At 37.0% G+C, this 72,089-nt stretch overlaps 1 protein-coding gene and 1 long non-coding RNA gene across 4 annotated transcripts in view; one reads left to right on the top strand and one right to left on the bottom strand.

The window, feature by feature from the left end:
* CR2 (complement C3d receptor 2) overlaps positions 1–17,339 on the bottom strand; it is a 34,241-nt gene extending 16,902 nt beyond the window's left edge. For 2 of the 3 annotated variants that reach the window (XM_027082863.1, XM_027082864.1), the window contains exons 1-6: positions 17,181–17,339; positions 3,505–3,894; positions 1,914–2,102; positions 1,729–1,828; positions 1,419–1,501; positions 491–898 (exon numbers count right to left, since the gene is read on the bottom strand). In XM_027082863.1, coding sequence (XP_026938664.1) covers positions 491–898; positions 1,419–1,501; positions 1,729–1,828; positions 1,914–2,102; positions 3,505–3,894; positions 17,181–17,238 — 1,228 coding nt within the window. In that variant the 5' untranslated portion in view covers positions 17,239–17,339. Of the gene's footprint in view, positions 1–490; positions 899–1,418; positions 1,502–1,728; positions 1,829–1,913; positions 2,103–3,504; positions 3,895–5,063; positions 5,150–5,785; positions 5,889–5,970; positions 6,148–8,060; positions 8,460–9,028; positions 9,115–9,541; positions 9,642–10,992; positions 11,173–17,180 lie in introns of all 3 variants that reach the window. The other variant, XM_027082865.1, reaches the window with a different exon arrangement.
* A 15,746-nt stretch (positions 17,340–33,085) lies between these two features.
* On the top strand, positions 33,086–51,819 carry LOC113607359 (uncharacterized). The gene is made up of 3 exons (XR_003427921.1): positions 33,086–33,192; positions 37,868–38,026; positions 51,621–51,819. It is a non-coding gene; the product is annotated as an uncharacterized LOC113607359 (long non-coding RNA).
* The last annotated feature ends 20,270 nt before the right edge of the window (positions 51,820–72,089 follow it).

Here is a 72,089-nt window from a genome sequence, read left to right as displayed (position 1 = left end):
AGAAGTAATCTTGTAGCCCAATTTTGGGTAATTTTAGACCAGCGGTTGTCAATTTTTTTTCTGCATTTAGGCAGCTGCAGATTTTTTTTTTTCCATTCCCACTGGGTGCTCCAATTCCTCTGTTGTACAAGGAATCATCTTGTACATTTCTAATGGGAGATTCTGACCTATCTGTAGGGTTATTTTGCTGAAGTCAAAATCACTTTTCTTTTAAGAAATCGCTGTTAAGACAAACATTTTTCCCAGTTGTTTCCCCTTTAAAGAAATAGGCAACTTAGTGGTCCCTAATGATTTTTTCCCCCAAGGATAATCTTACAAAATGAATGAGAGACAGTGTTTAAAAAGCCTTCTTTATAATTTATCTTCACTATATTTTGTAAAATTGAGGGGACTGGAAGTTGGAAAAGGCCCTGCTGAAGTCCATAACCCCTTCTCTAACGCTTCAGAAGGATGAATCAGTGGCACCTGTTCCGAGCATTGGAATACCCACCCTTTTCACAGACTGGTACCGATGGTTCCCATGTGCCTTGGGCATTACATCGGATTCCCTTGCTGCCCTTCATGGTGAAGCCAAACACGCAAGCAAACACCACAGTGTCATTATAGGAATATTGATCTTTCTGCCCGGATGATATTTGGCCTCTTAGGATCTGGGGAGGTGGACACCGAACCTCAGAAACAGAAAGTTCACAGCGTGGGGCAGGGCCGCTCCAGGTCCCAGTCTTCTGACTATCAGTGGTACAACGGATAGTTCTCTCCCCAGTGAGAATGAAGTTCACTCCTTGCTCTGGGCCCCGGTCACAGGTGTAAGTGACTGTGCTTCCATACCGAACATTCATTGAAGAGCTGCCCGTATGTCTTCCATTGAGAATAGGAGGAGGTGGTGGGCAAAGAATTTCTAGGAAATTACAGAGAGAGATGACAAGATTCCGACTGTACTACAAACAAAGAATGTCTCGGGTGTTGCTACATGCCACTCTCACATCCTGGGTTCAGGGACAGTAATATTGGAATCTGTAATGAATCTGTCAAAGCGGCTATAGCAATATAATTCAGAAAGTATGATTTAAAACTTTATTCCTGAATATATCTACTTTGCTGATCCTTTGATTTCTTTTACCAAGTATATAATCTCCTTTATGTGCATGGCCTGGCTGGCAATTGTACATAGTTTTCAGAGAAAGAAAAGCTTAGAAACCCTGTTTTACTTGAGTAAGCAAAGGACAAAGAGGTAATTCAAGGATGTTTCAGTGAAGAACATATCCCTTAAAGATCTAAAGATCTCTGGGGGAGATCTTTGCTCTATAAGATCCTATATAGTAAGAAATGCATGAAAACTTTCAGTTAAGCTGAGAATGTGGTGTCCTGTTGAACCTCTGGCCAAGGAACTAGTTGCAAACCACAGTCACTTAACCTACCTTCACATACTGGAAATTTGGTCCAAAAAGTACGCTGTCCAACAATTACACACTGGCTAGAAGGTTGGCCTTGTAATCGATACCTGGAGACAAAGGGAGGTCATTCAGAACTATTAGGCAGAACAAAACCCTCTATTTAAAATCCAAGTTCACTTAATTTGTGGGCACCAACTCCTTTTATTGGCATTATCTCTCACAACCTTAAGCTGCCCATCGACCATCACAGAGAAACCTTCTGCAGGTTTCACAGTACACACCATGCACACATAAGTCAAATGAATTAAATCTCATAGGCCCTCTAGACACTCACCCTTCACTACAGAAAAAGTTCACAGTTGCACCAACCCGAAGACTTGTGGGCCTCTTTAACTGCCCATTGAGAAATGGTCCTGGAGGCTTACACTCTGCCTCTAAGAAAACAAGCCAGAGATGAGCAAAGTGTGGCAAGTAACATAGTAGCCCAAATTCTTAACATTGATTGTAAATTTAGGGTACCTTTACATGTGGGAGCGACAGCACTCCAGTCTCCCGAAGACAAACAGCGAATGGTCTTTTCTCCAAGAAGCAAGTAACCAGGTTCACAGCTGTAGGTCACAGACAATCCCGGGGCAAAGGAATCAACGCTCTCCCCTGTGTGATACCCATTGGCGATTGTGGGAAGTGATGGACACTCCAGGGAGATATCTTTACACACACACATTAGGAAAAATGTCATCAGATAGCTCCTTCACAGTCTGTATTTTGACTTAGTACATACATCCAAATAAATGATACATGGTCTATGCTAAGCAGTCGTCATTAATTTTCAACTCAGTCTTTTAAAGATCAAACAGGTATGGTTTAATTATATCCATTTTATACCACAAATAGTACATTATTTTTTATTTTTAGTTACACTTTATGAATCACATTTGCAGCGTGAAAAACTTCAATTACCAAAAAAAAAGTCCATTTTCACTCATACTCTCATTCTACCCTTAAGCCTATTTTCTGCTCCAAAAGTAGCATGTTGTTATTTATGGGGTTATCCTGCCAGATACTAGTAATATAGTGTTTCTGGATCCTATATGTGATATATCTATACACATATTTTGGGTGTGTATGTATACTCAATACATATTATTCTAGGCCCTGCTTTATTTGCTTAATAATCTATATCTTTCCATGTCAATATATATAGGCCTATCTAAATCTTTATAATCTTTAATCCTATCTATAATCTTTAATTGTTTTGCATGGTCACCCCACTTGAGACTATCTTCAGATCTTCCCTCCCTCCAAGACTATATATCTGTTTACAGACAGATAGAACCATATTTTTCTAATAATAATTTTTCAACCCTTTAATCAATTTAGAATTTATCAATATTGTTCTTTATTAAGAAAATAAATACCTTATTTTGATGGTATAATTTTTGTCAAATATTGCCGGTTCCCATAATTACATAACTGAAATTCAGATTTAGAGTTCAGCAGCAACATAAACCACACCAAATAATAAGGAAAGGAAGAGCTTACAGTAGTTCTTATTTTCAAAGTTACTTGATTTGAAATGTTATGGCTTAGGACATGAGTTTGAAAAATAGTGGATCACTCAGAAAGTATTTATAGAGGCCAAAGAGAACAGCACATCATTTCTGCCAGACTATACTAACAGCTTTTATAGATCAATTTTAAATCTATTCATTGTGTTTTTGCTATTAGAGCCCACATTTCTTCTCGTTTTAACAATAACCCAGATATGCAGTTGAAAACTGTAAAACCCAATTCCCGCAGTCCAAACAAACTCTGGCCCCCATCCTTGTGGGACTTATTCCATTCAATTATTAGGTGTGTTTAGTTAGATTTTTCCATTACAGTTTAAAATTCTTTGCTCTACTGATGTTTGTTGAATGAACATTTACATCCCTCTACAACCAAAAAAAAGCCAGGAAACTGTAATTTTCACCCTTTCCGTTGTTTCCTCCCTCCACCCTTACCATTCATACATCCACACTGTTCTTCCTTCAGAATGATACCAAACTTAATCTGCACAGAAATGCGAGGCTCCAAGCTCCTGAATCAGTTTTATTTTCATTCTACTCACCACTCTCACAGGTTGGTAGTGGTGTTGGTCCCCATGTTTTATTTGCTTGGCACCAAACAGTTTTGTTTCCTTTCATGGTGAAGTTGGCATTACAGGTAAATGTCACAGAATCACCATGTCTGTATGGTGGTCTAGACATTTTATTTCTGTATCCACCTGGTACTATGGGCTCAGAGCAAATAGAATTTTTATTGTAATATTCACAGATAGGAGCAGCTTTATCCCAGATTCCATTTACATTGTCTTTAGTTATACAAAAAAGAATACTTTCTCCAATGAGGCGGAAGGCACTCGAGCAGCTGTACCTCACCACAGCGTTAATAGCTATGGGACTAGGATGATAACTATTCCGCCCATTTTTGATACGAGGAGGAGGGTCACAAAAAATCCCTGCAAAGTAGAAAAGAAAATATGTGGTCATACTGATCATGACAATAAGATTCAAATTTAGATAAAAGTCCAAATATAGGTCATGTCACTTTTTCAGAAATAGACTTAGAAATTTGTATAATTTATTTCTTACTCATAGTCCCTGCCTGTCCCCAAGTTCCTAAATTCTTACCTTTCTCTTGATCCTCAGCAAACAAAGCAATATAGGACTATAAGCCATCTTGACCAAACAATAACAATGAAACAGAACTTATTAAATAGCTCTGTGTCCAATCAACTTTAATAATGAAACAAAAGGCAAACAGTACATGAAAATAATATGTTAATGACATACTAATCACACGTGGAGAGGCACATGGACTAATGAAATCTGGGCTCATTAGACCTGGTTTCAAATCCCCACAGTCATTCAATAGCTGTGTGACCTTAGGCAAGTCTCACCCTCTTTAAGCCTCAGTTTCCTAGTCTAGTATAATTCAATGTTGTAATGAGAATCCAATGACATAAAACTACCTGAATGGGGCAAGTACAGTACCTGGAACATACTAATTGTGCAGTGCCTGTTTCAAACACACAGCTGGTGCTATAAGTAGTGAGACCACATTCTGTCCCGTTACAAAAGATACTGCAGCCTCACTGCAAGTCATTTGTCATCCTTTGATGCTGGTCCCAGTTGAAAGACCCACAGAAAGTGATCAGAGGTTTGGAATAGTGACCTCATACCTTTTATTTATTTGTCCTAATAGGCATGAAGAATATTAATTGTTTATAGTTGTGTTGGTATATGCACACCTTTCCTGAGTGAGTCTTAGAATAAAGGAAAAATTGCCAACCTCCAAAACTTCTGGTTGATTTCCATTTAGCTCCAAGAATTGCTCATCAGATGAGGAAATGGCATAAGAAGACACAGCCAAACCATTTCAGCACATCAGTGTTATTCATTTTCAGTAGGGGTAACTTTCGAGAGCCTTTATCCTTATACACATAGAATACTCAATACCATATGTAGTCAACTGAATAAATTTAGCTTTGTTCTGCATTCTAGAACATACAGAAAAGTGGCATATATATGTTCATATTGATAAGATTTTATAATTGATAAATGCATGAGAATACACCAAAAATCAAGAGGCACGATCCATACTCGATTATTTTTGCTTTCTACTCACGTTCACAGACAGGAAACTTATTATTCCAGAGTACTCTCATTCCTTCTGAGACACACTGACTAGAAGATTGGCCATTTAACCGGTACCTTAAACAATAAGGGGCAGCAAATCATCACCAGAACAAAACAATTCTCGGTTGCATGGAATTCATCACTTCTCTCAAGTATATGGTATTAATGGCCTCTATTTTTATAAGCATTTCTGGCTTAAGGAAAATGTCTAAGATTGTGAATCAGCGAAGCTATGTGAGGACTTCAGACCAGCTAAAAACACAGAGAAAACAGTCCTAATGATCTGTTCTTTTCTTGAATTCTCTCTTTCCTCTTTGGCATCCAAATATCAAGATTTTCTTGACCATTAGAAGAGCATAACCTCAGTTCCTAGTAAAGAAAACATCAAAGACTTTGTTCCCTAATCTCACTTCAAAGAGCTCCTCTTACTGAACCCCCAACATCTATTCAGACTCCATAATAGAAGCCTTAACTTCGGAGCCCAAACTTTGCTTTTGCACATGATGAAAGGATAATTCTCAGCTTTGGCTGGCCATGCACAATATACACATTTGGAGAAAATCAATGGAATTTGCTTAATAACAGAATTCTTAATCATAAAGGGTAAAGAAAAGGAGAGAAAAGAATTTTAACTACCTTTAAAGGTCACACTTTGCAATGCTTAGCTATGGATCATAGGCCCCAAGTCAGGCCCCATCACCTTGCACTCACCCCTTATCACAAACAAATGCAACCTCTGCCCCAAGCTGGAGATTAGGAGGAGCTACCACATGACCGTTGAGAAGTTGGTCTGGAATGGCATCACATGATTTCGCTAGGAAAAAAGAGACAAGGCTGGCACATGAAGAGTCAGGAAACAGCTAAGTTTCCTTGAGATGGAATAGACCTTTAGGCACCTTCACAGTTGGGGGCTGGATGCCTCCAGGTTCCCAAGGAGGTACACTGCATAGGGTTAGTTCCAATGAGAGTATAGCCAGGCTCACAGCTGTAGGACACTTCCTGTCCAACTGCAAAGAATTCCTCATCCAATCTGTTATAATTACCGTGGTAGATATGTGGAGGTGGTAGACACCCTGAGAAAAGAACAGGACCAGAGTCCTTTTATTTCTGAAATAAGAACTTTCTTCTCTACAACCTAAGCCAACTTGAGGTTGGCAGGAGTTGGATGAAGGTGGTCATGTCAATTCTCCAAAGTATAAGGCAGACACTATTTTGTGTGAGGTGCAGTGGGGCTAACATGTGTTACATATTTTAGACACGATCAACCTTGCATCTATCTTCCTTCTGTACCTTGATCTATGCCAGGAAACATTATTCCCATTCATCATTTTCCCATTTCATTTAAATGGATATACTCTCATTAATGTTGTAGCCAAGGGAATCAAACTATTATAATGCATTTTTACCACCAAAAATCTCCTCTTTCTTCCTGCTTCCCAAACCACTGATGAAGTTTCTGAGCCTTATGGGAGGCGCTCCCAATGTTGCCAGGTTTTTAGTAAGTCAGGCACTTCTCAATAAGAGTAGGGGAGAAAGGGGGAATGGGGGAAGTGACTTGATCTTAACTCTAGCCTTATTCCATAAAGGCTACATTTTTCAATAGGAGAATGTATAATACCTATAGTAATTTGAATCAAATTCTGATCAGCCCATTTCCCCCATTGGCCTGGCCAATAGGATTGAGAGTTTATTCTTTCCTCATTTAAATAAAATCTAATCACATATGATTTTTTTAACGTCTGTATTGGAGTATAATTGCTTTACAATGGTGTGTTAGTTTCTGCTTTATAACAAAGTGAATCAGTTATACATATACATATATCCCCATATCTCTTCCCTCTTGCATCTCCCTCCCTCCCACCCTCCTTATCCCACCCCTCTAGGTGGTCACAAAGCACTGAGCTGATCTCCCTGTGCTATGTGGCTGCCTCCCACTACCTATCTATTTTACGTTTGGTAGTGTATATATGTCCATGCCACTCTCTCACTTTGTCCCAGCTTACCCTTCCCCCTCCCTGTATCCTCAAGTCCATTCTCGAGTAGGTCTACATCTTTATTCCCGTCTTGCCCCCAGGTTCTTCATGATCTTTTTTTTTTTTTTTTAGATTCCATATATATGTGTTAGCATATGGTATTTGTTTTTCTCTTTCTGACTTACTTCATTCTGTATGATAGACTCTATGTCCATCCACCTCACTACAAATAACTCAATTTCGTTTCTTTTTATGGCTGGGTAATATTCCATTATATATATGTGCCACATCTTCTTTACCCATTCATCTGTTGTTGGACACTTAGGTTGCTTCTGTCTCCTGGCTATTGTAAATAGAGCTGCAATGAACATTTTGGTACATGACTCTTTTTGAATTATGGTTTTCTCAGGGTATGTGCCCAGTAGTGGGAATGCTGGGTCGTATGGTAGTTCTATTTTTAGTTTTTTCAGGAACCTCCATACTGTTCTCCATAGTGGCTGTATCAATTTACATTCCCACCAACAGTGCAAGAGGGTTCCCTTTTCTCCACACCCTGTCCAGCATTTATTGTTTGTAGATTTCTTTATGATGGCCATTCTGACGGGTGTGAGATGATATTTCATTGTAGTTTTTATTTGCATTTCTCTAGTGATTAATGATGTTGAGCATTCTTTCATGTGTTTGTTGGCAATCTCATGTGTTTGTTGGCAATCACATATGATTTTAATCATATTAAAATCTCTGATCATTAACTCTGGTACTACCTGCATTTTTTTAAAATGTCTTCTAATTTCCCCTACATTAATGCATATCTAGCACTGTCCCAGAATATAGTAAATTTCCCAACTCTTCAACATTTAGATACTACTTTCAAAGTTTACTTTTAAATTCTTTAACCAGGATACCCAACTACATACACTGTCTTTATCCTCCTCTTCTCATAGGTACCATGTATCTATTCCTCCCAAAGTCTCAATTTATTTCTATGTCCCCAAAGTTTCAGCCCAACTCACCCTTGAAGCACCTTGGCAGTGGAGGGTTCCATTTGCTGTTTGGTTGGCACCATACTGTGTTGCTGCCTTTCATGGTAAAGCCGGGCTTACACTTAAACATCACAGAATCATTTAAGGAAAATGAGCGTCTAAATCCAGATTCCATAATTCCATTTTCAACTTCTGGAATTGGGCATTTGACTACAGGAATACACCGAGGGGGAGGGCTGTTCCAGATGCCAATTCGATTGTCTTTGCTGGTGCAATATATTGACTTTTCACCCACGAGGTCAAACAGCTTTTTCCCATTCTGTCCAACATGGCACTTATAAGTAACCACCATTCCATAGTAAAAGTCCTCGCTACTGCTGCTGTAAAAGCCTCCATTGGAGATGGCTGGGGGTGACTCACAAGGAATAGCTTGGGGAGGATGGGGTACATAGGAAAAGAGAGAAGGCATTTAAATATTATACCTTCTGGGAATTTTGTCTTAACTCTTGCAAACCAAACTTCCACTTAGCCTACAATTAACCCCTATTATTGAAATTCTGTATCCTCATCTCAAAGATGGTTCTAAATGGGAAGTAGCAAGGTAGGAAGATACACAGAACTGGCCTGATAAAAACCCACAAAAATCTGATCTGGTCACCAGTCCTGAACCCCAAAGTACAGATAAACTGTTAAAAAAAGGCACCTAGGTTGGCGAACGTTTTGCATGGATTAAAGTTGGCAGTGTGTAATCTTGTGGCATATTTTAGATTTGAGCACTTATTCACTATGAGATAATGTATCATCAAAAGACAATAAGCAAAGGAATGTGTAATGGGATTGGGGGCATGGAAGAAGATAAACCACAGGTCTGTGTTCAGAACTACTCAAGCCAAGTGTAACCCACCTGGGTACTTATTTTGATGTGTAGATGCCCACTTTCTCTTTGGAGGGGGACAAGAGGAATTACCTAGGTGCAATAAAGGGAAAATTCTACTCACATTCACAAAAAGGCATTTCCTTATCCCAGGTTACAATATTGTCTGAGATAATACATGTGGCAGAGGAGTCACCAATGAGTCGATATCTAAAGACAAAGAGATGAGTGATCATCTCCCAGCTGGACATTTTAGGAAAGCTTAGTTCTTTTCCCACTGAAAGAATGGCAAAGAATAGAATATCATATATGACAAATAATGGTGACAGATTAAGGACTCATACAAAAGATTCAACAACCTAAAGACAAATGAAACTTGACCTCCTGGTCAGTAACACTGAAGATTTAAAATTGGAAGAAGAATAGCCCAAATCTTTTTCTCTTCTAGGGATCCTCTCTACTAGGTAATCCTGAAGAGTTGCCTCTGGAGCAGATCAGAGAGGTGATTCTCTTTTTACTTATTTATGGTTAAGGGTGGGTGGCAATTACTCAGCTCTCTTTTGGAAGATGGGTGATTTCGGGTTGAAACTAGTGTTCTAATATCCATGTACTCTGGAGATGTCTCCTGGCGACTCACCCTTTATCACAAGAATATGTAATTGTTGACCCAAACACGATACCCCTGGGTGCAAGGACAGAGCCATGGAGGAGTTCTCTAGGACTCACACATGATTTACCTATAAGGGAGAACAAGACAAAACAGGATTTGGGACTGGGATTTGGGGGATGTTTTGTGTTTTACATTAAATTCCAACCTGACTGGACTTGCTGAGTAGTCTACTTATGTTTATTCAAAGAAATTTGGGGCATTTACAAAACTTCTGTCTTCCAAAGGATCAGTCAACACCATAACACTATTTGTTTAATGCATGTAGTCTATGTTTCTGAGCATGGATGCAAACATTATTTGTAGTCAGCCATAATTTATAATCTCTATTTCCCCTTTTTATATTCTGTCAGTTGATGGCAACATCTACCAAGTCTTATGACTTAAAACAAAAAAAACTCACAGTCATCATTTCCTATCTGTAACTCATTTTCTCTACCCCCTGTCCTTAATTCAATAGATCACCAAGTTTTCATGACTGGATTCCAGAAATCTCTCTCCAAGCCAACTATTTTGCCACCACTATAATCTCTCATTGGATCATCGAGTAATAAAATTTACCTTTCTAATGCTGGTCGCCATTGGTCCAGCACATCTTCTATGCTGCTGCACACATTATCTTTCAGAAGTACAAATGTGGTCACGCCACTCCCCATTTTCAAAAACTTACAATGATTACCATTGTTTATTGGAAAAGAATGCATGGCCCACCACACTTAAACTCCAATACACTTAATCAACTACTATTCCTCATCATGCACCTTATATTCTAACCACTCTGAATTTTTCTGTTTTCCAGAGACATCATATTCTTCCATACCTTTATGCGTTGGCATATGCTGTTTCCTCTGTCTGTAATGCCTAGATTTCTCTATCCTTCTAGATAGTACTTATTATTTACTTCTCTATGATATCATAAAATTTTATCTCTATAAATAAAAGAAATTACACCATAGTACAGTATTTGTTTAAAAATCAGTCTTTACAAATAACATTAGGACTTCCTCAATGACAGAGACTAGCAGATTAATTTTTATATCTCTTCCAAGCCCCACCATCTAGCCTAACGCTTCATACCCAGTGGTTACTCAAAAATATTTCTTGAATTGAGTTGGGTGAAAACTAATATGAGGTGAAACTAATATTCCTTGTATACTAACTTCTAAGATCACTGTAACACAGTACAGAGACCATAGAACAAGGTCATGAAGATTATAGGATAAACAGGGTTGGCCAGCTGTGCGACTTAACCCCAATACCTGATACTTAATACCCTTAGGAGTAAAAGAAAACATGGAGAACCTAGGAGCCCTTTTCATTTGAGATTACTTTAACTTTCTCATCTTTTATCTTGAAAATAATAGGTTAGCCCATAGAGACATGCTATAGACCCAAAGATTCTTCTATTACTGATTACTCACGTTTACAGACTGGCTGAGCATCTGACCACTTGGAGGTTTCTAGGCAGGTGATAAAGAATGACCTCTTGACATACCCAGGAAGACATTCATATTGCCAAGTTGTCCCAACAGCAAACTCAGACTGATCACTCTGAATTTTAGGCTTAGCAAAAGGATACCTTGGCAGGAACTTACACTGACCTAGAGACAAAGACCACAGGAATATCAAAACTAAGAGAGACTAAAATCTCTATTCGGCTTGTTTTGTCACCAGTTACAATGACAACTTTGATCTTTAGACAGTAAACCCAAGATGTCAATATTTTCTGGGTCAAAGAAGATATTGCGGTATGAATGCATATTGAATGCAAGAGAAATAAGCTCGGGAGTTCAAAGGCATTTTAGGATAGACTTCAGAAGAAGAGCTGGAGAAAATCATTTTTTAGTAAAATTCCATAAAGGCCCTGGAGTTGTTCTATCTTCTTACAACCTCATAAATAAAAACTAAAACCTTATAAGTAAAAACTTTTCTGGAAAAGCACAGGAAACAAGTATATCAGACCTTGAAAGCTCATCACATGTATGATCCTCTAAAATTACTTTAATGAATTAACATTACTATCTTAGTCATTAAACCTTTAGGTCCTAGCAAGAAGAAAATAGGGTTGTTTTTTATTCTTTATTATTTTATTCCATTAACCTAGTAGAGTAATATACCCCCAAAAGAGTTAATACTTCCTGATGGGTACCAGATAAAAGGAGCCAGTTTTTTCAAGACACTTCTCTGTGACTTAAAATAATTATGATGATGATGATGAAGATGAAACAAATCTTATTCTAGGAGATGGGTAAGAAACTGTAACACCCAGATACTTGAGGATGTACCTGGAAAAGAATTTTTCTAGGTATGAAAGAGAGTTCAAGTTTCAACTCCAGAATGGTGGTATATTTGAATATCAAATTTATAAATCTCCTTTTTCAAACAAATCTGAAACTGATACAGGTGCAAGTCAAAGAACAAACATGGACTAACTGACACAAAGGTAAACACAGAACTCCCAAAGTTGTGGCCAGACCCAGCCTTTTTGTGGCCCAACACTTCTGTTGGAGAAGTCATATGGACAGGATCTAAGAATAGCCATTACTGTTGGGACCCAGATTCCACTGTAGGTCTCCTATTTCTTTCCTCAACTCCTTTGGTTTCCTCCATTAACGCCTACAAATGTTTCCAAATGCATACTTTCTCAAAACAGCAAGACTCTATAGGGAAAGTCAGGGTTTGACCTCAATGAAGACCAACTTCACGACCCTGCCATTATTTGTACTAATTCACCCTAATCAAATGATTTAACCTGTAATTATCCAATGTGAATAAGAACAATCCTAAATAATTTTCCACAATCTGACAACCAATTTGGGTTTACAAGATTTAATCAATAGTGATGACATGGACCGAGAAGTAACCAAGATCTTGAAGCAAAAAAAGTAGAAGGTGAAAGGAGATAAGAATCATACTTTCTGGATGAGAAACAATGGGAAATTTTTATCTTCAATGAGACTTAGGGACATCTCTCTCTCGGGGGACACCAGCTCTTATTAGTAATGATATTGCCAAAATTCCAGGTCACAGGACAGAATTTCCAGCAATCATGTTCTCTTCCATATCAGAAAAGGGAAAGTTAGCCTATGAACCATTAAGTAACATTAATTTTCTTAAGAGTCATTGGACCCTCTTCACATCTTTTTAAAATCAGGAGTAAACATCAGTGTAGATCATGACTGGATCTAAAATAGAATATAGTGACAAAACATTGACATACACATCCCTTGAACCATGTTAAAAGTAACTAGGCAAAGGACTTTCTAGAGAACAGAAATACATTTAACTCTTTATTTGTGTCTAAGGGGATTTACCTGGACTGGCTTAGAAATCCATTTGAAATGAATGAAGAACAAATATACAAGATGATCAAAATAACCCTGAAATTTAGGTCAGATAGCAGGTAGGAGGAAATATTATTATTGATAATGAGAATTATTATGATCAGATAACATAACACTGGGTTTCCTGTCTATCTGATCATTTTTGAATGATGGGTGTGCATATGAACCCAGATACTGTCTTAAGCACAGAATATGCATCAGTGAACATTAGACACAAGGCTCTCACATTCATGGAATTTATATTCAAATAGAGGGAGAGGGACCATAAGTAAATACCAATAAATAAATAGATGGTAGGTAAAGGAAATAAACAGGGTGATGTAACAAAATGTAATGCATTGGAAAAAGGAGGGGGCAGGATGGCATATGACTTCAGTTATGATGGTTAAAGAAGGCTTATGAAGAGGAGACATTTGAGTTATGACTGAAGGATAAGAAGGTGCCAGACAGGTAAAGTGCTGGGTAAAAGCATTTTAGGCAGAAGCCTAACAGCAGGGATGGATTTACTATACTTTAGGGGTAAACGGAAAGCAAGTGTGGCTGGAACTTAGTGATCAGAGTGAAATGGAATCGAGTTAAAAAGCCCAGAAGGTAGGATTGCACAGGGCTTCGTAGTCCACAGGAGGATGTCCCCATCTTATTCTGGGTAGGAGTCACTGGAGAGCTCAAGCAAGAGAGTCACATGGCCTGATTTAACTTTTTAAAAATATAGTCTGGCAATTGGATGGAGAATGGACTGGACTTTTACTTTCAGAAGTAGGGAGTGCAGTCTGGAAGCTATTATAGTAGCTTAGACCAAAATAATGAAGCTTGAGCACAAGGAGACAGTGAGAAATGGGTGACTGTTGTACTTAAATGTGGGGCTAAGGGAATGAGAGGATTCAGGAATGACTTTTAGGCTTTTGACTTGAGCGACTTGGTTGATGGTAATACCATGTACTGAGATTCATCAGGCAATAAAGACAGATAAAGGTCTTGATCTCATAGAACTTGTATACCAGTGAGGGAACAAGCAAGTAAATGAATAAGAAGGTTTTATATGATGATAGGTGCTCTGTGGAAAATAAAACATGGTTATGTGATAGAGAGTGACCTGGGGAATAGACTACTTCAGGTAAGAGTCAGAGCGTCACAGAAAAGTGTCAGTGGAGCTGAGATCTGAATGTTGAGGAGACAGGTAAGGGATGACCCATAGAAGAGCATTTTAAGAGAGGAACACCTAGTGCATAGCTAAACAAACATGACTCCACTTAAGGAACAGAAAGAAGGCCAGTGTGGCTGGAGAAGAATCAGTGAGGGAGGAGTACAGAGAACTTCAGAGAAGCAGAGGCCTGGAGTTGAGGTTAAGGAGCATGGATTTTGTCCTAATGTGATGGGTAGCCCTTGGCAGGTTTTAACCAGAGGAGAGAAAAAGATCTGATCTCAGATGGAGGTAGATGATTGGAAAATAAGGGAATTCCTACTTGATGATTTAATTTTCTTAGTGTTGGTTAAGGTGAGGCAGTCAGTCAAGGCAAGAGTGAAATTTAAGAGCACAGGAAATTTGAATTGGCTTATGCAAATAGATAAAAGGAGAAAAATGAAAACACTCTGAGAAGGAAATTTGCTCTTTAAGACACTTGCTTCAGAATTTTCCAGAGTGCTTGTTAAATCTCAGCTTCCTGGGCCACCCCCACCCCAAACATATGAATCTCTGGAAGGTGAGATGGAACCCAGAAACCTGTATTTTTAAAAGGCTCCACGATTCCTCAAAAAATTAACAACAGAACTACCATACGATCCAGCAATTCCACTTCTGGGGATATATACAAAGGAAATGAAAACACTAACTTGAAAAGATAACTACACCCCCATGTTCACAGTGGCATTATTTACAAATGGAAACATAGCCAACTCATGGAAACAGCCTATGTGTCCATCAATAGATGAATGGATAAAGAAGTTGTGGATGAATATATACAATGGAATATCATTCAGCCATTAAGAAAACAAGGGAATCCTACCACTTGCCACCACATGGATGGACCTTGAAAGCATTATACTAAGTGAAATAGTGAAATAAGTCACACAGAGACATACATATAATGTATGATCTCACTTTTATGTGGAATCTAAAAACAAAAAGACAAAGTTTGGAAAAAAGATCAGATTTGTGGTTATTGGAGGCAGGGAGTGGGAGGAGAGAGAATTGGAGGAAGGTGGTCAAAAAGTTCAAACTGCCAGTTATAAGAAAAATAAATACTAGTGATGCAATGTCCAACACGATGATTATAGTTAACATGGTTTTATGATACATAGGAAAATTGTTAATAGAGTAGATCCTAAGTGTTCTCATCACAAGGAGAAAATTTTTCTTTTCTTTTTATTGTATCTATATGAGATGATGGATGTTAACTAAACTTACTATGGTAATCATTCCACAATATATGTAAATCAAACCATCATGCAAAAGTCAGGAGGGGGCGTGGGTATAGCATGAGCAAAGGACTTTGGGGTGTCAGTCAGGCAAGAAGATGAGCAGTGCATTTGTGATAGGAAGCAGTGGGGAATCAGGAGGGGCATGCTTAGGTGAGAGCCAATTACCAAAGGATTGAAAGGCTGAAGACAGATTTTTTTTTTTAATTCCAAAGGCAGTAGGAAGCCCTTTTAGATTTTTGAGCAAGGGAGTGGAATAATGAAAAAAAATGTTTTTAAATTTTAGTTTTCACCATTGGAAAAGTTAAAGACTGGTATCAGAATTACCTGTAAGAGAGGAGGTTGTTACAAAGGTAATCATAATGAATATGGTTAGAATATTGGTGTAAGAATAAGACAAACAACAGAAGCACATTAGCTGTGACAGTCGACAGAAAGGTAGACCTGATCTTTCGTGCATCTGGAGTTAAATGACCGAAAGGGTGGTCCTGCTCTGGTACTGGAAGGGGATGCTCTGGCATCCTTGTAGGGTACAATGAATTGACAGGACTGGAAAAGAAGTTATTTTCAATTGATAGCATCCTCTCTGAAATTTAGAAAAAGGAATGGAATTCTGGTAAGAAGTCAGGTCGGGAACTGTGACACATGGAGGTGTTAGAGAATGCTGTGAAAGTGTTTGTTCAAAGAGTTAACATGCAGGAGAGAGAGAGATGAAGATAATGGTTTGGGGAAATGTTCAGTTAAGGGTCAGGATAAAGTTGAATGTCAAGAAGCAGACAAAGTGAACTGTAATAGAACAAACGTATGCACTGTCCCTTAACAAGCTGGGCGTGGTCAAGCTTAAATGCTGACTCCATCAAAACAGGTCCAGACAGTCGTCTTATTACTGGCATCTAGTAGTGACATCCAACATCTAACTTTCATTTGCCTAATTTCATCTGATATTCAGGGCAGCCAAGTAAGGGTAGGGCTGCTTATCTCTAGTTTCATTTTACCGATGAAGAAACTGAGGCGAGGGAGCAAAATGACTTGCCAAAAGTCACACAGTATTGCGGTCTGTATACAGTAAACTTCTTAATAAACTGGGAATCCAATGTACTCTGAAAATTATTAAAAAGTTATACCTATCTTATCACTTAGAGACTCCAATCTTTAAAAATTACAATACTTCTTTAAAATTAAGCCAGTCTGAAGGAAGAAAATTATAATAAACATTTAATGACACCTTCTGGAGCTCTTACCATTACAGAAGGTAAATAACACAAAGAACTGCAGTTTTTATTCACGTATCAACTTTTCTAAATAACTCCAGATGTTTGTCGTTTAGACCCACGCCTGGGGATCAGACATTATTCTTATTCTGGGAAGGCAGCAGGAGGCTGTGCTGCTTTTACGAGGCAGGAGGGAGTTCAGTGTGCACAGAAACTCCCGCGCCTAGCGGAGCATGCAACAGATTCGCATGCACTCAGCACGAGTAGGCTTCGGATACGTGTCCGGGCGTTAGAGCTCAAAGACCTCCAGACCCAGAGCGCTGAGCACCTGCTGAGTCCCGGGGGCGGGGAGCCCGGAGGGCACAGAGCGGGCACGCCACGCCACAAGCCACACTGGGCAGATCACATAGTGCAGATCACATAGTGCGTCTCTGATGCAGCCTGCAATTCTAGTGGTCCCAGCCCAGGAGGAGCGAGCGGGGACGTTCAGGACCAAGAGATCTCGGGGTCCCCCAAAGCGAGCGAGGCATGCAAGACTTCCCCGCCTTCTAACTTTTGCCTGTCTCCTTTGCATCGCGGCACAGAGTCCGTCCCAGCCCCAGACGCGTCCCTACCTCCGTGCTCCCATTCCCAGCTCACCGAGGACCCCTGGCACGGCGAAAGCCAAGAAAACCCAGAGCGGACCCGAGGCGCCCATGCCAAGGCTGCAGCCCCAGCGGCTGGATGCGTCTGAGACCAGCAAGCCTCCCGCAGCTCCGGGATGACAGGGCTGGAGAAGGGGGCAGCTGCAAGCAGGGGAAGGTGGGCCCTTAAGTAGTGTCTGGCACCACGTGCTAGCTTGAGCGCGCACCTGCTGGCTGCTGGGGGCGGGACCACGCGGTGAGGGCTGCAGAGCGGGCGAGGGGTTGGCCGGGGGCGGGCGGGCAGAAGAACTCTGATTCAGTCTTTGGCTCAGACTCTACTCGTCAGTGCAGTGGCTTTCCAACGTTTTTGACCACGCCACCCAGTGCATCCACTTTTGTCTCTCTGGAGAACTGAAACAAAATAGTACTGGCTTTACTAATGTACAACGCTCGCTTCCATTCTATTCTATTCTGTTCTATTCTATTATCAACGCCTTTCCTTTCCACTCCTCCCCTTTCCTCCCATTCCCTCCCTTCCCCTTCACTCCCCTCCCCCTCTCTCTTGAAAATTCTGGTTTGGATTCGCTAAATTCATTTCAAAAGTTATTAATGTTTCCAACCCTCCGTTTGAAAACCGTTTATTTACAAAGGAAACTTAGGAATAGCAACCAGCTCTGCTGTTCTTTTCTTTTTCTTTTGAAGTAATTACTACAGAAAAGTTGCAAAAATAATACAAAGAATCCCTATACACCCATCACTCGATTCTCCAAATGTTAACATTTTACTGTATTTTCTTTATCATTCTCCATCTCTATTTCTAGATAAATAGCTATAGTATAGTTATATATAGAGAGAGATCTAGATATATACACATATAATTTATATGTGTACATAAGTATAATTATATAATTTTTTACTTTGGAACTCTTCGAGATGAGTTACAAGCATGATACCCCTCTTCTAAATACTTTAGTATGTATTTCCTAAAAGCAAGAGCATAGTCTTACACAATTTCAGTACAATGATCAAAAAGAGGAAATTAACATATTACATAAGGGACAGATTGTACAGATTTCTCCAATCATCTAATATTCCTTATTATAGCAAACACGTGCGGGCGGGCGGGTGCCCGCACGTGCACACACACGAACACACACACCCCCTTTTATTCTGGTCCAGGATCATTCTAGGATCATGCATTGCACTTGATTGTCTTTTTTCTCATTTAATCTGGTAAAGATCCTAAGTCTTTTCTGTTTTCCTGACCTTGACATTTTTGAAGAGTACACAGCAATTATTTTTGTAGAATGACTTTTAAATCAGTTATCTATTGCATAGGAACAAATTACCCTAAACTTATTAATTTAAAGCAAGAATAAACATGTATTATCTCACACAGTTTCTGGGTGTCAGGAATTTAAAAGAAGCTAAGCAAGGTGGTTCTGGCTTGGGATCTTTCAGGAGGTTGCAGTGCAGACATTGGCCAGAATTACAGTCATCTGAAAGTTTGACTGACACTGGAGGATCCAAGTCTAAGATGACTCACTGTCATGGTTGTGGACTGGAGGCCGGATATCCTCACCAGGAGGACCTTGCCCTAGGACTATTTGAGTGTCTTCTGACATGGCAGCTGGCTTCCTGTAGAACAAGAGAGAAAGGCAGAAGCCTCAGTGTCATTTAAAACCTATTCTCAGAATTCACACTGTATTATTTCCACAATATCCTGTTGGATACTATGATGGTTAATTTTATGTCAACTTGACTGGGCTATGAGTGTCCAGATATATGGTCAAAAATTATTCTGAGAGTTTCTGTAAGGATGTTTTTGGATGAGATTAATTTTGGGGGGTAACTGATATATTTATTTTAATTCTTTCCAGTTTTATTGAGATATAATTGATATATAACATTGTATTAGTTTAAGGTATACAACATAATGATTTGATATATGTACATATTGCAAATGACTAGCGCAGTAAGTTGAGTTAACATCCATCTCCTCACATAGTTACAAATTTTTTTCTGATAATAACTTTTAAGATCTATTCTCTCAGCAACTTTCAAATATACAATACAGCATTGTTAAATATAGTCATCCTGCTGTACATTGTATAACCAGAACTTACTTATCTTATAACTGGAATTTTGTGCCTTTTAATCACCTTCACCCATTTTCCCTGATTCCCACCCCCCACCTTTGGCAACCACCAGTCTGTTCTCTTTTTATGAGTTCAGTTTTTTTAGATTCCACATATAAATGAGATCATACAGTATTTGTCTCTCCCTCCTTGTCTTGTTTCACTTAGTATAATGCCTTCAAAGTTCATCCATGGTATCAAAAATGGCAAGATTCATTCTCTTTTATGGCTGAATATATATATATATATATATATGGCACATTTTCCTTATTCATCCATCTCTTCAAGATAGTGATTCTTTTCCTTCTGATATATACCCAGAAGTGGAATTGTTGGATTATATAGCAGTTCTATTTTTCATTTTTTGAGGAACTACTCTTTTTCCATAGTAGGTACACCAGTTTATAATTTATATGAGTTCCTTTTTATCCACATCCTCTCCAATATTTGTTTTCCCTTATCTTTTTGATAGTAGCCATCCTAACAGGTGTGAGGTGATATCTCATTTTGGTTTGGGTTTGCATTTCTTTGACAATTAATGATATTGAGCATTTTTTCATGTTTGCTATGCAGAAGTTTTTAGTTTGATGTGGTCATAGTTGTTTATTTTTTGCTTATGTTGCCTTTGCTTTTCGTGTCAAATAAAAAAAAAATTACCAAGACCAATGTCAAGGAGCTTAGGCCCTATGCTTTCTTCCAGGAATTTAATGGTTTCAGGTCTTATGTTCATGTCTTTAATCCGTTTTGAGTTGATTTTTGTGTATGGTGTAAGATAGGGGTTCAGTTGCATTCTTTTGCATGTGGCTGTTCAGTTTTACCAACACCCTTTATTGAAGAAACTGTCCTCTCCCCATTGTATATTCTTGGCTCCTTTGTTGTAAATTAATTAAGCATATATGTGTGGGTATATTTCTGAGTGCTCTGTTCTATTCCATTAATCTTTGTGTTTGTTATTATGCAAATATTATACTGTTTTGATTTTTATAGCTTTGTAATATAGTTCATAGGAGATACTATAAAATATATATGTTGGTCTCTGCCCCCTGTTCCTGGCACAGACCTCCTAAAACCCTTGAAATTGTCTAACTGTTAAGAGTACTAGGAGGATCTCTTGTTCTGATATTTGTCTTTGACCCCACCCCTGACACAGGAATCATAAAACCCTTGTAAATTCCCATGATAAGAGCACGAGGAACATCTTTTATTCCCTTGACGTGACTCTGGATGAGATCCAGATTGAGGCTGGTCATGAGAAAGACCAAGCCATGATTAGAAGCTTGGAAGTTTTGCCTCCCCTCCGCATCCTCCAGAGAGGATGGACATGGAGTTAATAATTGACCATAGCTACATGAGGAAGCCTTCATAAAATCCCAATAGCATGGCCTTAGAGAGCTTTCAGGCTGGTGAACACATCCACACCAGGAGGGTGACACACTCCAACTCCGTGTGGACAGAAGCTCCTGCACTTGGGACCCTCCCAGACCTTGCCCTATGTATCTCTTCATCTGGCTGTTTATCTGTATTTTCTATTATATCCTTTAATAAACTGGTAAATGTAAGGAAGTGTTTCCCTGAGTTTTGTGAGCTGCTCTAGCAAATTTATCAGACTCAAGGAGGGGGTATTTGTAACCTCCAATCTATAGTCAGTTGGTCACGGCCACAGGAAATTAACTGGGCTTCTGACTGACATCTGAATTGGGGTGAGGGGGCAGTTTTGTGGAACTGAGCCCCTAACCTGTGAGATCTAATGCAATCTCTGTGTAGGTAGTGTCAGAATTGTAGTGTAGGACCTCAGCAGGTGTTGCAGAGAATTGCTTGATGTGAGGAAAATCCTCCACACATTTGGTCACCAGAAGTGTCAGAAGGAGTGTTCTATTAAAAGAAAAGGAGACACACAAGAAAGAAAAACATAGTGGGGAAGAACTGGGGTTTTCCCTACACCGGAAAGTAAAAAGCTGAATTTTTGTCTTTATAGTTTGAAATTAGGAAGTGTGATGCCTCCAGCTTTGTTATACTTTCTCAAGATTGCTTTGGCTATTAGGGGTATTTTGTGGCTTCATACGAATTTTGGGATCATTTTTTCTATTTATGTTGAAACTACCATTGGAATTTTAATTAGGATTGCATTGAATCTGTGGATCACTTTTGGTAGTATGGATAGTGTAGCAATATTAAGTCTTCTAATTCATAAGCACAGAATATCTTTGCATTTATGTGTGTCTTGTACAGTTATTTTTCATTTTACTTTATTCTATTTTATTTTTATTGAAGAATAGTTGATTTACAATATTATATTAGTTTCAGGTGTATGACATAGTGATTCAATGTTTTTATAGATTATATTCCATTTAAAGTTATTACAAAATAATGGCTACATTTTCCTGTGCTATACAATATATCCTCGTAGGTTATTTATTTTGTACATGATAGTTTGTGTCTCTTAATCCCATACTCTTATCTCCCCCCTCCCCCCACCCTCTCCCCACTGGTAACCACTAGTTTGTTCTGTATATGTATGAGTCTGTTTCTGTTTTGTTACATACATTAGTTTCATTTTTTTAGATTCCACATATAAGTGATAACATAGAGTAATTGTCTTTCTCTGTGTGACTTATTTCACTAAGGATAATACCCTCTAGGTCCATCCACATTGCTGCAAATGACTGAATTTCATTCTTCTTTATGGTTGAGTAATATTCTGTTGCATATTACTCAGCTTCTTTATCCATTCATCTGTTTTTTTTCTTAGAAAATCAGTTTATTGCAAATCCATATGCTTTCTGCAAGAAATGCATTATAAAGACAAAGATAGGTAAAATAATTGAAAAGTTATAACATGCAAACAGTAACAACAAGAAAACTGGCATGTCTACATTAATATCAGACAAAGTAGACTTCAAGGCAAAGAATTTCACAAGAGCATAAGAGGGAATATACATAATATTAAAAGAAACAATCATCAGGAAAACAAACATTCTAAATGTGCATGCATTTAATGAAAAGCACAAAAGTGAAAACAAAGAACACAACACCAAATGACTGCTAAATAACCCAACTGCAACGAATCTATTAGTTTTTTCAGCACACATGTATCACTTGCCAATATAAACCACATGTTGATCCATAAAGTAGGTCTCAAAAAAGTCAAATAATTGATACCTTAGAAAATATATTCTCTGATCACAATGAAATTAAACTGGAAATCAATAAATATTAGATACCCAGAAAATCACCAAATGTTTAGATACCTACAAAAAATACTTATAAATAACCCATGTGTCAAAGAAAAAAATCTCAAGAGAAATTTAAAATTTTCAAACTGAATGATAATAAAAGCATAATATATAAAAAATTGTAGGATGGAACTAGAGCAGCATGTAGAGAGAAATTTATGGCATTAAATGTTTGAAATGATATCCATTAATCTGTTGATGGGCACTTCCATATCTTAGCTATTGTAAATAATGCTGCTATGAACATTGGGGCACATGTATCTTTTTGAATTAGTGTGTTCATTTTCCTCACATTGATACCCAACAGTGGAATTGCTAGATCATATGGCAATTCTATTTTTAGTTTTTTGAGTAATCTCCATACTGTTTTCCACAGTGGCTGCACCAATTTACAATCTCAACAGTTTACTAGGGTTCCCTTTTCTCCACATAATTGCCAACCTTTTTTACTTGTAGACTTTTTGACGGCGTGAGGTGATTTCTCATTGTGGTTTTGACGTGCATTTCTCTGATGATTAGTGATGTTGAGCATCTTATCATGTGCCTGTTGGCCATCTGTACATCTTCTTTGGCAAAATGTCTATTCAGGTCTTCTGCCCATTTTTTGATTTTTTTTTTTAAATATCGTGTTGTATAAGTTGTTTATATATTTTGGATATTAACTTCTTATTGGTCATATCATTTGCAAATATTTTATCCCATTCAGTAGACTGTCCTTTCATTTTGTTGCTGTGAAAAAGGTTTAATTAGGTCTCATTTGTTTATTTATGCTTTTATTTCTTTTGTCTTAGGAGACAGATCCAAAAAAAATATCACTCCAATTTATGTCAAAGAGTGTTCTGCCTATGTTTTCTTCTAGTTTTATGGTTTTAGGTCTTACATTTAGGTCTTTAACCCACTTTGAGTTTATTTCATATATGGGGTCAGGAAATGTTCTATTCTCATTGTTTTATAGGTAGCTGTCCAATTTTCCCAACACACTTATTGAAAAGACTGTCTTTCCCCCATTGCATATTCTTGCTTCCTTTGCTGTAGATTAATTGATCATATGTGTGTGGGTTTATTTCTGGACGCTGTATTCTGTTCCACTGACCAATGTGTCTGTTTTAGTGCCAGTACCGTGAAGTTTTGATTACTGTAGATTTTTAGTATAGTCTGAAGTCAGGGAGCATGAGACCTCCAGCTTTGTTCTTTTTTCTCAAGATTTGGCATATAATTTGTTTTAAGATTTTTTTTCTAGTTCTGTGAAAAATATCATGGGTATTTTGATAGGGATTACATTCAATCTGTAGATTATTCTGGGTAGCATGGACATTTTAATAATATTAATTCTTTTAATCCAAGAACATGGGACATCTTTCCATTTCCTTGTATCATTTTCAAATTTCTTCATGAATGTTTTATAATTCTTAGAGTATGGGTCTTCCTCCTCCTTGGTTAAGATTATTCCTGGCTATTTTATTCTTTTTCTTAAAATTGTAAATGGGATTGTTTCCTTATTTTTTCTGATAGGTTATTATTAGTATATAGAAAAGCAACAAATTTCTGTATATAAATCTTGTATTCTGAAACTCTACCAAATTCATTTATTAGCACTAATAGTTTTTGGTGGAGATATTAGAGTTTTCTATATAAAGTATCATGTCATCTGCAAATAGTGACAGTTTTACTTTTTCCCTTCCAATTTGGATGCCTTTTATTTCTTTTTCTTGTCTGATTGCTGTAGCTGTTGCTAAATAAATACTATGTTTAAATAGAAGTGGCAAGAGTGAGCATCCTTGTCTTGTTCCTGATTTTAGAGGAAAAACTTTCAATTTCACAATTGAGTATGAAGTTAGCTGTGGGTTTGCCATAAATGGCCTTTATTATGTTGAAATATGTACCAACATATGTGAGATATATACCTCTATACCAACTTTAATGAGAGTTTTTGTCATGAATGGAAGTTAAATTTTGTCAGATGCTTTTTCTGCATCTATTGTGGTGATAATGTGGTTATTCGTCCTTGTGTTAATGTGGTGTATCAAATTGACTGATTTATGAATATTGAAGCATCCTTGCATCCCTGAAATAAATTCCACTTGATAATGGTGTATGATCCTTTTTATATATTGTTGAATTTGGTTTGCTAATATTTTGCTGAGACTTTTGCATCTATATTCATCAAATATATTGCCTGTAATTTTCTTTTTTGTGGTGTCTTTGTCTGGTTTTTGTATCAGGGTCATGGTGACCTCATAGAATGAACTTGGGAGTGCCCTGTAGTCTGCAATTTTTTGGAATAGTTTGAGGAGGGTAGGTATTTATCTATTTGGTAGCATTCCCCTGTGAAGCTGTCTGCTGGAAGTTATTTTAAATTACAAATTCAATTTCACCACAAGTGATTGGCATGTTCAGATTGTCTGTTTCTTCCTGATTCAATTTTGGAAGGTTGTATGTTTCTAAAAATTTGTCAACTTCTAGGTTGTCCAATTTATTGGCATATAATTCTTTGTAGTATTCTCTTATGATATTTGTATCTCTGTGGTATTGGTTGTTATTTCTCTGCTTTCATTTCTTATTTTATTTATTTGGGTCCTCTCTCTATTTTCCTTATGAGCCTGGCTAAAGGCTTATCAATTTTTTTTATCTTTTCAAAAAACAGTTATTGGTTTCAATGATCTTTTCTCTTTTTTTTTTTTGTCTCTCTTTTATTTATTTCCTCTCTGATATTTATTATTGCCTTCCTTCTGCTGACTCTGGGCTGTGTTTGTTCTTTTTCTAATTTGTTGAGGTGTAGGTTAGATTGTTTACTTGAGATCTTTCTTCTTGATATAGGCATTTATCACTATGAACTTCCCTCTCAGAACTGCATTTACTGCATCCTATAAGTTTGGGTATTTTTATTTCCATTTTCATTTGTCTCAAGATATTTTTTAATTTCCATTTTGATTTTTTTCTTTGACCCACTGGTTGTTCAGTAGTATGTTTAATTTCCACATACCTATGGAATTTTCAGTTTTTCTTCTTGTAATTGATTTCTGGTTTCATGTCTTTGTGGTCAGAAAAGATGTTTGATATCAATTCAATCTTCTTAAATTTATTAACTTGTTCTTGGCTTACATATGATCTATCCTGGGAGATATTCCATATTGAGAAGAAAGTGTATTCTGCTGCTGTTACATAGAACATATAAATTTCCGTTGAGACCATCAGGTCTAACGTCATTTAAGTATAATGTTTCTTTGCTGATTTTCTGTCTGGATGATTTATACACTGCTGAAAGTGTGGTTTTGAAATCCCCTACCATTACTGTATTGTTTGTTTCTCCCTTCAGCTCTGTTAATCTTTGCTTTATATATTCTGGTGCTCCTATGTTAGGGACATAAATATTTACAAATATTATGTTCTCTTGTTGGATTGACCTCTTTATCATTATATATTGACCATCTGTCTCTTTTTACAGTCTCTGACTAAAAATATATTTTGTCTAATATAAGTATACCTACCCCTGCTTTCTTTTAGTTTCCATTTGCATGGAATATATTTTTTTCATTCATTTCCTTCACTGTGTATGTGCCCTTAAAGCTGATATGAGTCTCTTGTAGGCAGCATAGAATTGGCTCTTTTTTTTTTTTTCCCATTCAGACACTCTATGTCTTTTGATTGAAGAATTTAGTCAATTTACATTTAAAGTAATTATTGTTAAGTATGGACTTACTATTGTCATTTTAATTATTTTCTGACTGTTTTGTAATTCCTTTGTGCCTTTCTTCTCTGTATCTCTTCCTTTGTGATTTGATGGCTTTCTGTAATGTTATGCTTTGATTTCTTTCTCTTTACTTTTTGTACATCTATTATAGGTATTTGTGCTGTGGTCATCACAAGGCTTGTATAAAACATCTTGTACTTATAATAGTCTATTTTAAACTCATAACAGTTTAAGATTGAGCACGTACTGAGGCTCTATATTTTCACACTCTTCCACCCATATGTTTTGTTTTTGATATCACAATTCACACCTTTATTATATCCATTAACAAATTATTGTAGTTATAGTTATTTATACTACTTTTATCTTTTAAACTTCATACTAGATTTATAAGTGATTTATCCACCACCATTACAACATTAGAGTATTCTGAATTTAATTATATATTTATCTTTTCCAGTGAGATTGATACTTTTATATGTTTTTCTGTTACTAATTTGCACCCTTTTATTTCAGGTTGAGAAAGTCCCTTTAACATTTCTTATAAGGCTGTTCTTGTGGTGATGAATTTCTTCCACTTTTACTTATCTGGAAAACTTTTCATTTCTCCTTAAATTCTCAAGGACAATTTTGTTGGATACAATATTCTTGATCAGCCATTGAATATATCATGCCACTCTATTTTGTCCTGCATAGTTTCTGCTGAAAAATCTGCTGCTAGTCTTATGAGGGTTCCCTTATACATAATACATTGCTTTTCTCTTTCTGCTTTTAAGTGTTTCTCCTTGTCTTTAACTTTTGACCATTCAGTTATGATGTACTTTAGTATAAGTCTCTTTGGATTAATCTAACTGGAACTCTCTGGGATTCCTGGATCTGGATGTCTGTTTTCTTCCCCAGGTTAGGGAAGTTTTCAGTTATCATTTCTTTGAATAAGCTTTCTGTCCCTTTCTCGACTTTTTCCTTTCTGGGACTCCTATAATGTGAATATTGATCCACTTGATGGTGTTCCACAAATCCCTTAATTTCCTTCATTCTTTCCCATTCTTTTTTCTCTTTACTCATTGCATGAATTGCTTTTAGTTCACTGATCCTTTCTTCTGCTTGATCTAGCCTGATGTTGAACCACTCTGTTGAATTTTTCATATCAGTTATTGTATTCTTCAGCTCTGTGATTTTTGTTTTCTTCTTTCATATATTTTCTATTTCTTTGTTGAGATTCTCACTTTGTTCATGCATTGTTCTCCTGATCTCAGCGAGCATCTTTATGATCATTATTTTTAACTCTTTTCCCGGTAAATCACTTATCTCCCTTTCATTAAGGTCTGTTTCTGGACCTTTATCTTATTCTTTTATTTATAACATATTCCTGTTCCTTCATCTTCTTTATTCTCTCTGTTGATTTCTGTGCATTAGAGAAAACAGGTACCTCTTCCAGTCTTGACAGAGTGGTTTTATGTAGAAAATGAATCATGTTGTTCAGGCCAGCCCTAGCTCTTCGTTGTTTCTCAAACTTTTTTGCCCAAGCCACCTCTTTGTTCTCAGAGGCTCCCAATAGGTGTGGGTGTGTCAAGATCTGTCAGTGTCCCAAAGGGAAGGATCTCAGTCATCACCTAGAAGCATGCTGATTGGAAGCTGGAACCTCAGGAAGCAGCTGTTAAAGTGTGTATGTAGACCTCTTTCAAGTAAAGACTGGGAGCTGAGCATTTCTGTCTGCTCCCCCTGCACTGAGCCCTGGGGAGATAGATGGTTAAAAACTGTTTCTTTGTTTGCTACAGTCTGTGGTAACATGAACACAAGCCCTGCTTTCCACCAGAAGCAGGTGATAAAAGGCCCCTGGGTGGCAGCCACAAAAGCCAGGGTGACAGACATGTGTTCAAACTCATTCCAGGTAGACACTGGTGACCTGGAGCAAGCCAGAGGGAGAACATGGAGATGACACTTGCTAACATCCCTGGTCTCCAGGGAGGATCACAGTCTGCTAGGTGTCTGCTAAATTAGAAGCCTGACACTTGGGCAGCACCTTTTAAAGCAGGCAAATAGATCTCTTTTAGGGAAGGACTAGGAGATGGCCATTTCTGTCTGCTCCCTGTGGACTAAGCCTGGAGGGTTGGGGTAGGGATAGCTGATTAAGAAGTGCTTCTTTGTTCATTACAGTCCGGTAGAACTGGACCTCAAGCAGTGCTGGCCATCAGAACCAGGCTATCCAAGGGGTACATCCCCTGGATGGCAGTCGCAAAAGCCAGGATGCCAGATGTGTACATAAGCTCTTTCCAGGGCGACACCAGCAACCTGGTGCTGGCCACGGGGAGAACATGAAGATAGTGCCTGCAAGTGTCCCTGGTCTCTGGAGAGGATTGCAATCCACCTCGAGATATGTGTTAAAATAGAAGCTTGACCTTCAGGTTATATCTTCTAAGATATGGAAATAGGCCTCTTTCAGAGAAAGACAGGGAATGGGTGTTTTGGCATGTCCATGGGAGGAGGTAAGTTCAGGAGCCTCCCAGGTCACCATATTGGACGGGAATCCTTGAAATTAACATGTAATATCAGTAGACTATGTAAAGCACATTGTCCTGCCTAATGTGCCTTATCTAATCAGTTAAAGGTTTGAATAGAAGAAAAGGCTGAACATTCCTTGAGTAAGAGAGAATTCCTCCTGTGTGACTACCCTCAGACTGGGACATTGGCTTTTATGTTGCCTTCAGACTCGAACTGAAGATCAGCTCTTCCAGAGGTTCAAGACTGCTGGCCTTTGGACTAGAGCTACACTGTTGGCTCATGTGGGTCTCTAGCTTGCCAACTCACCTTGCAGATCTTGGGGATTATGAGCCTCCATAATTGTGTGAGCCAGTTATTTATTATAAATCTCTGTTTCTTCCTCTGTCTCTCTTTCTTTGTCACTTTTTCTGTCTCTCTCTTTCTCTGTCTCTGTGTATGAGTCTCTGTGCCTCTGTCTCTATATCTCTTTCTCTGTAGAGAACCTTGACTAATACAGACACACAGATCAGCCCCTTTCAGTGTGAGAAGGCATTATACATGGATGAGAATAACAGGAAGCAGGGATCACTCACAGCCATCCTGGAGGCTGGCCAGCACTTGCCTCAATTTGGTTTTGTCTGATGTTTCTTCATCAGATTAGATTCTGATTATGCATTTTTTTCAGGAACATCACAGAAGGGAGATTATGTCCTTTTCAGTACATTATATCAGGAGGCATATATTATCTATTTGTCTTGTTATGGATGGTGTTAATTTTGATCACTTAGTTAAAGTGGTGTCTGCTCAGTTGTTCTAGTGTAAAGTTAATATTTTCCTTTTGTAATTAATAAGCATTTTATGAAAAGATTCTTTAAAACTATGTAGATATCTCATTTTTCATCAAATTTTTACCCACTAATTTTAGTTTTAATATTTTTATGATTCTTGCCTAAATCGATTATTACCATGATGGTTGCCAAACTGTATTTTTTTCTCATTCAGTCATTACTTCTATATTTATTATTGACATTCCACTATAAAGAAAAGATTTCCCTTCTCTCCCATTTGTTTATTCATTTATTTATATCAACACAGACTCAATATCTATATCAATATAGACTTCATTTATTTAATGAGTCATAATCTATTACTATCATTATTTATTTTGATTGCCCTTGATATGGCTGGTGGGAGCCCTCAAAGTAGCTCCTGTGTCATTTTGACTGGTTGTCCTCATTCTTTGAACATTTCTTTTCTGGCAAAACAAGATGTCTCAGGCTCACCTTGTGTTTTTCCAGACCCAGCACTAGAATTTGTCATTTCTCCAAAGGATTCTGGTTCCTTTAGTAGAGAAAGGTATTTGAAAACCAAGATCTGGATACTAAGTGTGTTCATTGCCATTGGAGTAACATTGCTTCTAGACTCTCTCAGAAAGCAGAGCTGGGAAATATATGTTTGTATACATATCCCTATACCTATTTAAATCTATTTCTATTCATATTTATGTATAAGTCATGAATTTATATCAGTTCTTCAAACTCAAGGCCAATACCATGGATGTTATTTTAACCTTCCCTCTTTCCTTATTTGTAACTCCCTTTCCAACAGTGAGATACCTAGTTCCCATTATCCACAATCTATTAACTTATTTACTCAGTCCTAGAATACACAGAAAGAAGTTTTGGAATTGCTAATCTTATACCATGGTGAAAATCAAATCTATTAGTTTAAAATTATTTTGTTTTGCCTTTAGCCTGAGAGCATAAAAATAACATTGCTTTGTCCAAAATTTGCTTAGATTAATTACCTCCTCCCTGCAGTGTGGGTATGTTATACTGATAGATGTATTTGTTTTTCTTTGTATTCCATTTTAGTTTTTTTCCACATCCTTTTTTATTTTTTAATTTTTGTATCAGTAAACATTAATATAGTTTCAAATGTCAGAACTATATAAAAAGATATGATCAGCGACATGTTCCTTTTGCCCACCACTTCTACTCTGTCCTCTTCCTTTCCACCCACTTTTTATGGGTACCCAATTTCAGTAGTTTCTGGCTTATATATCTTTTAAATTTTGCCCAAATGAGCAGACCACGTATGTCTTTTTATCTCTCTTTATTACATAAAAAAAGCATAGTTTAGGCACTTTTCCCCCACTTAAGAGATATGCTGGAATTCATAAGTTCAGAGGTATTCCTCATTCTTTTATAGCTTATAGGACCTCATGTAGATAACCATAGTTTATTCAAGCATTTTCCTATATATGGGCATTTAGGTTGTAGTTAATGTTTTGCAATTCTCTATAATGCTATAAAAGATAACTTTGTATGTATTTATTTTTCTACTATTGGAAGTTTGTCTTCAGTGCAAATTCCTCAAAGTGGGATTCTTGGTTTAAAAAGTAAACAAATATTTTGTTTTGCTAGATATTGCCAAATTCTCTCAATAAGAGTTGTATCAATTTACATTTCTACCTGGGTTACATACGAGCACTCTATTTCTCCACAGTCTCATTAAACAAATATGTTGTCATCATAGTTTTTAATTTTAGCCAAACTAATAGGTGAGAAATTGTATCTCAGTGTACTCTGAATTTGTATTTCTCTTATTATGAGTGAGTATGAACATATTTTGATAGGTTCAATAGCAATTTTAATTTTTTGTTCTTTTTTGAATTCTCTGTTCATGCTTTTGTCCACTTTTCTATCAGTTTTTGCAGATATTTTCTCCCAGTTAGTCAGTTATATTTTGACTTTGTTTATTTATTTTTTTAAGGTTGAATGGGGGTGAAACTTCAGGCTAACATGGATTCACTCTTCAGCCCTTGTAGGATAAGATGGATTTTCATCCTTGAGAAAACCAGTAGCCATACTCCTCAACCTACAAGTCTCCATCCTATCTCTGGAAATGGCACAGGGAACTCTGTGAAAACTTCATTGAATTCTAGGCTGGTGAAGCATTTATTCTTGTTCATTCTTTTGAGGGTTTTTATCATGCCCTAATTCAAGGCAGTGTGATCTTAGGCAATTACCTTGTCTTCTTTCTCCATCTTACTTGGGGTGGGGTAGGGGAAAGCTCAGGTGTATACATTTGAGTTAGTCATTCTCTTCAGCATCACTGGTCCCTGAAAGACCCCCCTCTGGTTTTATTTAACTGATTATTCCCTGTATTAATCAGAATAGGCTAGGACTATGCTGTATTAACAAACACTCCCAAATCCCAGAATTTTAAAACAGCAAAAGTATATCTTTCACTAAAACTATCTGTCCAATGACTGTTAGTGGGTTAGAAGCTGGAGGAGTGCTCAGCTCCTTGTATTCGCTCAGAGATCCAGGCTGATGGAAGTTTCTTCTCAATGTGTGCTTTCATGATTATTTGCAGTAGGGGACTAGAGCACTGGATGATCTCCCACCAGAAATTAAATGCTCTGGTCTAGAACTGGCACACATGAATTCCACCTACAACTCTTAAGACAGAACTAACCCCATGACATTGCCCAAGTAAAGGGTGGAGGGGGGAAGGGAAGTGCTATCCTCTCATACATTTAGGAGGAAAAGAGAATTACCTATAGGTGAGCCTCAGAAGACTCTGTGACATTTGCTTTTATTTCCCTTCTTCACTCTCATGCTTCTTCTTCCTCTCCATAAATAACCATTCTAATGTGTTTGATATGTATCCCTTTATTTGCATATGTTCTTGCAAAATATATAGTTTTATGGGTATCTGCTTTTAATTTACATAGATGCTATCATCATATAGGCCTTGTTCTATTTCTTTTCTTCAATCAACACTATGTTTTTAATATCCATCTATTTTGCTAAATGTACATCTAATCTGTTACTTCTGACTGCTACATGTACCACATTTCACTTACCTACTCCCTGTGATGTTGGGCACCTAGATTGCCTTTAACTCTCTGCTATTACAATGCTATTAGGAACATCCTTATATATGTACCATATGGAATTATAAAAGAATTTCATTGGGAAATTTACCTTGGGGCAGTGTTACTGGGTTACAGAGTGCCTGTACTATTCGACCATACACACTGCTACTATTGGCCCCCCTGCATCTGTCTGCAGTCCTACCAACAGCTGAATCAGGCTTCTTCTGCCTCCACATCCCTGCCAGTCTTAGACATTATCCAGCTTCCTAATTTTTGCCCTTCTGAGGGGTATGCAAGTGATGTGTATTTATGTTGATTTTGCCTTGTAAACATTTTCTTTTACTTTTATCAAAAGTTGATCAATCTTTTCTTTTATTGTATCTGGATTATGAGCCATAGTGAGAAAGCTTTATGTACAATACACCCAGGTTATAAAGTAATTCATCCATGTGTTCTTGCACTTGTATCATTTTCTTGATTTTACAGGTAAATCCATGATACATTTGGTGTTTACTCCTGTGCTCATTCCTGGATTTCCAAAGTATATTCTTTTGCAAATAAACACCTCTCACCAACACCAAAACCCAAGTTCTCAGCAGGTAAGTGTGCTGAGTGTCTAGTGTTTTGCAGTGATTCTATTTAAACCTTTGGCAGAAAAATAATTACTTCTTCCTGCTCCAAACTCTCCAATAATTTCCTGTCTCATTCAAAGTAAGAACTATATGGCCCTATATGATCTGGTTCCCTTTAACCTCTTTGAGTATATCTTCTGCTAACTTCCCTTTCTTTCCCCCCTCTGATCGCAAAGACTTCTGCTGCTCTAGAGTAGACCCTTCATGCTCTAACTAAGCTCCTTTGACCACAGAGGCTCTTGTGTGCTCTGCCCAGAAGACTCTTCTCCTGAATATCCCAATGTCCAGCTCTTTCATTTCTTTCTAGTCTTACTCTATGACACCTTCTCAGTCTGGTCTTCCCTGGATAGCCTATCTCACTTTTTTACCTACTTTTCCATTCATATTCCCTTTGATTTATTTATTTTTTCTCCTTAGTACTTAACCCTATTGAATGCTTTATATATTTTACAATGATCTTGTTTATCTGTGTTTATAATGTAAGACTCATGAAGACAGAATTTTTTTTTTGTCTCTTTGTTTATCCATGACCAAACTCCCTAGTTCCAAGAATATTGTCTGGTACATAGTGGACCCTCAATAGAAATTTGTTGAATTTAAAAAATATATGAATCCAATGGAGGAATGAGGATGCTGCACAGGGTTTTCTTCCTCTACTGCACTTAAGACACTAGGTATGCATTGGGAGGATTTTCTAATTATTATTAATAAACAAAATCCAGAATACATATGTTTTTGCCTGTGGGGCCAATCTAAATGGAACTGAAACTGTAACAGTGAATTATAGGTATTCACAAAAGGCAGGTTCCCTGAGAGCAAGTGTCAAGTTTTACTGCAATCAAGGGACTAAGGTTTGCATGTAGGGATTTGCAAAAGGTAGATAATTTGATCTAATATTCTTTTTTTTTTAATGTTTATTTATTTATTTGGCTGCAATGGGTCTTAGTTGTGGCATGAAGGATTTTCACTGTGGCATGCCGGATCTTTTGTTGTGGCATGCTTTCCTCTCTAGTTGTGGCACACGGGCTCCAGAGAGCGTGAGCTCAGTGGTTGCAGTGCACAAGCTTAGTTGCCCCGCAGCATGTGGGATCTTATTTCCCCGACCAGGGATCCAATCCATGTCCCCTGCATTGGAAGGTCGATTCTTAACCACTGGACCACCAGGGAAGTCCCCATCTAAAATTCTTGAATTAAGCTGAGTAACCTAAAAGGGGGCTATTATGATTCTCCAGCTTCTGACTGAAGGAAACACATTCCTTCAGAGGAAGCATACTTGATGGAGGCTATCAGATTTTTCAGAGATTAAGATCAACCAAATATAAACTCACAATCAAAGTATTTAATAAAATTTAAGTCATTTTTTTTTAAAAAAAAACCCTCTCAAATAAATCAGAATTTAGAGGAACTCCCTTAGCCTGATAAAGGTATTTGCAAAAAAAACCTACAGTTAATACCATTTTTTATGGTGAACTATTAGAAGCATCCCATTTTAAATCCAAAGAAGACAAGACGCTTACTACATTTAGCAAAATATGTGAAGAATCTTTATGAAGAAAATTATAGAATATTATTCAGAGAAGTTGAATATGCCCTAAATAAGTGGATAAGTAAGCTCACCCATGGGTAGGAAAACTTGACAAAGAAAATATATCAGCTCTCTACAAACTGATCTATAGATTAAATGCAATTATAGTCAAAATTTAATAACAGCTTTCAAGGAATTTGGTAATATAATTCTAAAATATACAAGAAAAGCAAAATGACAGAAATAGTTAATGTGGCACTTGGTGAAACTTGTTCTATTAGGTATCAAGACATAAATTCTTAATATTTAGGACAGTGTGGTATTTATAAATACACAGACAAATTAATGAGAAAAAAAGAAAAGGACGTCATATATAGAAGAGAGCTATATGACACAGGTGGCACTGTATATCACTGGTGAAAGATGGGACTGTTCAATAAACACTGTTAGGACTGTCAGTTACACATAATGAAATAATGAAATTGGATCCCAACCTCACAGACTAAATCTATTCCGAATGGATAAAGGCTTAAATGTGAAAGACATTAAAATATTTAAAAGAAAATACATGGCAGTATTTTTATGACCTTGGGGTAAAGAAATATTTCTTATAATAGACATACAAATGAAAACCCTAAAGGAAAAGATTGATGAATTCAACTATAGTAAAATTAAGAATTTTGTTCATTAAAAGACAGTATTAAGAGTAAAATAATATAAACTACATAAGACATTTACAACACATATAACTAAAATTAAGATTATTATGCAGAATATGTAAAGAACTCCTACTATCAATCATAAAAAGGTCCCAATAAAAAAATGGACAAAAGAACAAATTTCTACTTTCAGTTATATTATGTCCTAGGTAAATTAGACAAATCATTCTACTGAAAACAATTCTAAGTGCTAGTGTGTGTGTGTGTGTGTGTGTGTGTGTGTATGGATCTATTTATCTATTTAGATATCCATATAAGTATATGTAACCAGAATATGTAAGTGAAATTATCAGGGCAAAATAAAAGAGAAAGAGGGAAGCCAGTTAGGTATTTTGGGGGGTGTGGGAGAATTTGAGCTTTGATTCTAAAAGTTTCTTGAGCCACGGAGAACAGAAATCAAGGCTCACAAGGATGACTAAAATAACAAAATCAGATAACAAAAGTGCTTTAAAAATATGGAGAAATCAGAACTCTCTTACACTGCTGGTGGGAATATAAAATTGTGCAGGTTATTTGGAAAACAGTTTGGGAATTTCTCAAATGATTAAGCCCAGCAATTCCACTCCTTGGTAAATACCCTAGAGAATGAAAAACATGTTCATAATAAAACTTGTAAACGAATGTTTATAGTAGCATTGTTCTTAATAGCCAAAAGGTGGGAATAATCCAAATGTCAATCAACTGATGAAAGGATAAGCAACCATACAATGGAATATTATTCTTCAATAAAAAAGAATGAAGTACTGATACATGTTACAGTTGGATGAACCTTGAAAACATGCTAAGCAAAAGAAGCCAGTCACAAAATTTCACACATTATATGATCCATTCATATGAAAATCCACAATAGGGAAATCTATAGGGTCATTACTGCAGATGGATCAAGAAGTCATGCTAGGGCTTCCCTGGTGGCGCAGTGGTTGAGAGTCCGCCTGCCAATGCAGGGGACACGGGTTTGTGCCCCAGTCCGGGAAGATTCCACATGCCGCGGAGCGGCTGGGCCCGTGAGTCATGGCCACTGAGCCTGCGCGTCCGGAGCCTGTGCTCCGCAACGGGAGAGGCCACAACAGTGAGAGGCCCGTGTACCACAAAAAAAAAAAAAAAAAAAAAAAAGTCATGCTAAGTTTGTTGAATGAATCAACCCAGAACTCCCTCGCAAAATGCCTCCCAGTCTATGATTTACCCAAAGATATTTATCTATGACTATGAGCAGTTTTGGAACTTCCAAACTTCTGGTGAATTATAAAGGAGATTGATTTCAAGTCATCATAAATAATCCCCAGTCCCCCTTTCCTACGACAAAATTATATTTACGCTTAGGTTACCATAGGTTGTGGGTGGGCACATGGCTCCAGCATGGAGCAATTGCCATTATAAGAGTGGGGCTACCACATCTGCATATTGTGATGTTCAGTGGTGACAGGATCTGGGACGCAAACCTCCTGGGGTATTGCCAAGAACACATATGTATAGGGGGTGTATAGGCATGGTAGAGAGCACCCAGATAGCTACAAGAGAGGAAAATCATTCTCCATGAAATTTAATTTTTCGCAACTTAAAATAAATAGTGTTAAAAAAAATCTATCATGACACTAATCCTATCATGACATTGATGTGGAGTTTTAAAAGAACTGCAATATTTTTACCATCTAATTTTACCATCTAATTAATTAACAAGACCACTTGGAATGTGGTCTCTTGAATACAACAAAAGTAATGTGTGTGAAAGAAAGAAGGAAAGAATCCCTAGGGATTTCTTGGGGAAAAAAGATATGGTCAATTCATTTAAAAAGCAGAAGAGGAACTGCTCCTTTGGGGAGTTTCCACACTGGCTTGGGGGTGTGGAATGCTGGACCTCAATAGTTAAAAAGTTCATACAGGAGTCACCTAAGGAAGAATGTTCTTTCTCTTTTGGAAAGCAGATTTAATGTAGTTTCAGACTGAGTAGAATCAGTGTCTAGATTCCGGCTAGGACAATTCCTTCCCCCTCCCAAACTGCTTGATTATTTCAGTGAGTGGCCAGTTTAAAACAAGCGCCTCCTATACTAAGTTGCCTTAGAATACTTCTATCACATAATGTTAATCAATGAATGAAATGTCCACGAAAGTGGTGAAACATCAATTTCTAATTCAGAGCCTTGAGTCCAGGTGGTGGTGCTAGTGGTGATAATGGTGTGGGGTGGTCAGGAGACTAGGGGACAGGGACATTTACAGGGGCTTTGCAGGTTGCCTAACTCTTTATAGACATTCATTTCATCGCCATTTCTGTTTTCATTCCTTTAAAGTCAAGGCAGAAGAGATTTTGCTACCATTTGGATCTACCTACCTGCAAAACTCATGAATTTACATATCATATTTTTCTATATTTAACTTATATCCTGTGATCCTGTGTTTATAGGTTACTGAAGCAAAGGCTTGACCAATTACAGTTTTCAGAAGTGCAGAACCCCTGAATGTTCCTCGTGAAGGCCCTGGGAAAGGAGACTGACTGCTGTCCTTTTTGTCATCCCATCTTGCCTCCTGAGGAGGCCTGATTAAGAAAAGCAGTGAGGGGACAGTAAGTAGTGGAGGAAAGTGTCCTTTCACACTCCTTCCAGACTTCTCCAATCTTCTTAATGGTTCCTTTGTTTCTCTTACTTGGGGTTTATCCAAATTTTCATTTAAACAAAGATCTTTGGTGTCAAGAAGACAAAGGACTCTCAAAGCTCATTGTCTTGCATTTCTGCCTGACATGTGAAGAAATCCTCATTTGATGTTCCTTGCAGAGAGTTCACTTTAAAAATAACTTTAACAGACTAATTTACTGATAACACTAATTTAAATTCCAAACACTTAAGACATAATTTTATTTTTCAAAAAATCACTTTCCCTAATTCACTCAGCAATCAAGTATATTTTTAAAACTTTTCGCTGAAGATTTGAAGATTGAGGAAAGACAGTGCCAAATTATACAGTTTATCAGTAGTTAGTTGAAATATATATACAAGCTTACAAAGAACAAAGTATGAGTTTATAAAGGCATCTTTATAAGCCCAAGAGTATTTGGTATTCTAACAGGAAGCAAATTTTTATAAGATGGAGTTCAGTTTGTGTATTAAGAGGAATTAGAAAGAATTATTCTCAACATCGGAAATAAGACAAAGAGTAATCAAGTGAAGTAGTTTTGAATTTCTGTCAAAAATCTATAATCTGTAAAATTAGTAATTAATATGACAAATAGTATAACTAACCCAGTGAAAATTTTAATTTGTTCATGACAAGAATACTTATATACATAAAAAGTTGATAAGCTTATTACAGCAATTTTAACACCTCTGTAAAAGCTCTAAATCAGTATGTTCACTTGAGTTCATAGGATCTGAAAATTAAAATAAAAGAAATGCCTCTAAACTCAAAAACAATAAAAAGCAGTAGCAGCAAAAAACATGGTAAAACCTTAATTTTATAAACAGTTTGAAAGATCTCCTTTTTAATTTAATTTTTATTTTATTTTGGAGTAAATTTGATTTACAATGTTGTGTTAGTTTCAGGTATACAGCAAAGTGATTCAGTTATACATATGCATATATCCATTCTTTTTCAGATTCATTTCCCATATAGGTTATTACAGATTATTGAGTAGAGTTCCCTGTGTTATACAGTAGGCCCTTGTTGATTATCTATTTTATATATAGTACTGTGTATGTGTTAATCCAAAACTCCTAATTTATCCCTCCTCCCACCTTTCCCCTTTGGTAACCATAAGTTTGTTTTTGAAGTCTGTGAGTCTGTTTCTGTTTTGTAAACAAGTTCATTTGCATCATTTCTTTAGGTTTCACATATAAGTGATATCATGTGATATTTGTCTTTCTCTGTCTGACTTACTTCACTTAGCATGATAATCTCTAGGTCCATCCATGTTGCTGTAAATGGCAAAGCTACAGTAATCAAAACAGTATGGTTCTGGTACAAAAACAGAAATATAGATCAATGGAACAGAATAGAAAGCCCAAAAATAAACCTTTGCACCTATGGTCAATTAATCTACAACAAAGGAGGCAAGAATATACAATGGAGAAAAGACAGTCCCTTCAATAAGTGGTGCTGGGAAAACTAGACAGCTACATGTAAAAGGATGAAACTAAAACATCCTCTAACACCACACACAAAAATAAACTCAATATAGATTAAAGACCTAAATGTAAGACTGGATACTATAAAACTCTTAGAGGAAAACATAGGCAGAATACTCTTTGACAAAAATTGCAGAAATATCTTTTTGGATCCACCATCTAGAGTAATGAAAATAAAAAGAAAAATAAAGAAATGGGACCAAATTAAACTTAAAAGCTTTTGTATAGAAAAGGAAGCCATAAACAAAATGGAAAGATAACCCACAGAATGGGAGAAAATATTTGCAAATGAAGCAACTGACAAGAGATTAATCTCCAAAGTATACAAACAGCTCATACAGCTCAGTATCAAAAAACAAACAACCCAATTAGAAAATTGGCAGAAGACCTAAATAGACATTTTTCCAAGGAAGACATACAGATGGCCAAAAAGCACATGAAAATATGTTCAACATTGCTAATTATTAGAGAAATGCAAATCAAAACTACAATGAGATATTACCACACACCAGTCAGAATGGTCATCATCAAAAAGTCTACAAACAATAAATGCTGAAGAGGGTGTGGAGAAAAGGGAACTTTCTTGCACCGTTGGTGAATGTAATTTGATACAGCCACTATGGAGAACAGTATGGAGGTTCCTTAAAAAACTAAAAACAGAACTACCATATGATCCAGAAATCCCACTACTAGGCATATATCCAGAAAAAAAACATATTTCAAAAAGATACATGCATCCCAATGTTCACTGAAGCACTATTTATAATAACCGAGACATGAAAGCAACATAAATGTCCATAAACAGAGGAATCTATAATGAAGATGTGGTACGTATATCAATGGAATATTACTCAGCCATAAAAAAGAATGAAATAATGTGATTGGCATGGACCTAGAGATTATGAAAAATCCCTTTTTAAAGTTCTTAGATCATTGGGTAATACAAAACAATTTGGAATTATGGTATTTTTATACATATTTGGTAGAAATAGATAGCTGACATCTGCACATATAGCAAGTAGATGAAAAAGTCAAAGTTCATAAAGGGTCTACAACTTGTAATCACAAGATAATAGAGTCAATATACTAAAGCACACAACGTATACAATCTCACTTTTGATTCTGGTTTTTATTGAGCAAAGATCCACAAAATCAGCAGTGACAGCAAATAGGAAACTTAGACAATCTGTCATCCCCCAAACTGTAAATCTCCCAGAAAGTCTATAAATTCTTGCCAGTTAACATATAATTTTAACTGGTAATTAGTAGTCATTTCAAGTTCCATTGTATATAGAACAAATAAAAAAAAGATCATTAAGTTTTTCTATGCTGGATAAAAATATTTGACTCTTGTTTCCTAGCAAAGGAAAACTGTATAGCCAATACATATGAAAAGATGCTCAATCTCACTAGTAATAAAGGAATTACAAATTAAAACCCATATTATTTTACACTCATTAGATTGGCAAAATTTTAAAGATCGTATTGGCAACAATGTCTAGCATTGATAAGGCTGTGACGCAAATGGAACTTTCATACCCTGCTGGTGGGTGACTAAATTAGAACTTCTTTGGAGAATAATTTAGTTACATCAAGGAAAGTTAAATATGCATATATATATATATTGACCCAGTAATTCCACTTCTAGATATATACCCAAGAGAAACTCTAGCATGGAAGCTACATTTATATAAATTCATATAGTTTATACATCAGTGAAAATGGTTGAAATGAAGTTAAATGTATTAAAATAAATAATTCTCCAAAACATACTCTTGATCGATATTGAAAATTGCAGGCTACATGAAGGATGATGTCATTTATATAAAAATTACAAGTACACAAAGCAGTTCTGGTTTTTTGCATCCGTTTAAAAAGGCATCCATTTTTGGTAAAAGGATATGCTTAGAAATAATGAATACCACTTTAACGATCATGGTTACCTCTAAGCAGAGAAGGAGGAAAATTGGATTGGACAAGAGTGTATAGGGGACTAAAATTCGTATCTGTAATTTTACAAAATATCTGAAACAAATGTACAAAATTGTTAGATTTGAGAAAGTTTGGTTTTGGATTCACAGTTATTCATTATTCTATTTTCTATTCTAGTCTATGTTTGAAATAGTTTAAAGTGAAAAAGAAAGTATATGTCAATGGAATAGAGGTGGTTTGCAACAGAAACTAGAAAACCTGGAGTCAGAGACAAGAAGTTGGCAATATGTATCCTGTCTTGTCCAGTGAGCAAACACTGAATTTGGAAGGGTGTGAACATCTACTCAGTAGCGGAGTTGTCTCATCAAGTTAGACCAGGGCCTAGGTCAATGGCTGTACATTAGAATCATGTGAGAGGTTTACAAAAGTAAATTGGGGCTCACTCCTGGAGATTCTGATTTAACTAGGCTAAAAGGGACATCAATAATTTTTTTAAAAACCTCCCTGAATTATTCTAATGTACAGTCAGGGTTGAGAGCTGTAGGCTGGAGTAAAATATCCCTCAATATACTTGACTTGTCTCTTTTCTCTGATTCTAACTTAAGAAGTAACTTTCTGAGGTCCAGACTTGGATACAGAGAAGGGAGGTGAGATTCCGTGTAGGAGACATGAATATACTGGTCACTGGAAAATTTATATAATTGATAGAAAAAGTTCCTTGGAAGTTCTGTTAGTGTGAGACTAACAATCCATTGTCCTTATGTTGATGAAAGCCAATTTCTGAAACTCTGAAGTCAAAGATTTGACCTTGGAATGTGGGGATACAAATAGTAACCATGAGAAACCTTGTCTGGGTGGCCATCCAGTCAGATTTTCTCAACACCTCACTCTTTCTTTCTAACTGATCACATGGCTCCATATAAAATCTTTGACTCATCATTATCCTCAAGTAAAGTCCAAATATTTTAACAAGACCTTTAAGACTTATGAGTAGGGTCCTTTGGGCTTTTTGCTCTTGTCTTCACTTCCACACTGCTGAATCACTTGCCTTACCACCTAAAGTTGCCAAATCTCTGAGCTTTCATCCTTGAACAAGGTATTCTCTTGCCTAGGATATTTTTCCAACTCCTTTTCCACAACTATTACCACTTTCCCTCTTTTGGACAACTACTCATCTCTCAGGTTTCAAACTTAGAGCTCACATCCCCTGGGGATCCTTCTCTTTTACTGCTTAACTATTCTCAGTGTTATTGGAGCTAGAAGGAAGTGCGCAATGCACAGGAAGGAAATGCACTTTTAAAAGTTTGCAATCACATTTCTATCTATTGGAATGAATAGTTTTATCATCAGTATTATTCATCTCAGATGGAAATTCATCCCTTTTCTATCCATACAATGTTATTACCATTTGCCCAAATGTAAGGTGACTTCTCTCAAAACACTGAGTCCCCTATACATTTTTATCTGTACCTGAAGTGTTTTTTCCTTATTCACACATTTGGCAAACATTAATTGGGAATTTGCTCTAGGCCCTGATCTGAGTCTTGGGAAAACAGCCTTGACAAGGATCATTAACTTCTACTCATCCTTTGGTCTCAATTCAGGCCTTACTTCTTCCAAGGAGCATTCCGGACTCCTCACACCCAAGCTTATGCCTCTCCGGCATCTCCCACAGCACTCTGGACTGTTCCGTATCCCAGGGCTTTTCACACCCTAAAATCACCTGTTTGTTTGACTATATACCTCTCTTCATCTTCAGGCTTTAAAATCTGCGAAGGCAAATTTAGTTTATTTATTGGCATATCCCCACTACCTAGACAATGCCTGGCACCATAGCTAGGGCTCAGAAAATATTAGTGGATATTTGTTGATGGTGATATCCAAATGGATTTATGCTATCAACAGCCAGGGATGTGGAACCAGGGTTTGAGGGAAAGACAGAATGTGAAATACAGATTACAAATTTGCAAGACAGAAAAGGTGTAAAGTGATAAGTAACAATTAGGTCTCTGAGTAAATTCATATATAGAGAGAAGAGCAGAAGCACAGAGACTTTTCTTGAGGGATATCTTTTGTCCTATACGAAAAGGTCTGTAGCAGATGACACTATAGCTAGAGGTCCCCTTGGTGTTTTACCTCTACATACCTAAGGCTGTTTACTGTGAATACTGGGATCCTCTGTCCATGGACTTTTTTCTCACTATGAAGGAATATTGGGCCCAAAGAGGGCAAGTCAGAACTGTTTGAAAGCCATGTTCCCCCACGTAATTCTCAACTAGTGACAAATTGGGAGTTGGTGGAGAAGCATCCCACCTTCTCTTCCCCTCGGCTGGGATAAATTTGAGGTGGGTTCTTCACTGTTGGAGTTCCCCAGTGGACTGGAGTGTGATAATGCCCACTTTTGGTTTCTTTCCCTTCCATGTCTCATCTTCTCATACTCCTATTAGTATTTCCTGGAGTCGCTTCCCTTTCAGACTACTTGTACTCAGGTTTGCTTCTGGGGCAACACAAGTCAAGATGAGGGCTAAGGAAAGAAGCAGGTAATTTTAAAAACTTGAAACATCAAGATGTCTGTGACTTAGAGAAGCATTTTTAAAAAGAGAATGTCCTTAGTCATCTCCAAGCTGCATAGGGTTTTCATGGTAGAATTAAGACAATCCAGATACTTCTGTCTGAGTGCTAACTGTGGTAGGATTCAGGTGAGATGAGGACAGAAGACTTCTCTTAGCTAAATCAAGAATGCACACAAACTTCTTTCCTTGTGATTCTGACACCACCTGTTTGGGAAGCTGCCATTTATCCCACACAAAATTCTGGATCTTGTCATTTATTTTGCAGATTTTCCAAACCAGTTTGGAGTTTGGGGGTCAACTTTGTTGTCCCAGTCATTAGCTCTCTGGTCCACTTTCTAATTCTATACCATGAAAAAGTTTCACTAAAAAATTCTACAATTCCTTCACTTTCAATAAGATCATTACAAGTGCAGTACATGTTTTCTTTGAGTGTTTCCTCCTAAAGATTTTATGCTTTGATAAAACTGAATTTTATCCATTAAGTTCCATCTATGAAGCACCTGAAGTTTACATTATATGTGAGTTCTCACGTTTGGTAAAGAATTTAATTTAACTGTTTAAAACAAATGCTTATTATTTGAACGGTTTTATGAAAAATTAGGACCACTCTTCTTAAAACAACAGCTATATATATTCTATGGTCTTCTAAAATCTTTATCCAAATGTAAAAATATTTTTCCTGTAGTTATAATAATGATATTTTATATTTAATGCCATTGTATTGTTTAAAATTACTATCATCAATTATTTATTTTAATCCTCACAATAAACCTGTGATATATGTTTCACTTATCCTAGGCCTTACATTTAAAAAATTTATTTCTAAAATTTTCATATGTGTCACTTTAATAGTCACATAATATTCACCAAACATATTCCAAAATTTACTTAACCATTTACCCAATTTAACTATGACTCCACACTCCTATCCAAAAAGATTGAATGACAGCTGGTTAAGTTTTAGGTTTGTAGCATTTCTACAAAGTCTCATTTTATAATACCTGACTGTTTTCCAATTTGATAGGTGAATCAAAATCCTAACTTCCTTCTAGAATATTCTTTCCTAATATTCCCTCCTAGACACTAATTTATTTGAAGATCCTTCTAACGTTTACCTCATTTTTAATTTTAAAATTGCTCTAGAACTGTATTTTAGCGTGAATGGTGTGATACTACTGTGGTGGTACAGGGAACTCCAATGCTTTCTCTCTAGATGTCATCTCTCCCACTCCAGCCCCAAAGAATCCACAGTGCGTCTAATTCTCTTTCTTTGCAGGATTGCACTCTTTGTACTCTTAAGATTCTGGTTCTCTTTCTATTTCTCATGTTCTATTTATGACATAAATGACATTTTATAAAGGCTAATCCAGAGATCGCAGATTAAATTTTCATCCCAATAACCTGAATTTAGCCTGCAGTTCTTTTCTTTGGCTGGCTCTTAAATTACCACAATTATTGATTCCACCTCATTGTCATCCTATTTACCTGCCTTCTACATGCAGAGCAAATCACTATCCAGTTCTGGTTGTCAGCACAGAGCATATCAAGTGTTAATTACATCTCCCATCACGACTTCTCCATTTATATGGGGCTCCTTTTCCTCAAAGTGGTATCTTGGATTTTCTTTTTCAACAGGCCTGAGACTGGAGATTCAGATTCCAGTCCCAGTTCTATTACTATCTAAGGGAAAGACTTAGGTCAAGTCACAGTCCTTCTCTGGATCTGTTTTCTTGTTTGTAAAGGGGGTTGCACTCTATACTGTTTAACGGCTGTTTCAACTCTTGTGTGTTATGATTTTTAAGTCTCTTAGCACTTTCAGGACTGACCTATTGAAAATAGGTCTACGGCCTCACCCATAAAACTCTGCTTTTATCCCAGCCTTTTCAGTTCAGGTATCCTTGTTCTGAAGAAATAAATTACTGTCCAAGGTCCTGGTTGCCACATGTTTGAGTACACACAGTGGGACAAGAATCCAGGAGTAGAAAACAGATATTGCAGAAACAATTTCTAAGTGTTACTGGCTTATGTTCATGCTGACTAAAGAACATTTGTGCTTTGTGAAACTTTTAATCATAACAGTTTTCTTTCTAATATGTTTTTTAAATGAGCAGCAATAGTAGACAAGACAGTTGGCTATTTGGACAAAAGATCCCTTGCTCCCTTTAGGAAAACCCCTATATCAAACTAAGAAAGACCGGTGCTTTCTGCAGGATTGCAAAGGAGTATTATATTTGACCCCAGGGCTTCCATGACATCTAACAAACATCTATGTTCTTAAATGATCTAGTGGAATGACTAGATAGCAAAAAAAACCTAGTGTTTGGTTTTGCTTCTTAATTCTTCCAAATTCTCTTTCAGGTCATGTTTTTTTAGGACATTCATATATGTTAACCAATGACAAATTAAATCTTAACCTCACTGAATATCTCATTAGATCATTTGGCCAATAATATGATCTTTTTTAAGTATTTGGAATTATAGAATTTAAGAGCTGAAATAGACTTTTGGAAAAAATATGATTCAGTAGTTTCCAAACATGGCTGTTCATCACAACCACCCAAGAGCATGTTAAAGATCTGGATTCCTGTGCCAGAACCCAATTAAGTCCAAATAACTTAGAAGCCCCAGGTGAAGAATCTAGAACTTTTTTTAATGATCTCCCAGGTGATTGTTTGCATGTAGTCAGCTTAGCACCAATATTTGAACAATTATTGAGGGCTGCTAAACATTTTATTCTTATACCTTATGCAAGAGTTTCCGTGTTAGTATTATCCCCAAGAAGCTTTACTAGTTCCCTCTTGGCTTGAAATTTGTAAAACCATTCTCTTCTTACTTATTTTAGCACACAGACAAAATTCGCTTACTTGCCATTTTCACCCATTGGCCTTTCTGAGTCCTGCCACTGTAGAACTACACAGAATGAATCTAATGCTACTTCACATATTTGACACCAGCTATGTCTTTCTCTTATATAGGGCAAGTATTTTGCTTCTTTCATTAATTACATTATGGATTCAAGTTCTAGTACGATTGTCTTCACTCGCAGCTGGATACAACCCAGTTTGCTTATGTTGTTTCTAAAATATGGTGGGCAAAGCTGACCTCAACACTGTGCAGTATAAACAGTGAAGAGAAGAATGAGATTATCATTTCTCTTTTCCTGAACACTATACTTGTGTCAGCGTGTTCCAGGATAACAGAAGCAGTTTAGGCTATTTCATCACATTATTGGCTAATATTGAATTCATTAAATCCTGAAGTTAATATGTGCTGCTCTTAAGCCATGTTAGTTCCCATACTGAATTTACACATTTGAACACTTGGAGATGCTTTAAAAATTAAGTACCAGTGTTTATAGTTATATTTACAATATTCTTCATGCTGCATTTGGCCTAAACTTTTCCTAGGTCAATATTATTTTGGATCCTCATCCTTTCAACTAGCTCTGGCTGTTCATTCTTAATTCATATCAATCACACATTTTATACACAAGCCATAAGTAATTCTTCCAAGTCACCCAGAGAGCCAAAGTCATGCTTCTATTTAGAATGAACTATCAATTGCAAGGAATAATTATTTTGTAAGGATTAAGGTAAAAATAAAATGAGTTTAACTTAAGCACAACCTCATAGATCATGCATATGCTTCCCTGCGGTGTTGAACTCTATTTCCTTACATGTGGACTTTAAAAGGGTTTAATTTCCTCCACCTGGAGTTGGTGAGTCTTGTTACTGTTTTATTCTATCTGTTCTCTGGTGATCTGACTTACATAATTAAGTTCACTTCCTCCTTTCCCCCATGGGTTTTAGCTTAAACTCTCATAAGACTTCCCATATGAAATAGGAACCAAGGTACATTGCACTCGTTTCTCAATTCTTGTTTTTCTGGTCCTTCTTAAGTTGGAAGAGTTAAGAGTGTTTGTGACAACTTTGAAATTTGGTTTTAAGTCTCTGTTTTTGGTTAAAACAATATCTAATATTAGGAATAATCGTATAATTTGAAATAAGACAAAGGTACAATCTTTAAACCAAAATAAAGACGCTTTCTACTTTGTGGCACTTAAAGATATAACTCATACAAAGTTAGTTTTAGAACTCCAGTAGAAATACGAATGTACTATCCCTAATCCCAAATTGTCTCTATCCTATCTCATAAATCACTTTCAACCTTTTGTCTTCTTTGAATTCATTTTGCTACTTTTGTAGATTCCATCACCATTATCTCTAATGTAGTCTTCTACAACAGCTTCCCAAGTCCTCTCTCTTTTTTCAGTCTCCAAAAATCAGATATGGAGGGGAATATTTTAATAAAGAAAACTTTGAAATCGATATCACAAATAATTATACCATTTTACAGTAAAGTCTATCACACTGTTATTACACAATAATGTTACAATAAAATTATCTGGGTATTACTCTCAGAGAAATTGTGAAATATTCCCTTCTCCTTACTTAGGTCAAGTCACAGTCCTTGACCTTAAAGACAACCAGAAGGCAAAGTAACAGAATGTCTTAATATTTTAAATTATTCAAAATACATAAATTAGCTCAATGAAATGTAAATGTTGGCTTCATTATTTTAAAGTCTGTGGAATTCCACCTGGTTCCTTTGACATGTCTAGCTCCAGAAGTTTGTATTGAGGAGTTGATAAGTCAGAGGCAGAATACTTCCCCCATCCCACAGGGCAATGGTTGCCATCCCTGGCGAATTGTCAGAATGACTTGGGTAGCTTTTGTTTAATATACAGATTCCCACGCACCACCTGAGAACTACTGAATCTGGTTAACCTTGGGCAGGCTGGGAATTTATGAATTTAAAAAGCTCCACAGGTGATACTGATGATCAGCCAAGGTTGTGAAACCACAGACTTAGGAAATTATGGTGAATGGGTAAGAGAAATTTGAATGCCATGGAGAGGAAGTATGCCCTCTAAATATAAAATTTTACAGTTGCCAGCAGGTGAAGACATGTAAATGAAGTCTATGAGAATGGATTCAGAGATTAACCATGCAGAGCTATCCCTAGTGGATTTATTATTTTTTTATAATATAAACCCCAAATGTCAGGGTTAAAAATGATAATTGTCATTGTATTGACTTTGAAGAGTGAGGTTAAAATTTAGCAAGGTTTCAAGTAGATTCTTCCACCAAATTACTTCCTTGGTAACACCCTAGACCTTGTTACATCATAATACTGCATCTCAATATTGCACACAAAATTGCTAATTCGAACATCCTGTTCTCTGTCCATAATCTCCTCTCTATTCAGCTTACTTATTTCACTCTTGACCTTTGTTTGACCACATCAGGACTTTCGGTTGCCCTTCCCTGTCCTCCTAATCCGCTTGCCCACTCTTTCTCCAGTTCCTTAATCAGTCTAGAGATTACAAAGCTCAAATTCAATACCACTCCTGCCAATAACAAATGTTCCTTTGCCTCTTTGCTTTCTTATTATAAGTGTTCAGAAAGCCCCAAACCTGGATCAGCCCTATTTTCCTCTTTCTCTGAATGCTCTTCTTCAACTGCATGTTGCAATGGCAGATAAATTTAGGGTAACCAATTTCAAATCGGTTTTCCACCTTGCATAGCAACCTTACAATTATTTTTTTCTTCTTAATTCACTTTCTCAGTGATTACTTTGTAACTTCTTTATACCCCTCACCCTTCCAAACATACTGCCTCCTTCCTGCTTTCTCACTTGGAAGCCATCAGAAATACATTTTCCCAACTTCCTGCTACCAGTTCTATGAACCTCCACCTGCACTCATCTTTTCCTTCTCTCTTGTCTCTACTCCTATTTAAGGTCAATCTTTTCACCTGAGTCTTGGATTCTACTCCTTCCTGATCTTTCGTAAACATTACACAACCAAATAATTCCTCTCTCTTTTCTGCATGTTAAAGTGATTCCTAACATTGGATCATTCCCAATGACATTTAAACATGCATAAAAATGTTTTAGAGCTTCCCTGGTGGCACAGTGGTTGGGGATCCGCCTGCCGATGCAGGGGACAGGGGTTCATGTCCCGGTCCAGGAGGATCCCACATGCCGCGGAGCGGCTGGGCCCGTGAGCCATGGCTGCTGAACCTGCGCGTCCGGAGCCTGTGCTCCGCAACAGGAGAGGCCGCAGCGGTGGGAGGCCCGCGTACCGGAAAAAAAAAAAAAATGTTTTAAAGTCTATTTTTTACCTCTATACTCAGACCCCATTCTGGCTAACACCTCACTTTCCACCTTTCTCGTCACTTTCAGAGCCAAATGTTTTAACCTCTTAAAAGAGTTATAGATTCCCTGTTCTTTTCAACACTTTGACTGATGTTCTATCTTCTTTAATTTGGCCTCTGAGGTTAACAATCACCTCCATACTGCCAAACCCAATGGACATTTTTCAGTTCTTGGCAGATTTTGACATTATTAACCTCACTTTTCGTCTTGAAACAATCCTGCTGGTTTCCATGGATAGTATTATCTACTGGTTTTCTACCTAGCTCTCTGGCCATTCTAACTTTCTATAATTAAAAAAAAATTTTTTCTGCAGATTCATCCTCCTCTACTTGTTAATTAAATGTTGGACTTTCTCAAGACTCAAGCCTGGTCTCTCTTCACATTCTATTACATATCTACAGGCAAATACATCTATTACCACATATATGTACATAACTTTAAAAATTCTAAATGTAGCTCACATCTCTCTTTTAAGCCTGAGTCTACTAAGCCTAATAAACCTACTATATATCTGATTTCACATCTCCATATGAATGCTTCAGTCTCAATATGTCAAACACCAAACTCCCTCCAAAGTTTATTTTTCTCTGCAATGTTTCTAATGTCATTGAACAGTTATACAATGCATACAGATGCATAACTTAAAAATCTCAGATTCATCCATGATATTGGACTCTTCACACTCCAAAAGTTAATCCTTCTTTGAGATTCATCTATTCTTTATTCTTTTCTATCAATTCACATTTTCCATATCTTCTGTCACCATATTCTAAGCCACCACCATCTCTAACCTGAATTAACATACTAGTCATTTAATTAATTTCCCCTCACTTCCTGTACTTCACCATTCTAATCCATTTTTGACAAGATACTGAGTGGTCTCTTCAAAATGCAATTCTCATGTTCTTCTCAGCTAGAATAAGTTTCTTATTGTTATTGAATAACAGTTTTAAAAGAATGTTGCCATCTTTTATCAATCCCTCAAGCTTTAAAATCTTTAAAGACTTTCCATTGTGTTTAATCTAAAGACCAAAATCCTTAACATTCTTGAAATCCTCTAAAAGAAGCTGAATTGTCTGGCCCATGCCAATCTTCCGAGCCTTGCCTTCTACCACTATCCTCCTAGCTTTCTCTTTGTTCCTAAGTTATGCCACAGGGCTGTAATATTCTTTGGAATGGAGAGATGATCAAGATCCCTACAGACTAGATTAAGACAGAAGATCGAGAGTTGATGTAATAATAAGTAGAACAGAAAAGGTGTATTGATGGCATTTCCAGGTGAAAGCAAACTACTTCTGGTCGTTTTTACTAACAGGTAAAAAGAAAACTATTTTCTGGATCAACAACTACATAGCAGATAGGATGGGCTGTGTTGACTGGCACCATCAACTGGAGTCATCATCTCATTAAGTTAATAATAAATCAATATCATTTTGATGACCATTTCTCTTCTGCAAAGGCCAAACAGGTAAGTTGAATGATGATATAGAAATCATAATCTCCAGTTCTTTCAATTCTCTGATGGTTGAATTAATCTCTGCAATTTCTTCAGGAAAGTGAGATTGCTTTGGTTTACTCTTTTGATAATAGTAGTAGTTCTAGGGGTTTCCACTAGTCATTTCTTGGGTTTTCTTTTCAGAATAACCCTCAATATGCCAATTAAAGAAACAATATTTGGATTTTGCCAGTTGCTGAGTATGTGTATTTCAACTATGCATTCAGGAATTGGAAAATATCTATGAAATGTGTCCAGGGACCTCATGAGCTCCCTTTGAAATGGACCTGAGTCAAAAACTCCACTCATCATTCACCTATATCAGTTAAAGGGACAACCTTAATCAATTAGCCAAAGCCAAGGACATCTCTGGGTCAACCATTCTTATTACAGCTTTGACATTGATTTTAATTATAATAACCACCTTGTCTCTGTTGAATAAGAGATACCACTTGACCCTTACCACTTCAGGATTCAATTACCCTCACTGAATTCAAAGAGGCACTTCAGGATGCTGCCATTGAAAACTGGCAGAATTTCCTACTGTCATCTCCAGCCCTCAAAGAAAATGTAGTACAGAGGACTTAAAGAATCTTGAAATTCCTCTCACCAATGTATTTCTCAAACTCTTGGGAAGGTATTTTCCTCTGGATTCTCCCATGGGACGTAATATGTGACAGATGAATAGCTTGTACATAATCCATTTCAGAATTCCAATATCCCTTAGTATTTGAATAATAAGAGAAAACTGACATATTTACAAATGTATTACCATTCTGGTGCTTTTCATTCCTTTGTATAGGTCAATATTTCCATTTGCTATTTTCCTTCTGCCTAAAGGATTTCCTTTCATATTTCTTGTAGTGTAAGTCTGCTGGTGATGAATTTTGGCAGCTTCTGTATGTCTGAAAAAGCCTTTATTTTTCACTATATTTTCGCTGCGTATAGAATTCTAGATTGATGGTTTTTCTTTCAGTATTTCAAAGACATTGCTGTGCCATATTCTTGCTTGCATTGTCTCTGCTGTCATCCTTACCATGATTTCTCTGTACATAAGGTGTTTGTCTCTGACTACTTTTAAGATTTTCTTTTTATAATTGGTTTTGAGTAATTTGATTATGATGTGCTTGGTGTAGTTTTTTTCCCCATATTTCTTGTGCTTGGGATTCTTTGAGCTTATCTGATCTATGCATTACATTTTTCATCAAATTAGTAAAATTTCTGACTATTATTTCTTCAAATATTTTTTTTTCTGTTCTCCTTTCCTCTCCTCTTTGAAGACCCAAATTACATGTATATTAGGGTCACTTGAAGTTATCCCACAGCTCAAACATACTCTGCCCCGCTTTTATTCCTTTTTCTGTATTTCATTTGGATAGCTGTGATTGCTGTCTTCATATTTACTAATCACTTCTGCAATGTTTAATCTACTGCTAATCTTATCCACTATATTTTTCATTTCAGATATAGTTTTCACCTCCAGCAGTTCAGCATGGGTCTTTTTTAAAAGATACCTTCCATGCCTTTGTTTAACTTTTAGTACATATGAAATACAGATATAATAACTGTTTTACTGTCCTTGTCTGCTAGTTCTAACATCTGCATCAATTCTGTGTATGTTTCAATTGGTTGATTTGTTTCTTTGTTATGGACTGTTTTTCTTGCTTTTTGCATAGTTGGTAATTTTTTATTAGATGCTAGAAATTATGAATTTTACCTTGTTGGGTGGCAGATATTTTTGTACTTCTATATATTCTTGAGCTTTGTTCTTGGGTGCAATTTACCTACTTAAAAACCATTTGATCCTTTTGTATCTTATTTTTAAGGATTTTTTAGATGGGACCAGAGCAGTGCTCAATTCAGGGCTAAAAACACTGTGGTACTTTACATAATGCCCCATGAATTTTGAGGTTCAAACTTCAAGCCTATGAGAACAGACACTGTTCCTGCCCTTTTGTGAGCAGCAGGCCCTGTTACAGCTAATTTTGGGGGTTGGATTTTTCCTTGGAGACAGGTACTTTTCTCACATGCATATATTGATTGTTACTCAGCTGAACACTCAAGGTGACCCTCTACAGATATCCAGAGTTCTCTTTTTGTGTATTTCTCTCCTCTTCGTCTCTGTCCTATGAACTCTACCATCCTTGGTCCCATGGTCTCCTGAAACTCAATATTATCTCCTTAACTCATGGAGTTCATTACTCTCCACCTCACATGGATCACTGTTCTTTGTTCTGTGATATCCAATGTCTTCCAAATTATTATTTTATATATTTTATCTATCTTTGATTGTTACAGATGGAAGGGTAAATCCAGTTCCTATTTTTCTGTCTTTGCTGGAAGCAGAAATGTCCTTAGTATTTAGACACCCTCCTCTACAATAGACCAAGGAAATTCTGGCATTTCAATTTTATCCAGCATAGGCCACCTTTGAGTCTAGGTTTAAGTCAACCAATGGAGCAAACTGTTAGAGCCACTCCCAGTTGCCTAAGTGAATACATCAAATTCAGCATTTCTTGTTAGTGCATCAATGTGAAATCTGGCAAAATATTACATTATACTTTTTCCACCCTGAATCAACTGTGTTAGGACACACTCCCATTCATATTTCCCAGGCTTCTGTGAATATGAATTAGAAAAAACTTGAAATTCTTTCCATGCATATGGTACCTCCTCCCAGGTTACACATTTACCCAAGCCCTGAGAACTGATAGAATTTAGAAATGGTTATAGGTCTAGAAGAAATGAAACCTGATAGAAGTGGGTCTTGATGAGAATTAGCATGTATAATTTCTCTGGGAATTTCATTAAAACTTCTTCAAAATAAATGTTTCTTATTACACTGTAACTTGGCTACCCTTAGAATTTGACTGTAGGTTTGTTTTTCAGAAATTTTGACTCTTTGGCTATAAAAGATAATTTTTTTCATGGCATTCAAAATTTTTTTCATGTTCCTATATTAACCTTGAATTGAGAATGTAAAGCCTTTAACTTATCATTTTCTTCCTTCATGCTCTTCAGTGCATTTAGAATCAATCAATGGACCATACAGTCCTTAGAGTTCCTTCATTTCCATTAAAATTAGATCCATGGGCTAACGAAAAAATAGAAATATATTTATTTCCTTCACAGTTGCATGAGGCACATGTTATGTTTGTTTATAGATCTCCTAAGGTTGGAGTTGTTTAGCTTTGGCCAGTGTATGCTGAGCAGCTGGAGCCTGCAGCAAAGTTACCCAGGTATTATCTGTGGACAGTTACTATTGTGCCCCAGTGGTAAAACCTTTAAGAATATGCATTTGAAAATCATCACAGTGACTCTTGCCTGGGGTTTAAAAGCTGAATTCCACAAGATTTTGGAACTATAAAGTTAATGTCTTGAGTTATAGTATGTTAGTCTCATTTAGGTAAAATTAGTTTATATTTTGGTCTTGGCTGTATAATAAAACGCTCTTTAGTCATGGTAAAGGTTTTGTCCTTTGAGTTTTCTAGAATCAGAACTATAAGTTCTAGCTAGAACTCCTGACTCTAGAACATTTTGGAAACCTTGTTACTGAATGCAAACCATAATAAGAAAAGTACACTAGTTGGTTAACACTGAAATAAACGATATGTAACTACCTACCCTAAAAGTCATTGCCATTTTAACCAGTATTTTTTTCTCATGCTCATGCTCTGCAGGTAGACTGCAGTTTGGTTGATCTAGGATGGGCTCAGCCAGGTGGCTCTGCTTTAGAAGGAGTCAGCTGGGCCGGCGCTAGGCTATGGGCTGGATTCAAGGGCCAAGTCTGAAGGTCAGTTGCTACACAGAGTGTGCTCTTTTCATGGCAGATTATTGAAGTGCAAGAGGGCAAGCCCAACTGCTGAAAGACGTTTAAGGTTTCTGCTTGTGTCACATGTACTAAAGTTTCATTGGCCAAAGCAAGTAACTTGACCAAACCCAACATCAATGGAGGTGGGGTAGGTGGTGTTGAGCATAGGACTGTAAACTCATCTACAGTGGGAGGGTAGTGAATATTTGCTAAATTATTCTGGATCAAATAATTCTACTTCTAAAAACCTAGGTCAGAGAAATCATCATAAGTATGTGCAAAATTTACTAATTTCTGCATGTGTAGTAAGATTAAAACAAGCCAATAAAAAACCTAAGTATCCAACAGGAGATAGTTAAGTAAAGGATATAGCCAAGGAATATTACAGACATCTACCAAAATAATTATGAAAATACTTATGAAATAATGAGAAGTGAAACAAGCAGCATGAAGCAGAAAGAAAAATTGTCAGTTATATAAACAAATTTCCCAGTGGCTGCTTCAGCATTTTAGAAGAATCGCAAAATTCTTGATGAAAGAGACTCTCTGGGTCTGAAAGGGAAGGCCATGGGCCAGTCTATATATGTAGAGGTTTAGAAATCAGGAGCTAAATTGTTCAGCATATTATGTGACAGGAGTTTTAAGTTTGTGCATTGGCAGCCTAAAAGAAAGTTGGAGCACTTACTCAGGAAAGAGAGGAGAAGGAAAAAGAAGGTCAGCACTATAGCAGCAGGCCAGGGACTAAGGAAAAGTTGCTTTTGTAATAAAAATGAACATCTAATTTCATAAGAATACTTGATCTTAATTTTTTTAAATAAATTTATTTATTTTATTTATTTATTTTTGGCTGCTTTTGGTCTTCACTGTTGCACGCGGGCTTTCTCTAGCTGTGGCGAGTGGGGGCTACTCTTAGTTGTGGTGCGCAGGCTTCTCATTATGGTGGCTTCTCTTGTTGCGGAGCACAGGCTCTAGGCACGCAGGCTTCAGTAGTTGTGGCACGTGGGCTCAGTAGCTGTGGCTCACGGGCTCTAGAGTGTAGGCTCAGTAGTTGTGGCGCACGGGCTTAGTTCCTCTGCGGCATGTGGGATCTTCCCAGGCCAGGGCTCAAACCTGTGCCCCCTGCATTGACAGGTGGATTCTTAGCCACTGCGCCACCAGGGAAGTCCCAATCTTAATTTTTAACTTTACATCATATATATTTATATTTACATACAGTTTTTAATTAGAAGAGAATAATAAATACTCAAAACCAGTTAACATTTGGATAAAAAGATTATGATGCTTTACCCATCAGTTGCAGAACTGATTAACTAGTTAGTTGGTTAACTAGTTGCCTGGATTTATACACTGGGCCTGTAGGTTAGTGAACTTGAGCAACAGTGACACCCATTATTTGGTTTTAAGTTATTTTTTAATCTATTGCAATAGTATTCCTCTGATATTACTAAACTTTTATAAATATACTTTTTTTTTTTTTACATCCAGCAGCAACGTGTTTTTGGTGTTCTGGGGAATGTGGGAGTGGGAGTTAGGTGATGAGAGGAAATGGTAACAGTTGCAGGGGAGAAGTCAGATGAGTTAGTTGATCCTGAGCAATGCTGGCCGATAAAACTTTCCGCAGTGATGAAATGCTCTAGGTCTGTGCTAATACAATAGCTGTTAGCCACATGTGCTTATTGAATATTTGCAATGTGGCTAGTGTGACTGGGGAACTGAATTTTCAGCTTATTTAAATTTAACTAATTTAAATGTAAGTAGCCACATGTGGGTAGTGGTTATCATATTGGACAACTCATAGTGTTTAGATAAAACCAGAAATAGTGGGTGAAAGATAAATGACCATAAGCAGGTTCTCTGTCATTCAGAAATCTCAGAACTAGTAGAGAAGGCTCTAGATTTCTGGAAATCATGTGAAATAGAAGCTTAACGTATTTTATTTAGTTATTTAAGAAACAGTGACTAATACGTTGAAAGGTAACATATATACTGTATGAACTTAAAATTGTAAAGCACATTTCTATGTTTAAAGAAAAGATTGGAAGATTATTTTTCAAAATGTTAACTTTAGGTGCTATGATTATAAATAATTTGTATTTTTTCTTTCTATTTACTGATTTTCTCAAATTTTCTCCATGAGTATGTATAAGTGTTTATTTTTGTTTTAAATCTAAATGTTTATTTGTCTGGATAATACTTTGAAGTATTAATGATGCCCCTATCCCCCAAATCTCCCTATTTCCTTCCCCTATTCAATTGATCAGGTAACAGACTGACCCTGGGCTTCCTTGCTTCTGGGAAAGTATGTGGTTGGCAGGAAAGCAGAAGTTATATGCAGGATTTCCGGTCTTTCATTTGAAGGTGTAAAGTTTGCAAAATTTTTAAGACAAATTGGGGATGTGGAAGAAACAAAAGAAGGGGATGAAACTTGCTCCCAGAGAGCAAAATGAAGTCTAGAGATTGAAAGAGAGGATCTGTGCATTTCAGAATACCAGGCACCACGACAGGCTTTCTGATAATGCTGGGGTCTTGTGCGACCTCAGAGGGAAATGTCTGCATGCTATATATAGGGAGAAGAACTTATAGACCCTGGGATTCCCTGCCTTCCAAGAATGCCCCATGTCATAAAGGTGGTGGAAGCGACAGAAAGCTGCCAACCTTGAAGGTATCAGTCAGCAGCAAAGAACATTTCAGTGACGTAAGTGCCCAAACCCCTACACCCTGTCTCCCTTGGACTTCAATACAGCCCTGGGGTGGGTGTGGAGGGCACAGGAAGAAATGAAGAGGAATTTTCAACCAGCTGAGATGGAAAGATTTAAAAATTAAGTTGACTTAAGTAGTTTTTAAGAAGAATGTGAAGAAAACGGAACCCTTATGCATTGCTGATGACAATGAAAAATGGTACAGCCCCTGTGGAAAACAGTTTGGCAGTTCCTCAAAAAAGTAAACATAGAATTATCATGGGATGTAGAAATTCCACTTCTAGGGACACCCCCCCCAAAAAAAATTGAAAACAGGAACTCCAATATATATTTGTACACCAATGTATATTGCAGCATTATTCACAATAACCAAAATGTGGAAACAATCCAAATGTCCGTTAACAGAAAATGATATTTTAAAAAGGCAGTGTATACATACAACAGAGTATTATACAGCCTTAAAAAAGAATGGAATTCTGAAACACGCCACAATGAATGAACCTTGAAGACATTATGCTAAGTGAAAATGCTAGACATGAGAAGACAAATACTGTATGATTCCACTTATATGATATACCTAGAATAGGCAACTTCATAGAGACAGAATATAGAATAGAGGTTACCAAGGGCTAGAGGGAAGGGAGAATGGGGAGTTATTGTTTAATGGGTACAGAGTTTCAGTTTGGGATGATGAATATTTTCTAAAAATGGATAGTGGTGATAGTTATGGAACTGAGCAGAACTGTGCAGCTCCTTCCTCAAGTAAAAAGACCCCTCTATATCCCCTGTCTCTTGTTTGTAGAAAATCTGAAGTCTCCCAGGCCTCCAAGACTCACAAAACAGCAGGCTCAAGTAGTTAATAATTAGGACAATAGAGTCACAGACTCTGCACATTCTTGAGTTGTTTTACAGATACTGTAACTGCCATCAGATGAAAAAAGCCAACTGCATGATGACCAGACTCTAGCCATGACATAAGCCACTCCATCTATGGCTAGCAAAATGCCAAGAACTGACCTCAAGAGAATGGAATTAACCTTATTGCTCATAATAATCTATATTTTTGTGGTCATCAAAATAATTGTAGCTTGCTCTGCCCATATATGTAAGTGGGCAACTAAAACTGTCAACAAAGAGATGCTACAGACCCATGTTGACATTTTCCATTTCTGTTCCCCTTAAACCTTAATTATAAAACTGGGATTGACATATACACACTACTATATATAAAATAGATAATAAGGATTTACTGTATAGCACAGGGAACTCTACTCAATACTCTGTAATGACCTATATAGGAAAGAATATTTTTTAAAGTATATGTATAACTGATTCACTTTGCTATACAGCAGAAACTAACACAACATTGTAAATCAGCTATACTCCAATAAAAGTTTTTTAAAAACATAAAAAAAACCCTGAGATCACTAGGTAACATTTACCCTAACTCCTGACTTATGCTCTACTAAATGCACACAATACCTTTCCTAACCTGCTGATTTTTCCCCTAGATTAAAAGAAGTAGGAATGAAGAATTAAGTAGTTCTCTCTAACCCCAGCAGCCACCTTAGCAATCCTGCAGGCAGACCACTCAGATGAGACATCTGAAGAAAGATCATGAGGAGTCAGCCAGCCTGCACACAATGGAAGATGATGCAGATCTTGACTGCCTGCCTTGATGATTCACTGAGATTCTTCCCCCTCTTTCCCTTTAAAATTTGTCATGGTTGAGCAGAATCTTTGGTCTAGGGACATGAGTCCACCTATTCCCTAGGTTGCCTGCTTTTCTGAATAAAACAACTTACCTTTCTACCAACACTTGCCCCTTGATTATTGGCTTTTGAGTGGCAAGCAGCTGAACCTGAGTTTGGTAACAGTCACAAAATATGGTGAATGTATGTGTACAATGCCACTGAATTGTACACTTAAATGTGGTTAAAATGGTAAATTTTGTGTGATGTATATTTTACCACAATAAAAAAAAATCCTAAAAAGAAACATTAGTTTTTTGTTTTTTCTTATTTTCTCTGTTCCTAAAGTTTGTTAACTTGATTCAGAACAGTCTTTACTCAAGTTAATTTGGCCTTAATGGTAAGGCAATAATACACTTTCAGGTTTCTACCTGATGGCCCATGTGTTGAGGTCTTTCCAGTGAGAACATAAATTATCCCCAGTCTTTTGAGCTTCGAGAATGTTCTGCCTTTGTCTTTCTGGTGTTGTTTCTCTGGTCTCAGGTAATTTGTTATACATGTGTAGCTAGCACTCAGCCAAATACTTGAGAGCATCCCTCCATAAATTTCTTTGCAGCTCCTTTTCTGTCTGATACTTGACCCTGCAAATCCTAGCTGCCTTGCCCATACCAAACTCCAGTCTCTGCCTGTCAACCAGTGAGACTGCTGGCTCCCAGTACTGTAGTCTGGTAACCATCTCCAGGTAATAAGCTGTTCCTGTGGTGAAGTTCACCTTGTCTCTTTCCCTTCTCTCAAGGATCACAGTCCTATGCTGCTGCTTCTACAATGTCTGATGCAAGGTGATGCTTAGGCGAATTTATGGAGCTCTTTCTGTGTGTTGCTCTCTTCACTCTTCTCAGAAAAATCCTGCCACTTCAACCTCCCTGAACCCTGACTTCTTCTCTTAAGTTCTTTGAGCTCACTGTGCTCTGCTTGGGCATTCCCTCTCTCTGTTGCGATCCAAAATATGTCACCACATAGAAGCCAGAGCAATTGTAGGGGTCAGCTATTTGTTTCCATTTTCTCAGGCTGTAATGTAATGTCTAAAAACAATTGTTCCCTATATTTTATTCAACTTACTTGTTGTTTATGTAGCAGGGCAAGTCTGGTACTAGCTATTCTCTCTGGCCAGATATGGAAGTATGAATTACTATATTTTTAATTTTTAGAATTTCTGTTTTGCTCTGTTTTAAACATGTCTGATCCTCTTCATTATGTCTTGTTCTTGCAATACAATTTCTACTCCTTACCTCTCTTTGAACATCGTAAATATTCTTAGCTTAAGGCATGCTCATATTTTTCTATTATCTGGGATAGATAATACATGGGATTTCTCTAGTTCATTGCTCTCTCTCTCTCTCTCTCTCACTTTCTCTCTCTTTCTCTCTCACTTTCCCTCTCTCCCTCTCCCCCCCTACCCTCATCCCTAGTCCTTTGTCTCCTCTAGTGAGTTATACATTTTTACTAGGAACTCTTCTTCAGTGGGAGTTGTTTCCACAGTAATGAAGTGTACTACTTTGTGGTTTCCCTGTGGGACAGGAGCACATTTGACTTTGCCAAGGCCCCACAGGTTTCAGTGTTTATAAGAATTTATCAGTTGGGGTTTTCCGTATAGATAAGAAAATGCAAATTCATATGGCACTCTAAGGTTTAGAGGCAGGCTTTCTATTTCTTTTTTTCCTCCCTTTTGCTTCTTTGCTGCCTCACTGGCTTGGTGGGCAGGGTATTCTACTTTCCATGTTATAGACTGGCTCTCAGATGTATGAAAAGGCCCAGTTCTAGGTGCCAATGTTGTCTGGGATTTTGGGCTCAAGTCCAGAACCCTGGTAAGTGTTAAAACCATGGTCCCCATAGGGATTTACTTCATTCTGTCTCCTCTATGGGTCACTGGGTTTAGCTCTTGCTCACTACATTGATTTTGAATATTCTATTCATTTCTTCTACCTAGGGATCTCTCGTTCTTAACTCCAAGTTCAGCTATGTATTTTCAAAGTTAATTTGCACTTATCGTACCCAGTTTTTCTAATTATTTTGTGTGGGATGAGAAGTTACAAAAGTCAGTCCCATCTACCATATCACCTTGATGTATGTGGAGTATTAAGAAGAGCATCATGCCCACTCTCAATTTCCAGAATCATAGCTTTTAACTCTTGATGAAAGTATATTTATCCTATGCTTTGTTCCAAAAATAATGTTAGATGCTACTGCATGAATTTATTATCTCCTTATTTGGTTATAGGTTACTTAAATGGCATGGAGCATGTTATTTCAATTTGTACGCTCTAAGACTCCTAATGCAACACTGGCCGAATACAGTGTGGAATAAGTATCTGTTGAAAACAATACAACAGAGCTTTCTAAAAGGTTATTAAAAACTTGTATGTATTAAGTTCAATTTTTTTAAATGAAATTTAAGACAAAATTTCATTGTTTTTATTTGACTCAAGATACCTGTTAATTAGTTAAGTATGTAAATGATCCCTAAACTAGTAGCTATTTTTAAAGTTTTCTCTATTAAGCTGGTAAGAAAATATAACACTAGAAAAAACTCAGTAAGAAATAATGTCTCCTCATAGAAGCAATGTTTCAGTTCACTAAGGTAGAAGGTGACAAAACAGATCCAATCCTCTGAAATTTTTTTGCTCATCATTAAGTAATTTAGATATACAAAGATACATAGAGAATGATAAAATAAACATCTAGTAAACAGCATAAGAAACAAAACCTTACAAATGGGGGTGAGGGATCAGGAAGGAGTGGGTGGTGGCACCCTTGGGAACCTGTCATTGGACCACTCAGGGACAGTCTCAGAATCTGGAGCCAGAGCAGAATGGGATGCAGAGGCAGGGGACTCTTCTGTGAGGAGGAGGTGAGAACTGTAGGAGCTTTGAAGTCTCACACTTGTTGACTGTAGCTCCACAAGGGGTGGGGTCTCCCAGAAGGCTTGTGCAGTGCAGGACTGAAACGGTCTTCAGTTGATCTCCTAGCTGGAGACTTCAGTAGTTAGAGGCACCCCATTCCTCTTTACTTAAAGAAAATCCTTAGAGACACTTAGCTGGAAACTTATGCAATTGAGTTGCTCCAGACTTCCCTTAAGGAGGAAGGAACTTTTGGCTGCTTTCTGCAAAAAATGAATCATTTGGAAAACTTGGGACTCTGGATAATTTTTTAGACAATTTACCTAAAGAGGATACAGAGAGAATTGGGGACTGGGGGCATGATACAAATTTGAGAAACTTGAGGAGCACAGCGGGGGGGGTAATTTATTTGCGTGCCTGATTCTTATATCAGAATCTTAGGAAACCTCTCTCCAGAAGGATCCAGGATCCCTGGAGGGGCAAGTAGTAAGGAGTAAGGGCAGGTTTTAGGAGCGAGGCAGCCCCAGTACTAAGCATGACAGACTTGATGGGCTTGTTGTCAAATTGAGAGCAGAGGGCCATGTTTCATTCCACAGGTGACTCCTCTTTCAGAGAGGGACTCTAGAAGAGCCCTTAAAGAAAAAATCTAGCTCATATTGAAAAAAGGCTAAATGCAATCAAATATCTGTGATTTACATGGAATTTTAAAATTTAAATTAGAGTTTACTAAGAAAGAGGAAAAGCAGCAATGATGACAGTGATTCTCCGAAGTCAGATAAAGACATCCCTGAACTTGAGTCTATCCTTTTGGCACTTATAAAAAATAGATTAACTTTGCTGACAAATAAAATGTTAAACGTAAAGGAAAAGAAGGATTCTGTTTTGGAAGAACTCATACCGAGCTTGCTTCAGTTATTTTCAGAGCAGATTCTCTGCAAGAATTGCTACGAGAATTGACTCACTCCAGTACCAGGGGCTTTTGAAGCAAATGTCAGGCAGGAATTCATTTCCAGCTCTCTATTAAACACTAGAATCAGCTTACTAATGCTAGAAGAAAGTTTTGAGAGTCTTTAGTTTAACTCATTCAATTTGCAAGAGAGGGCATTAAGGTCCAGAAAGGTAGGTGAGCACAAGTCAGGGACAGCTGGGGCTGGAATCTGATTTCCTGACACCTAGTTAATGTCCTCTCCAGATACAACCAAAAGCTCTTCTGGGCTGGAGAACATGCTCCAAGTTGGCCTATATGTGAAAGACAAGATAATATTAACTTCTGGTTGAGAAGTCATTTGTCCAGACATAATGGGACCTTTCCAAGTGCAGAAAAAATGTGAGCTAGCCTGTACCTGTGATAGGAAGGAAGAAAGTCTAGGTTTCCAAACTCAATTTTAGTCCTAAAATAAAAATCTGTGATTAGCTTTGAGTATGCCTGGTTGGATTATTAGGGCCACAAGTAATTCCAGTCCCCTCTGTTTTCAGAAATGGCTGACAAGAAAGACTGAGCTTGAGATTAGATCTTTGGGTTTTGCATCTCATTATCTCTAAAAGGAGCAAGAGGTGGGAAGGAGGGGGCCAGGAGGCAGAAGTTAAGAGAAATTGAGGTTGCAATTCAGTTACCCTTCTACGTGGAGTATGTACTCAGAATCTACTTTTCTACAACCACATACAGCAGGTTCCTAAGGTACCACTAAGTACAAGGACCTCCAAGTGAATTTGGAGACTAGTTGTGCAAACTGGTTGTTCCCATGAAACTTGATGGGAACAGAAGAAGATGTGACTCAGCTTTTATCTCTCTCCTCCATTTCTATTGTTACATACTTGTATATAAATCACAATTCCCTTGATGGGAATAGAGTGAAATGTGAAAGGGAAGTACAGGAGGAAGGAAACAAGAACTTTTTCAAGAGAAAGAACCTGACCTTACTCTTCTCTACAGCCAGCCTCCAGTCCCCACATGCACACTTCTTACATACAGTGTCTTATATATACAATCAACACTTAGCTTGTTTCCTTTTCTTTTTCTTTTTCTCTTTTCTCTTCTCTTCTCTTCTTTCTTTTTCTTTCTTTCTTTCTTTCTTTCTTTCTTATTATAAACAAATGTCTACTGAACTATATAGCATCTTCTCCTAGTCACTCTTCTAATTTATGGCAGAAATCTTAACCTACCAGTAATCCACCCAACAGTATTTTAAGAAGATGGTTATAGGAAAAGAGTGGGGTGGTAGAAAAATATATATTTGTATAAATTGTATGTATTAAAAGCTTCTCAAATTTCTGGAGTTTTTTTATTTTAATGGTCAGTTCAATTCAACTTGACATACATACTTTTATGAAGTATTTTTCTATCTTATCTGCCCATAACCTTCTTACATTCAGGGACCTCATCATTCTCTTTATTATGTAATTTTACAATAACTTATGTTCCTATTGGGCTTAAGCATTTGTATGAGTATTATTTCACTTAATCATTATAATTGTCAAGTGGGGAGAGGTCTTATAAAAAGTACTGAATTTTGAATCTGGAAATCTACCATAAATTTCCATTTCTGCCATTACCTGTTTATTGAGGTTGGATAAGTTATAAGATCTCTTTGCACCACATTTTCTTCATCATAAGACAGAGTCATAAACACCTTTCTTACCCCCTGGCAAAGTTGTAGGAAGGGTTGAGAGTATGTGTGTAAATGCAGGAAGTACTGTAGGTTTGTCAAGTGTTTATTTACATTGTTATGGGTAAAGAAATGAAGGCTCAGAAAGACTCAGTTGGTAAATGAGGGAGAGTCATTACAAAAGTATTTAAATTTTATACCTGGAACTTTTTAAGGACAGTGTTAATAACAAACCTTAGCTCTAAATGTTAGGACGAGGCAGAGCTGATACAATGGCCATATAGCTAATTGACTTCTTCACATAAATAAGAAGTACCAGCATCTTTACTATATGTTTTTAGAATTTTACATTTTTTAGGAAGACACCTTGCTAATATTTCAAAAACTTGATGCTACTATTTGAACGGAAGAAAGTAAAATTTAAATAAAGATATCACTCAGCAGAAAATAGTATTTCCTCCCTTATAACAGCAAGAGAAATTGTGGAGACCCTAATGATATGTACCCAATAACAACCACAGTAATTCCTATTTATTCAGCACTGCAGATGTCTCACAGTGTGGAAATACAGGAAATAAGGATAAGATGTTTCCTTATTGTCCAAGTACTTGAAATATATTTCCACCACTAGATGGAGACATAATCATAACTGACAAAATTCACTTTCCTCTTCAAAAAGAAAAAAGGACATCACCCTCTAATAACTGCATATGGAAAAGAACATATGCATTAGCTATACAATATGATAATTTGAAAAATCTTGTTTTAAATAATTATATAAAGATATAAAACAATGACGTGAAAATTACAATAACTCTCAAATTCAGTATAATTCCTGTACTTCTGATGATGAAGATAAATAATTTCACTTGTTCCTCTTTCTGAGGCATCAAAAAAGATAAATTACAAATTTATCAGAAATTATAAGTCTAGATGATTCCTAGTTTTCCTAAAACCTAAAGACAACACAGTGCTTTTTGTCTCAATAATTTTTCTACAATGAATAGTTCTTTTGTCTTGATTTACATTGGGGTTTTTCCCCCCCCCCTACAGTAAATAATTCTGTTTTCTTGGGAGCAGTGTGGCATACTGTCCTATCACAAATTACCTAAACTTAGTGAAAGGCCTTTTTCTCTGAGTGGGACTTTCAGTAGGGGAAAGCCTGGACCGGCTGCTTAACTGTAAGCCAACCTGGTTAAAATATATTTCCCATCATCTCTCCTACAAAGACTCTCAGAAGCATATTATATAAAAGTCATTCTATTGTTTGTAACATATCCCCTGAAAGTATGGGCTTCTGAATAGTTATTTTAATAATGTTAGCCCTGGTTATAATATTCAAATTCATGTATGTTTTATCAAAGATATAGGTACTTGTGAGTCTTATTTTTAAGGAAGAGCTTTGAAATTTTGTTTATTCCCATTATTCAAAAGATAAAGTAAAATCTAGAGTTTTGTTGAATTCCTTATTCAAGAGGAGAATTAAGAGTCTATGTCTCTTTTAAATTAACAACTGTTTGAGGGTTGAATGATTAAGCTGAGGTGGGGTGTATGCTGACAAATGTAAGATCAACCTCCATCTGGGGCTCAGAGGGAAGGCTGTCTGCTTCCATCGCTCCCTGTTGCTGTTTGTTACTGAGGTTGGATCCAGTTGGATTTTTTTTTTATAATGACATGATGAAGTCTACAAGCCTTTGAACTTGAAGGTGGGTTATTAAATTCCTAAGTTCTGCATTTCTGGTGGGATACCTCACCTGATTTGAACCCTAGTCTGATTAAAGGCAGGCAACAGGTTTCTTTGGGCAAAGTGAGGGCCCAGAACGGAGGTTTTGTTTTTGCAGTGTGAGTGGACAGCAGTGGAGCTCTGGAGCTCTGTAGACTAACCTCTGACCTCCCCAGATACTTTGCTTGGTATCAGGACACTGCCACCCCCTGGTGGATAAATATCCAGTGTTATGGTCTAGTTCCCCAAACCTCACTCCTGGCAGTGATTAGGAACCTGTGGGTAGAACAGTCCTCTGCAACGCCAGCCTCTACTTGCCCAGTTTCAGAGTTAGTTATCTCTTTCCCTTTTTTCTTTGGGCAAAAAGGATAACCATAACCTCCACTTTGCACAAGCATTTGATGGAATTCTACCACTGAAGATGATTGTTTTTTCTTCCCTGAATTAAAAGGTGGGAAATGGGGTATCCAAGTGAAATTCATGATTTATAAATAGGGGCTCTAGTCTTTTAGAAACAGATTAGTTTCAGGATCTGCATATTTCCTGAGAAGTGAAATGAGTATATTGAAGATAACCCTGATGTATTCTGAATATGACCCAGGGAAAGTTGATCAAGATCAGTTTATGTGCCTATTTCTTTAATAGAAAGGCAATAATGTCTTTTGAATACGATGGAATTTCCATAGTATTAGTATTAAAAAGAGGACTAAATGCATATGTAAATCTGGGAGGAGTCTCTAAAATTCAAAAAAAAATTAAAAAAACAAGATAACATTCCTAATATTTTAAATGTGCTAACTCTGAAACTACAGCAATAAAACTACAGCAAACCCCTCTGTAGAATAGTTGAAAATGTTAAGTACATGCATTGCAGCCACTGTGTTTGCAAAGACAACAATTATTTATATAGGATCAAGAAATTAGTATTTAGACAAGCAAGTCTTAAAATATTTTCTCTATTTGAAAATGTTACCTTCCAAGTAAAAATACCGACTTATTAAATGTTATAGCATCATTGGATAAAGAAATAGTGCACTTTGATGAGAGGAGAAATAAAATACATACACATAGCTGTGTAGAAAAACTTAAATTATGAATGAAAATGTTTTTCTGTCCTAGTATTAACACTTTCTATCCTTAATCTACAGTTAAAGCCCTCTGTGTCATTGCTGAATTACAACATAAAGAAAAACAACATATTAATTAGCAGCAATCCAGTAATTAATAGTCATGAAAAGGCCAAAAGAGAAAAACATTGGAGGCATTAGGCCTAAACTGTTTTCTGCAGTAAAAAGATAACATTTAATCAAGTAACATACATATAAATAACTTTAGAGATGTGCTTTATTTTTATTTACTTATATTTATTTTGATATAGTTATAGCTTATTATGTCCCAGGCACTATTTTAAGCAGTCTACAAATATTGACAAATTTAATACTCACAAAAATCCTGTGAGGTTCTACTATAAGATTTCTAGATGAGGGAACAGAGAGGTTAAATACCTTGCACAAAGTAACACTGCTAATGATCTCAACGTACAGTTGACCCTTGAACAACTTGGGGGTCCTTCACGCACTTGAAAATCCTCATATAACTTTACAGCCAACCCTCTGGATCTGAGGTTCTGCATCCAAGGATTCAAACAACTGCAGATCGTGCAGCATGATAGTATGTATTTTGTGAAAAAAACACACACATAAGTAGACCCACACAGTTCAAACTCATGTTGTTTAAGGGTCAACTGTACTTTTCAGTTTAAAAATTAATAATATAAAATGTCCTTTTGAAATATACTTAAAGTGAATTTATCTAGTCGTCTATAAACTAATACAGTATAAACAGTAAATACTATACTTAGCCGTTGTATTAGCTTGAGCTGCCATAACAAAATGCCATAGACTGAGTTGCTTAAACAACAGAAATTAATTTTCTCACCTTTCTAGAAGGTAGAAGCCAAAGTCAGAGTGCCAGCCAGCATGGTCAGTTTTTGGTGAGGGCCCTCTTCCTGGCTTGTAGATGGCCACTTTCTCACTGTGTCCTCATACAGTAAAGAGGGAAGGAGGAAAGCAGAAAGAGAGAGAGAGAGGGGGAGGTTCATGCTCTCTGGGGTTTCATATTGTAAGGATACTCATCGCACATGAGGGCCCTGCCTTCATGACCTCATCTCAACCTCATTACCTCCCAAAGGCCTTATCTGTAAATATCATCTCATTTGGGGTTGGGAATTCGGTGAGGACAAAACCAATCCCTAGCAGCCATCTTACAAGTGACACTCCCACAGTGAAATGACCATTGAGATGCTACTAAATCCTGCAACTCCTCCTTAATCAGTAAAGATCCAATTATTTTTGATATAGGTTTTATGTAACTATTTTTTTCAATAACACTGCATTGAAGAAGCTGAGCCTGTGTTATTTATTGTATTAGATCTACTGGAGATTATTTATATATTTCCAGTGCAGAGTTCTGGGCTACCAACTACCACCAACCCTGCGGCTTATGAATGTGTACGGGACCCTGGGACAGCTCTCACCTATTTGTTCCAACTGTGGTGCTACCTCTGGCACCTCTGGAAGATGGTACCTGAGGATGGTGAGAGTGGTAGCCAATGTCCTTTATCCTCTGTTCCCCCCTTTATGGCATCCAGAACAGTCACCCACTTCCTCTACTGGTCCATGTGTAAGGCATTATTCAGGGGTGGCCACTTCCATCCCTCCCTCAGAACTTTCTAGATTATTACTCCACAAAGCCAATGAGATCTTCTCAATTCTCTCTCTTGCATCCAACCCACATAGAGATATTGTGCTATGCTTGGACAGTCTTAGGCCATTCTGGAGAAGAGATAGGCATTCTTACAGGAATAGGCTGCTTTTTCACTTCTCCCACTCCAGCTGATGGAAGGCAGGGATTCAGTCCACGTTAAAAAAAGATTCCATTCTAAGAGCGCAGTGATTATGGTGTAAAAAGTCCAAGGCTAAGACATATAATAAATTCCAAATGCTAAATATAGCACAACTAGAAAATGAAGTATTATTTACATTTTTCCTGGCTGGATAACACTTGCATTTGTAGTTATCATCAATGAAGCCAATATTATAAGGTTGATGACCTTGGAGAGTCATTGAAAGCCAGTGTTCATTGAGAAATGGAATATTTCCTGCAATATCAGTAAATAAAGGATGTTACAGTCATCAGCAATTGCAGCCCTCCAACGTGAGTAGGAAACTCAGGAAGGAAAGAATACCTGTCATCTAGCAGCCATCAGACTGCAGCCACTTCCTATGGTGAGCCCTGAGGAAACTCAGGATGTGTCCAGTATCTGGATACTGGACCCAGATAGCTGAAGTGCATATCAAAGGAATGATTTTGGTGAGCCCAAACTCTTGTATCTTCCCATATATAGAAAAGCACTAAATTCCTTAACTTGAGATATCTGGTTTTCTTTAATTTACAATAATCTTTTGATGTTCCTCACTACCTGCCCTTTGTTGCAAAACTATATAACCTGATTCCCCACCTCGCCTCCTCAGCAGTTCCCTCAGGGTTACTTGAGATGCTGCCTCCCAGGCTTGAAGTCTTAAAAATTCCTGCTGAATAAAACATAACTCTCAACTTTTAGGTTTTAAGTCTACATCATGGATAGTATAATGGATAACCAATGTAATGAGTCATGATATAATTAACAATGAATAAATGATATTAGGGAAACACAGGGATAGGAAGATCTATATCAATATAAACAGGTTCTAAAGAGCCATTGCACTGGGAGTAGTAACAATGTTGCCATCTTTTTCTGCCAGTAGGGGATATGAAATTACCCAAGAATAGCATAATAGGCATATTCGTCAATAAAAAATTGTGGAGAATCTAGGAGCAAATGGAAAGAAATCTTCAAATTATTGAATATTCTCAAAGTAAAAGTAAAGTTTTATGTCTAAAAGTTAATTCAGCATCAATGTGTGCATTAAATAATGAAATAGTACCTGAAACTTAAAAAAAAAATACCCTTTATCCACATGCATTAAGTTGGCTTTGGAAATGACACCTATTACACATTTTCTGCCCAGCAATCCTCTCCCCTGGAAACTGACATAGCTGATCCGCAAAGTCACCAGGTTGGATGCTGTGATGAAATATTGTTGCATCGCGACCTCATGTCTCTGGCCAAAGAGACTGACCTAAGGGTTGATTGGCCCTTGACTGACCAGTGCCTGCATCTGTTCCCTAAAATTTGGTTGGGTCGAAGAGATTCCACCTTCAGTCTGGGTGTGTCTCCTGAGAACAAATGCCAAACTTGGGAACTGTTGGTTGTCGTGTCTCCTGCCATATATGGGCAAAGTAGCAGGAGGATCTGTGCTAAGAAAGACAAAAAAAAAAGCAGGCACACAGGAGAGTTGGAGAGAGAGCTCTGGCTGCTTTTCCTGTACCAGATCCCACTGTTTGAAGACAGCCATATGATTGTCAATGGGGTCCGTGTGACCCCTAATCCTTACAATATCCCCTCACACACATGAGCACAATTGTTTTTAAGTTTCATTGAGTTGATTTCTGTAACCTACCAAAAGTGGGTCTTAAGAAAACCACAACTAAAACAATCAAAATCACCTATTAAGCTTCTTTTATTATAAGAAGAAGTCAGGAAAAATAAAACCCAATAATTGTAAAGCATTGGTGTTATATGTAAATTTCTTCTTGGGTTTTTAAATACCAAAAACTATATGATTGAAAATGCTAATTTTATTTATTATTTCATTAAGATTTTAAGCAAACTAATAAAACGTAAGATTTTAGAAAATAGCCTATTTCAATTAAAGTGACATTTTATTCAAATTTTGATTGTGGTTTATTGAATGAATTTG

The sequence above is a fragment of the Aethalodelphis obliquidens genome, unplaced genomic scaffold (genome assembly GCF_003676395.1).
Source record: "Aethalodelphis obliquidens isolate GAN/ISIS:26980383/991018 unplaced genomic scaffold, ASM367639v1 scaffold48, whole genome shotgun sequence".
NCBI classification, from domain to species: Eukaryota; Metazoa; Chordata; class Mammalia; order Artiodactyla; family Delphinidae; genus Aethalodelphis; species Aethalodelphis obliquidens.
Note: the sequence above shows the minus strand (reverse complement) of the source record. Positions and strands in the feature narration are given on the sequence as shown.